The sequence below is a fragment of the Coffea eugenioides genome, chromosome 9 (assembly GCF_003713205.1).
Source record: "Coffea eugenioides isolate CCC68of chromosome 9, Ceug_1.0, whole genome shotgun sequence".
In the NCBI taxonomy this organism is placed as follows: domain Eukaryota; kingdom Viridiplantae; phylum Streptophyta; class Magnoliopsida; order Gentianales; family Rubiaceae; genus Coffea; species Coffea eugenioides.
The window spans coordinates 13897546-13969634 of record NC_040043.1 but is presented as its reverse complement, the minus strand read 5'-3'; the positions used below and the strand labels follow the sequence as shown (position 1 = coordinate 13969634).

At 36.0% G+C, this 72089-nt stretch overlaps 4 protein-coding genes across 5 annotated transcripts; 1 reads left to right on the top strand and 3 right to left on the bottom strand.

The window, feature by feature from the left end:
• Positions 1 to 1610: 1610 nt before the first annotated feature.
• On the bottom strand, positions 1611 to 2144 carry LOC113782259. Its single transcript, XM_027328157.1, has one exon. The coding sequence runs from the start codon at positions 2142 to 2144 to the stop codon at positions 1611 to 1613; it is 534 nt and encodes a 177-aa protein (XP_027183958.1).
• A 44857-nt stretch (positions 2145 to 47001) lies between these two features.
• LOC113782973 lies at positions 47002 to 53375 on the top strand. 2 transcript variants are annotated; one of them, XM_027328963.1, is made up of 3 exons: positions 47002 to 47343; positions 47645 to 47750; positions 52102 to 53375. In XM_027328963.1, the coding sequence occupies exon 3, from the start codon at positions 52219 to 52221 to the stop codon at positions 53134 to 53136; it is 918 nt and encodes a 305-aa protein (XP_027184764.1). In that variant the 5' UTR covers positions 47002 to 47343; positions 47645 to 47750; positions 52102 to 52218; the 3' UTR covers positions 53137 to 53375. The 2 variants fall into 2 exon arrangements, with proteins under 2 accessions (XP_027184764.1, XP_027184765.1); XM_027328964.1 differs by having other exon boundaries at positions 52093 to 53375.
• A 7336-nt stretch (positions 53376 to 60711) lies between these two features.
• Positions 60712 to 62827, bottom strand: LOC113781905 (dihydroceramide fatty acyl 2-hydroxylase FAH1-like). The gene is made up of 6 exons (XM_027327767.1): positions 62777 to 62827; positions 62526 to 62618; positions 61978 to 62174; positions 61590 to 61695; positions 60948 to 61094; positions 60712 to 60828 (listed from the first exon to the last, which is right to left on the bottom strand). The coding sequence occupies exons 1-6, from the start codon at positions 62825 to 62827 to the stop codon at positions 60712 to 60714; spliced, it is 711 nt and encodes a 236-aa protein (XP_027183568.1).
• Positions 62828 to 67516: 4689 nt separating this feature from the next.
• LOC113782707 lies at positions 67517 to 69432 on the bottom strand. The gene has a single exon (XM_027328611.1). It carries the CDS (start codon positions 69094 to 69096, stop codon positions 67741 to 67743), a length of 1356 nt encoding a protein of 451 aa, XP_027184412.1. The 5' UTR covers positions 69097 to 69432; the 3' UTR covers positions 67517 to 67740.
• Positions 69433 to 72089: the final 2657 nt, after the last annotated feature.

Genomic DNA, 72089 nt, shown 5'->3' with positions numbered 1-72089 from the left:
TATACAAGATTATAGACATCATATACTCTCTAAACAACAAGGAATACAACTGAACCATCCAAACCCTAACTCAAAATCCACCAAAAATCATCAAAATTACTTAGATAACTCGCACAAGCCAAGAATTTAAGTTGTTATACAAACTTGAACAAGTTTAAGGGATAGAAATAGGATGGATAGCCATAATACCTCACTAAGATGCTTGCAAGAGATATCCACCACCTCTCCTTGTAAACTTTTAGCACACCAAACTTTCCAAGTGCTCAAAGAAAGGATTAATCGGTTTAGATTCTCAATTTTTCACTCAACTAAGCTAGGAATCAAGATTGAAATGAAGTGGTCTTCACTCTTTTCTTTTTCCTCTCACAAGTCACGACCAAGATGAAGGAAAATGAAGAAAAATGAGCCAACAAGAAAGATAAAAAGAAAGGAAAATGTCTTGGTCAAGACCTTGGTTAGATTTTTGACAAATGGTTTAATCACAAATATCTCTCTTTTCCTTAGTCAATAATGGTGGCTAACTTAAGGGTTAATTAAGAGCTAATTAGCTCAACTAAAACAAGGAGATTAGGGTAATAAAGTGGTGGTCAAGTGGTGTGTTCAATCGGTAGTGAACGGTACATGTCGGTTCAAACCGATTTTCCTTAAATCGCGTGTACTAGGGTTTTATCTTATGATTAACTAACTTATTATTCTCACTTCTAATCACACACTTAATATTATCTAAAACTCACTCTTAATTATCAAATTTAATACACATTTTGTACCGAGTAATCACACTTCCAAAAGACGTAAAAATCCTCGTTTACCTTAACGATGGAAGTAAAGGAAAAACCCTTGGTTCTGTGATTAATTGTAACTATTGAGAAAGTGAATAAGTAGTAAAGTTATTGTAAGGTAATAAATTCCAAATAAAAGGAAATTTTAAGAAAATATAAGGGATTTTACGAGTCCTCACACTCTCTCCCCCTTAAAAGAATTTCGTCCTCGAAATTCATGCATATATCCGTAAATAACTCATGGTATTTTTCTTACATGTCATTCTTTAGCTCCCAAATCTCACCATTAGCCAAACATGTAGCCAAACAAGGGAAAACATGAATTGTACCTTGGTGGTCTAAAGCATATACTCTAGCTGGCACTCTGGATTTATCCCCTCCTCTATTCGGTTGTTTAGGGTTTGATGTATTGGCTGGTTGGGTATCGCTAATCAGTGGACAATTGGCGATCTGGTGCTCAGTACTTCCACACCGTAAACACTTTCGAACCTTTCGCCAGCAATTAGCTTCTGTGTGGTTGGATTTTCTATAGTATCCACAAGATACTCGAGAGGCTGGGGTCTGACCTCCTTGCAAGGCACCTCTTGCTTGCCCCCTTCCACCTGAGGCCCCTCTTGAAGTAATTTTCTTAGGTGTCCCCAAAATTTCCTCACCACCATCTCCTCGACCCATCTTAGAGGGTGGCCTATCTAGATCACCTTAGTCTTGTCCTTGACTTCCACCAGGTGCACCTCTCCTTTTTGCATGAAAAATTCTTACTTGTGCCCTAGCAATTTCTATTCTCTGGATTTTCTCCAGAACCTCCATAAAAGTATTAATTTGGGCCGCCGCCTAAGCCTCCTGTATTTCTACATTGAGTCCCTGTACAAACCTTCTAACCCTCCTTTGCTCCGTAGTTATCAATTCGAGAGCAAATTTCGATAGTTTAGTGAACTGAGTCTCGTACTCAGATATACTTAGGGTTCCCTGACGGAGTTTAATAAACTCATCCTCCCTCTTTTCCTGAACTATCGGTGGAAGATATTTCTCATTAAACTCCCGCACAAAATTCACTAAAGTCCATGCAGTCCCCTCTCTTTTCCATTTAGCCCTAATTACATTCCACCAGGTCCTAGCTGGTCCCTCAAATTGAAATATAGCGAAATGCACCTGCTTATCCTCCGTATAGTTTAAGGTAACGAAAATATTGATCATAGCCTCCAACCACCTCTTAGCTGCCTCAGGGTCCGGTCCTCCAAGAAACTTAGAAGGAGAAAACTTTTGAAATCTCTCCAGGGCCCTATCTTGTCCCATTTCAGGGTCTCTAGGCTGATTAACAGGGGCTTGACCTTGCTGCTCTACTAGTCGAGCAAGAATATTAGTCATCTGTTGAATCGCCGTTGCTACCTGATCCCCCCTACGGCCTGGGGTCCAGGTTGTGATTCAACTGTTTCACCTCTTTCCTCTCTCAGTTCCCGTACTGGTTCTTGTGCCTGTCTAATCTCACTGCCACGGCTAGAATCGCGTCCTCGAGTAGTTCCACATCCTTGATTCCGCCTACCCTCCATACCTCTTTTGAACAATAGCCGATATAAGTATAAGAAAAATAAAGTAGCTATAAAGTTCGATAAAAGCATTTTCAAATCATAAAGTGGAAAATAATAGAACACATTAAAAATAACATACGTTCTTTCTATACATGTCATAGCAATTCACATTTCCTTATGGAACATTAACTCCAGGTATTGCTCAAGCACAACACTTAAGCAAAACTCGAAAAAGTATAACCAGATATGTACACTTGCGTACTAAGAGTCCCAATTCTCCCTAATATATTCAATCTATCCCCAAGTTCAGACTATTCGCATTCCCTGTGACTTGGCCTTCTCCATCCATACTCATTCTAATATTACTCAAAATATCGACTTATCATAACGGTATCATTCTTTGGTACTCAGGTACAAGAATTCAAAATAAGATAATTCACAACTCGAGTTGGCCAGTCCCCAAGAGTAAATCATCTACTTTTGAGATTCCTACCCAACATGCATATCTAATATCTCAAACAATGGACATTCGTTCCACACTTAACAAGCCAATCCCCACAGTCCGAGAACCCTCTCCCGGCACGAGCTCGATAAGAACTCTGATACCATCTGTGACGACCCCACCTCCCCCTAGGGCGTACCCCAGGGTTTAGCGGACCGCCTGCCAGCTCTTGCCAGGACTTACCCACGCATAACTCGAGAAAGATACCACGCCATAGAGAAGAAATGAAACAACAATCTCAAACTTAACATATACATTGATGTTCAAATCCAGCTACAAGGTTTATACACGCCCAAAATGTTAAAGTATTTACAACCCAAGTAAAATCAACCCTAGTCGGGTGTTAGCGCGAGTACAATTGCAAAATCCAAAAACTAGACTACGCTAGTCTATACAAGTCTCATGCCTCGCTTATACCCCCTGTAAGAAAAATAAATGGCGTGGAATGAGCTAAAAGCCCAGTGAGGTTCCAAATATCAAGTTGACCATTATTTAAAAGTACAAGTAACAACGTAGAAAAATAGCGAGTATAACAAGTTCATAAAAGTGAACAATAACACTTCAAGTAGCAAATCTCCAAATGAACGAGTGTAAAGTGTTTTGTTTTTCAAAAGAAACAATAATCCAATAAGCAATAATCATTTCAAAGTATAAGGATACGGATGGCTCCCAAGTGCCAAGTTCCCATTGCTTCACCAGAGCTTGTTCAAGTATTAGTTGACACTCTGTCAACTTTCAAGTAAAGTAACCAATCCAGTAGTACTTCGCTTAACTCCAATCCGTCCACCATTCAACCCCCTTACCGAGCCCGAACACCAACTAAACACTAATGGTAATGCTCGAGTATGCCGATTAGTGGAGGAGATAACACTCCACTCGACAATACTAGATACCCATGGTTCGTTATCTAATCAACCAAGCCCTTGCCGGCTCGACTCGATTAACTAGCCAGTGGGGTTTGGGTCCCCAAGAAGTCTATGAGATAACATTTCCAATCGATTGAATCAAAATAAAAGTACGGAGACAAGAATGAGAGGCATCTCCCACTCACATTGAGTGTGGTACATGCTGCCGTTCAGTACTTACAAGTTAAGTACAAGTATATCAAGTCAATTGCAACAATAAACAAGTATATATCATATTAGGGCAAGTGCGATAAAGTACACTCTTGCCCGATCCAACAAATTACATATCATTAAATCACATGGGTCAAGTACTGAAAACAAGTGTCCAGTTCAACCAGGTATTTGGAAGCACTCACCAAAGATGTAGTGCCTTTACGGATCACGTTCAGGTATTACTCGTTTGGAATCCAAGTCTGCGATAAAACATTGTTTAAGAGTCTTGAAATTCAACTAAGGTTCGAAACTTAAACGTTTCATTTAACAAAAATCAAATAATTACAACTCATTTGGAGAATATTCGTAAAACTTATGCTCGCTCTTAAAACTTTGAAATCCCCATTTGAGTCGAAGATATGGAGAAAATGTATTTCTATTAGTCGTAAATTTCATTTTTCCAAGGGTACAAGTTTCGGCCGAATGCTAACTTATAGACCTCTATGAAACAAGACTTGAATACCCTAGACGATTCAAGTTCGATTCGTCCTCAAACCCTTACTCAAGTCATGAGTATATCTATCTAACTTTCGAGTGAAAATTTGGGCAGCACACCCTTTGTTTTTACCTATTTTCCAGCCATTTATGGCTTCATTGTTTTTCATAATTCAGCCCCAAAACACATACAAATAATCTCATCACAATAGCCGTTCAATTGGCTCAAAATCATCCAAGTACAACACAAGTATAATAATCCAATCGGAAATCATGTTCTGAAGGCAAATGACTAAATGGCAGATTCGACATCTTATAACATTTTGGTCATAACTAGAGTTACATTTTTAGATTGGTGTGAACGTTATACCGTTTCGAAGCTAAGACAAAGGGTTACAACTTTCATGAAGACAACTCAACCCAGTTCACAATTGATCTAGGTCGAAATTACAGATTACAGAACCAGAATGTCCTTGTCAGTATGGTTATCAGTACTGAATTCAAATGACAATAAATCAGGCTACACAATTCTGTTTGAGGTGTTTTCAGATGCGTTGGAAATTTAAAACATAGGGCTAAAAGTCTCATGTTTTGGCCAAAGGCTGATTTGATACGGATCAAGGTGAAAAACGAATCTAGAATGATGAAATGTCAAAACTGTCCGCAAAACTATACCTATGGCAGTCAAGGGTATTTTTATCATTTCACATACTACAATGCTCGGATTGAGTTGAAATTTTACAGGCAGCTATAAAACATTATTTTATACAACTTTTATGTTTTAACCTAAGCCCAATTCCTCCTCCATCATACACGAATAGAACTGGTTAGAACAGAGCATTTGAAATCCTTAAATCTGGAATTTAATGCATTCAAGGTATAAGCTTCACATTTCTAGCTTGAACCACTACTTCAACTTCTTATACAAGATTATAGACATTATATGCTCTCTAAACAACAAGGAATACAACTGAACCATCCAAACCCTAACTCAAAATCCACCAAAAAATCATCAAAACTACTTAGATAACTAGCATTAGCCAAGAATTTAAGTTGTTATACAAACTTAAACAAGCTTAAGGGATAGAAATAGGATGGACAGCCATAATACCTCACTAAGATGCTTGCAAGAGATATCCACCACCTCTCCTTGTAAACTTTTAGCACACCAAGCTTCCCAAATGCTCAAAGAAAGGATTAATCGGTTTAGATTCTTGATTTTTCACTCAACTAAGCTAGGAATCAAGATTGAAATGAAGTGGTCTTCACTCTTTTCTTTTTACTCTCGTAAGTCACGACCAAGATGAAGGAAAATGAAGAAAAATGAGCCAAGAAGAAAGATAAGAAGAAAGGAAAATGTCTTGGTCAAGACCTTGGTTGGATTTTTGACAAATGGCTTAATCACAAATATTTCCATCATAATATCTCTCTTTTCCTTAGTCAATAATGGTGGCTGACTTAAGGGTTAATTAAGAGCTAATTATCTCAACTAAAACAAGGAGATTAAGGTAATAAAGTGGTGGTCAAGTGGTGTGTGCAATCTGTAGTGAACGGTACACGTCGGTTCAAACCGATTTTTCCTTAAATTGCGTGTACTAGGGTTTTATCTTATGATTCACTAACTTATTATTCTCACTTCTAATCACACACTTAATATCATCTAAAACCCTCTCTTAATTACCAAATTTAGTGCACACTCCGTACCGAGTAATCACACTTCCAAAAGACGTAAAAACCCTAGTTTACCTTAATGATGGAAGTAAAGGGAAAACCCTTGGTTCTGTGATTAATTGTAACTATTGAGGAAGTGAATAAGTAGTAAAGCTATTGTAAGGTAATATATTCCAAATAAAAGGAAATTTTAATAAAATATAAGCGATTTTACGAGTCCTCACAAAAATAGCAAAGAAAAAGAGGGGAAAACGAGGGAAAAGTGCAAAAACTTCTTTTGCAAACCCACCATCAGGCTGACAGATTAGCCCCATTTCCAATCAAATTCCGACCTAATCTCTTGTCCGTGAAGTGAGATTTCTTCTTCCTCGAGCAACTTTTATGAAGAAATAGCTGAGTAAAATCCCTTCCAGGACAGCCAAATCGAAGCTCCAAGTCACGGGTTCATTCTTGCTGCGCCCCACCATGACAAAATTTGCGTGACTTCATCTCACGAACCAGTCAGTATTCTAAGGAGCATTTTGCGTTGTCAAATCTCACAAACGTTTTCAGGTATTCATGGCTCGTATTTGTGCCGGTCTAACATTTCTTTTTGGTAAAAATTAGAGCCTATCTTGTGTGTGAATTGTTGAACCTTTGCTGGGGTTTGACGATTTTGGTTCTATTGCTTTGCCATGTTTGATCCTTTTGATTCTCTTGATTTTACTCTCCTTTGTGTTTGTCAATCTTGGGCATTGAAGTTTTAGAAATAAAAATCATAAGTTGCATAATCTTGTTGGTTTGGAATTTGTTTCGTGTGACAGTCCCACCTCCCCCTAAGACGAAGCAGAGGGTTCGGCAGACCGCCTGCCCAGCTCTCGCCGGGACTCAGTCGTTCACTACATTCCTCAATTAAAATCGGAATAAAACCACAAGAATAAATAGGACAATGATCCAAAACTTAAAGCGGAATTTATATACATTGCTATCCCAAAAGGGAGTATCAACATCGAATATACAAAGGTTCTCAAGCCTTCATACGTCCAGCCCGTGCCAAGCATTAAGGCAAGAACCAAAACAAAAGAAACAAAATAACTATACTGGCAAGTCTATATCGAGCTCACGTCCTTGCTCGCCTTCCCCTGCTAAGGAAAAACAAACTAAAGGGGTGAGCTAAAAGCTCAGTGAGGTTCCGAACACATATTCAACAACAAAGCCAATACATTAACCATCGATAATCAATAATTCAAGAAACATTTACAATGGAAAGCGATAATAACACATACATTAAAAGGATACGGGCTCACAGGGAGCCATTCGTTCGTTCGTTCGTTCTCCTGTCATTCCCCTTATTCCTCCAATCATTTGAAAATGCATTTTTGTAAGTAAAACCCTCGTTCGATCGTTCATTTCATTCACCCCCTCCTGGACGTTGGCCAGGCTCCACCAACCTACAAGGTAATACTCGAGTATACCAACGTTCACACCCATGGTCACCATATCGCCCGACCGAGTCCGCTTCTGGCTCGAGTTGATCGGTAACGAAGGGCAGGGCCCAGTTCAGCCAAAAGGCTTACATTATGCACAACTAATATATCAATTATTAAATCGTTGAAAATTTTACGTTTCATTTAAGTCAAGCACGATAAAGTACACGCTCGCCTAGAAAATTCGTTTTGGAAATCATTGGAAACAATTAACACATTATCAAACAATAACAACAAGTCATGAAATCATGGAGAATATAACAAACAAGGAACACTCACCTATGTACGCAAAACAACGTGCAAAATATTCTTCCGGATATTATCCTTAGTCACCGAGAAAACCTTGAAATGCAAGAAAGGAAGCAACTACACACCTCTTTCTTCCAAACCACTTCACCAACAACCTTACTACTACTAAGAGAAGGATTTTTATGGAGAAATTGCAAGTTTAATCGGTTGGATTGCAAGCTTGAGCAAGATTTGTGATGAAGAAAGTTGAAGATTTTTTTTTCCTTTTCTCCCTAGAGTAGTTCGGCCAAGAGGGAAAGAAATGAAGATGATTTTTTGGCCAATTTTGATTAAATGGTAAAGTTATGAATACTGGTCAAAACTTAAGATTCCATCACAAGGTGACACTTGTCACTCTTATTAATGCATAGTTATCCTTTTGTCTTTCCAACTCTTATCCATTTGGTAGCCTCTAATTATCTCTTTACACCTGATAAATTAAACCCGATATACAAAACTTAATCTAATTGGCCGAATTTTATCGAACTTACCGCACTAGTGGGTCCCACGTCCGGTATATACTCTTAAAACCTCATGAACCAACTTATACTAGAAAAATAAGTTAAAAACCCTATTTACTCATAAAATTAGCTAGAAAATTTTTTGAATAAAGAAAATGCATAAAAGGCATGCAAATAATTAAAATAAAGCCTAGAAATTAAGGAATTTACGGGTTCTCACATTTCGGATGAACCCAGAAATTCATAAAAAGCGTCATGAAAGAATCTGGGGTTGGCAAGTTTTTCCCCCAGCTCAGATTTTACTTTCTGTTGTGTACTTAGTATTGCATCTTGATGATGGATTTAGGGAGTTTAACAAGAATTTGAGGCTGTTTTCTTGTTTAAGATTGCTGCTAACGATTATCGCATGAGGTTTGATAAAATTTCAAAGCATCAGAAAAGTTGCAGAAAGTTTCCAGATTTGCATGCTCTTTTCTTCTGATTTTTTGCGCTAAAATCTAAAAGTTTTATGTTGAAAAGTAAGAAGAATATTTGGTAATCTTGGTGCTTTGGTTCAAATTGGGTTTGGTTGAGATGTTAGCCGTGCATTTGGAAAAGGAGTGACCCTTATATGGTAGTATATTCATACCAAATTTGGTGCCGTTCCGAGTCCGTTTCGATACCTAACTAAAGTCCCAAAGTTTGGAACTTAAATCTGGAAAATTGGCTTAACAGTTTCGGTTTTTCACCAACTTTGAGCTATCGTATCTCGGTGCTCAAAACTCCAATTCTTGATCCGCTTGTTCTGTTATAAACCTTACTTGCAACTCTAATTGAGTTACAAATTTCAGAGGCTGGTTGGCAATGTGTGAATTCTACCGAATTTCCAAATTTAGCGAAAAACTAACAACAATCCTAAGTACCCTGAAACAGTGACTTTGAGCCCATTTTTGAATACTTTCCATTTAGAATCATGAAAAAGTGTCTTCTAAGAACTTTAGTACTTTCAAATAGGATTCCAACGGTACCAAGTTTTCCAATTTTGGACTTGTAAAGAGTGAGATACGATTTTTCAAAAATTCGTATCAAAACTGAAATTTTCAAAACTTAAGGGAAATGGAGTTTTTTGAATTCTCCTTTTTCCCTCGATATCACTTGAACGTTTTATACTTGATTTCAAAGACGGAAACTTGATTGCTCTTGTGTTTTGAAACCCCGTCTTTGAACCTCGATTTACGGGTGACTGGGGTTCGTTTTCACGAGATTTTCTTGGAATGTGCACTAGTGCGATCTTTTCATTTATTAGGGTTTATGAGTGATAGATCCTTATTAATTGCCCAGGCTCGCACGAGGACCTTCAGGAGGATCCCACAGTGAATACCTAAAAGCTCCGAGTGACATTTCTTTCTTGTACTTGTATCGGTGAGTGTCAAGTGCATGTTTACTTGATCTCCTGTGAACTCGTTACATGCTTACCTGTTATCAATACTTTGGGATTTGAAAATGGAGTCGAGTGTGTAATTTATCGCACTCGTTCTCATTCGAAAACAACAACTCATGCTTCGAATCCTTGATTACTTCAAATGCTTGACCATAACAAATGCTAGAATGTATCACATGCTTGAATTACATGAAATACTATGCCATGGCGGCATACGTCGTTGGAGTGAATCTCCTCGACACACACATGTACATGGGGGACGCCCAAACTCATAGGCCGACCTTGGGACTCAAGCCGGCATGGGCTTGGTCGGGAACCTTGGTGAGCCATGAGAATCACATGATAAGCTTGATCTATTTGAGATGTCTTGCTTGGCATACTCGTGGAGTATAGCCTTATAAATGTCGTGCGGGCCCGGAGCGGTGTATGGTGGACAGATGAGAAGTAAGTGGTGATCTACGGATTGGAAATATCAACCCGGTTGACGGAGAGTCATCACAGGGAGATATACGAATGAACTAGCGAAGCTTGTGGAACTTAGCTCCTGAGAGCTATCATATCCTTGAATTGTTTCTGTTTACATTCCGTTGGAATTATCAATTACTTGTATTTTATCAATTGATCTGTTATTTGGGCTTGTTGCTTGGACTATATGCGTGCATGTGTGTTCTTGGCCTCACGAGCATTTTCCTCACCCTGTAGATTTGTTTTCCTTAACAGGATTGGATACGGAGTAAACTTGGAGAAATCCCCTTTTGATGTATCTTGTATTAGGGTTTCAAGTATTTTGGATTGACCTCTTTTGGTTGTACTTTTGGAATTTTAATGTATTATTTGGATATGTGATGTATATTTTGGGATTTAAGATGTACTATGGACACCCGATGTGTGGGTTGGATAATGGATGAATATTGTTAAGGTTGAGCGCTTCCGCACTAATTGCATTTATATTAACTGGTTGTGACGTCTAGTACCGCTATAAGTTTGAATGTAAATTGCTTGAGTCCTGGCGAGAGATGAGCAAACGTCCCGCGAATACCCTTTGGTTCGCCTTGGGGAGAAGTGGGGACGTCACATTCTAGTCTTAGCACGCTCGTATTCCCTCTATCAAAGGGAAAATTAAAGTCACAAATCATAGTTCCCCGCACCCGTTATGATGCATTCCTTTAGGTCATGTATATTATTATTTTCTTTTCTTTTCTTTCTTTCGAGTCTCATATTTTGCATGTTCGTGATCTCTTCGAAAAGTCACTCTTAGGCATTACAATTAATGTGATTTGCACCAATCAAGCTTTGAAGAGATATTCCGACTCCCCGATATCTATTAGGTTTAGGTTTGCATTCATATAGTAACATCCAAATGTGATAAGTTTTTAGGTTAAATTAAGAAAATTTTTTACTAAATCACGCAACTAGATTTGGCTAGATTGAAAGGGTGCCTTGGATTTTATCCTTACCTTCCCTTTTTTCAACCGTGATTCCCGACCCCTTTTCTCTTGATTTTTGTAGACTTGGAGTCGTTTAAAAAGAGTTCTCTACTTTTATTTAAAAAATTCAGTTTAGGTGACTTGGTACACCTTAACTCAATACCAAGTGGCGACTCCTATTTTTCATTAAAAACCCTTTTTAAACTATTATTTTTGGGTGAAAATCATCGTACTTTTTAAGTCCCATTTAGGCCCATTTTCTTTATTTATTTTCTAAAAATTGAAAACTTCTTTTTTAATCAAAATTAATCAAAATTCATTTTTATAAGCTCGTAAATCGTAATTACTTATTTTTTCAGAAAAAGGGGCGCGACATAGAGTCAACCTTACCCGAATAGGAACACTAGGCATGATGGGAGGGATTACACCATTCTTTCTTTAATTGTCTTCTATTTTTCATATTATTTTTGTTTGTTCCAATGTGTATGTGTCATATATCAATTGAACTTACCTTTCTTTGTTCTATTGCATTCATAATCTTCATAATCTTAATAAGAGTTCCGGCATGATACTCTTTTAGAACCTACCCTCTTAGATAGGTTATTGCATGTTTAAATTTCGATGTATTGCATTCGTAGGTTAATAATTGCACATTATTTTAGGCCTACCCTGGCATACAAAGGGTTCCTTTAGGTCATGTTTTCATTTCAAATTGCATATTTAATCGCTTTGATAAATTGGCATCATGCATAAACTTTAAGGGGAATGCCGTTTAGGGAATCCCACGTTAGGAATAAGCCACCTTGTTTCTCGGATATTTAATCCAATGAGACTTGGACGTCTATATTTCTTGTACCGTCCAAAGGGGTAGTGCATGAGATAAGGTAGGATCCGATCTTTTCCATGATAATAGAGCAACTTTTGCACATTAGAATATGAGCATCTAACAATCATTTTTTGGTCATTTTATCAGAATTGGTAAAAATCCCTTGCGTAAAGGACACTAAGTTCAAAAAATTCACAAATAATTCCTCATTGTTGACATGATAAATATATCGATGGCCAAATCTTGATTTTAGAAAACTCATGGACTAATGCATTGTAACGAAATTCGTACAATTTGAAAACCACAAATGGGTTGACAATTTAATCAATTTTCAAATAATCCATTTTACTAGTTTATTCACTTTTAGGGCAATCTAACCAACTTTCAAATAAACCGTCAATTCTATCCAATCTATTTTACCAATTTATTCATTTTTAGAACAATCGAGTCAATTTTTGAATAAATCATTAACTCCATTCGATCTATTTGATCAATTTATTTCATTTGACCAGTTTATTCATTTTTAGGACAATCCAGTAAATTTTGAATAAATCATCAATTTCATTCAATTCATTTGACCAGTTTACCCATTTTTATGGTGATCCAGTCAATTTTGAATAAATCATCAATTTCATTCAATCCATTTGACCAGTTTACCCATTTTTAGGGCAATCCAGTCAATTTTTGAAAAATCATCAATTTCATCTGATTCATTTAATCAATTTATTCTCTTTTAAGGTTTCGATCTATGGTTCACTGAATAACCTAGTCGAGATATTGCAATCCGTTCAAGAGTAGGCTCTTTCACACATCACTTTATGTGTTAATCAAAGTAATCAATCCATTCGGACTTTGTTCTCATTTTGTTAGGGCACATGTCTCTTGCCACTCCAATTGACCAAAATTTTCAAATTGTTTTTCACTCGAATATCAATAAGTTGATCGGATTCAGCAGGTATTGTGTAACAGCCCCACTTTCCCCTAAGGCGAACCAAAGGGGTTAGCGGACTGCCTGCCCAGCTCTCGCCAGGACTACGGATCAGATTAGAGCTATCTATTGCGATCCGGAACTTACAAACGAGCGTAAACAGGTCAAAATGGTAAAATGACCCAAAATAAAAAAAATGAAATCCGGAGTCGGTCATGAATAGTAACCGATCCGTCAAAACCCAACCGAAAGAGCACGCAAACATTCACATCTGAACTTTAGCATTTACAAATCAAAATGACATATAAAAGTTTTCAAAAGTTAATATATACACACGGTTTGCCAAATCAAAAGAGAAAACGCCCCAAAAGTACACTTAGGGTTTTAATACATGAGCTATACAAAAGATATGTTCAACTAGCTCAATTTGGCAGCCATTTGTCAAATCCAGACCAAAAGGGTTTATTTTCCTGTAAGGAAAACAAAAGGAACGGAAAGGGGTGAGCTTGCGCTCAATGAGGTACCAAACAGATAGCATTAAAATCATGGCATTTCACATTTAACAAATCAGATACACATGTCAGATGTAAAGCAAAGGAACCAATGATTCAAATCAGAAGGATACAGGTGGCTCTCAGGAGCCAAATTTCCAGCGCAATACTTGATCCAAACCGGTTGACTCTCCGTCAACGTAGATAGAACCAACGCGTCCGTAGACCCCTCTTATCACCGAATTCCGTCCACCAAACACCCCTTTACCGGGCCCGCTCACCTCAAACGAACAAAATGGTAATACTCGAGTATACCGGAATCAAGGGTCTCAATACCCAAAAATCCCCGAACAGACTACCGTGGTTCGTTATCTAATCGTCCAGGCCCTTGCCGGCCCGACTCGAATAACTTAGCCACAGGATTGAGCTCATAGGTCATAGAAATCCGAACAGATGCAGACACAGATAACAGATTCAGATACAGATACAGAATAGCAGATTCAGATAGCAGATTCAGACGGCAGATTCAGATAGGCACTCAAAATTGGCATATGGACAGACAAGAGAACGAGTGTGATAAAGTACACCCTCGTCTCAAACAAATTAAACAAATTGCAGAGCAGAAATCAAGTTAAACAGCAATGGAGGGGAGTGGTACACTCACCGGCTCAACTTCAAAAGTTTTCACTTCAGATTGGCCTTAATCGCCAAGAAACCCTAAAATAACCAAAATAAACCAATTGAAGGTTTTACTTCCAGAATCGAGTAAACAGAATGCACATGTGAGGCTCGACTACACGTCGTACGCCTTGCCCAAAAATACTAATGCAAGGGTGCAAAAACATGATTTTCTTGGAAACAAAAGATAACATGAAGACCTAGGGTCAACAACCCAAAAGCCTTTCATTTCCACCAAAAGGCAAATCCAACTTAAAAGAACCAAACGGCCTAGAAAATCGGGCAGCACTTCCCCTAAATTTCTTACTTTTCCAGCCCTTAAGGCTTCATTATTTCCTCAAATCAGCCCCAACATTTCACACAAAAGTCATCTCATTTACCAAAAGCCGTTCACTAGGCTCAAAGCAGTACAAGTACAAAAGTTAGCTAGGAAACAACCAAAATGAAAGCAAGCCCTAAGAGAGACTCGACGACGAGTCATAAAACAATGCTGAACACAACCCCAATAGGGTCTCATATGCATAAATAAGCATAATAGCAAACCAGAAAATCAGAAAATATAACTCATTTGATCAATCAACAAAAACAGGTTTGGCCTCCGTATGCGGTAATGGCACAAAATACGTTACGCTTATCGGATGAGGGCGTAAGACCCACCATCTCGAAGCTAAAATACAGGGCTACAACAATGTAGAAGGCCTCTCAGTCCAAATCCTAGCACAACTAGGTCAAATGTGCCAAATACTAAACCAGAATTACCAAAACAGGTTTGCAAAACACACAAAACTGTAATTACTATAACTCAGTCTATACAAGTCCAAATTCCGAAATTCCAAAGGCATATGATAGCTAAGACATCCAGTAACATTTCATCAGAAGACACCAACTTCAAAATCCAAACCAAATCCAGTCAAAATAGGCAATTACTATCGCAGTTCCGCACATTCTGTTCACCAAAAACAGCAACAGTAAAAACGGCATAACTCTCTCTATACTACTCCAAATGCCCTGAAATTTTGTAGGCACTTCATACTCACCAATACCTACAACTTTCATGTTTTGAGTAAAGTCCAATTTGGCCGCTAGCTATGACCTAAAATTTCGGACAGAATAGGGGTTCATGAACCCTAACTTTTCACATTTCATTCCAAATCCAAAATTGATTGCATTTAACATCAATTCACACCTACTAGAGCCAAAGCCCCTTATTACCAACCATCATATTAGTCCACAACATCAAAATCATATGAAACCAGAAAATTCCTCATAAAATGGAAAACTTCACCAAATCAAGCCAAACCAAGAAATAAATCATATAATCCATCACTTTAGCCACTTCTAAGCCAAACATAAGCATCATTAGATGTAGTAGGGTGTTCAAGCATCACTTACCAAGAAATTAAGAGAGATAGAGAGGTTGGCCACCTTAGAGCTTCAAAACAACTTCACCAAGTCACTTACTAGCACCTAATGGAGTGATTTTATGGAGCAAATCTAAGTTTAATTGGTTGGAATGGAAGATTGAGATAGTTTGAAGCTTGTAAATTGAAGAAGTTTTTCTTCCTTGTCCAAGAGAGAGAATCGGCCAACAAGAGGTAAGAAAGAATGAATTTTTAGTCAATTTTTGAGATATTTAATCCATGATAAGAAAAGTAAAAAATGTCCAACAAGTGGACCAATCACATAGTGCCACTTGGCACTTCATTTAATGCCTTCCTATCACTTGGTTCCTCTCACATCAATGCCATGTCACCCTCTACTTATCTCTTAACACCCGATAAATTTCCACCAGTATCCGAAACTTAACCTTATTGGCCGAATTTTTCCGAACTTTTCGCACTAGTGGGTCCCACGTCCACTATTTACTCTTAATTTTCTAAAATTTCTCCAATGCTAGAAAAATCATCTTAAAACTATAATTGCTCATAAAATCCACTAAGAAAATATTTCTAAACCAGAAAATGCAGAAAACATGCAATTAAAGGGAACTAAACCCTAAGAAAATAATTAGGGTTTTACGGGTTCTCACATATTGTATGGTGCCTATGTGTGACGCCCCCATTTCTCCCTAGGGCGAACCCGAGAGTATCAGCGGAACACCTGCCTAATTTTCGCCAACACTCGATACGAATCCAATTCAAATTTAAGGATAAACAATCAATAATAAGAGTAGATACGAAGAAAGGTCACTTCCTTAAATAAATATTCGAATCTTACATCACAAGTTTCCACAGATACATCAAATTTCCCATAATACAACCACCATAAGTCGACTAATCGATTACATCCAAAATTCTACTAAAAGGGTAATCAAGTCGGTTTCTCTAAAAATCTTTCCATTCCGAGCTCCTGTTAAGGAAAACAAACTAATGGGGTGAGCGAATGCTCAGTGAGGCCAAGAAAAGCATGCAAACACATAGTTCAAGTAACGATAACATTTATACAGGAAATAAAGCTATAAAGTTCAAATAATTCACAATTAACAATAAACACACTCAATAAGGATACGGGAGCTCTCAGGAGCTAGATTTCACTTGCTTTGCCGAGACTCGATCCAATACCTCCACGTGATGACACTCCGTTAACCGGGTAAGTATTTAGTCCGTAGAACTTCACTTACTTCACACTCCCATTCACCGTTACATCCCCTGTTCCGGGCCCGCACTTCTTTTATATAAGGTGATACTACTCGAGTATGCCAAACGAGATCTCTCAAATAGATCAAACTTATGATTTTCTTATGGCTCACCAAGCTTCACGACCAAGTCCATGCCGGCTCGAGTCGCAAGGTCGGCCGATGAGTTTGGGCATCCCCCACTATTATAATATAAGTTGATGAGATTAACTCCAATCGACATCGATTCAACACCAATATAATTATAAGTCGATGAGATTCACTCCAATCGACATCGATTCAACACAAATATAATTTTCACTTCACACAATTCAATTATAAATTCACTTAAAAGAGAACGAGTGTGATAAAGTACACGCTCGTCTCGACAATTTCAAAATACTTAATTAATAAGGAACAATTCAAGTATATAGCAACAATTCATGCACTTGACACTCACCAAATCAAAAGTAAGTGAACAAGTAAAGTCTTTAATGGTCCGCTCTGGGATTTCCTTCAAACCCCTCTTGAGCAACTGAAGAAATAGTGATCAACTATCACTCACATATACTTACAATCACTTAATATTCACGGAAGAAAATGTATTTGCTTACACTTAGACCAATCCTCCATGAAATTGAATTTAAAACGAACTATCAATATCGAAAGAAAATGAAAAGTTCTTAAAACTCATTTCCTACAAAATCGGAAATTTTCCGCTTTACGTGACAAAACCTGAAAAAATTAGATTTTGAGTTTGGTATGTCAAAATATGGAAAACTTTATACCGTTGGAAACTAGATCCAAAGTCTTCAAACCCCTCTTGAGCACCTGAAGAAATAGTGATTAACTATCACTCACATATACTTACAATCACTTAATATTCACGGAAGAAAATGTATTTCCTTACACTTAGAACAACGCCTCAAGAGAGCTTTATTCTATTGAAATTCAAGATTCAAAAGTGAGGATTTAGAGTCACAAGGAAAATCTCGTATCCTCCATGAAATCGGGTTTAAAACGAACTATCAATATCGAAAGGAAATGAAAAGTTCTTAAAACTCATTTCCTACAAAATCGGAAATTTTCTGCTTTACGCGACAAAACCTGGAAAATTAGATTTTGAGTTTGGTATGTCCAAAAATGGAAAACTTTATACTGTTGGAAACTAGATCCAAAGTACTAAAAGTTCCCAGAAGAACTTTTCCAAGATTCCAAACAAAAGGCATTCATTTTTCAGCCAAAGTTGCTGATTCATGAAGACAGGACAGAACCAGTCTTGGTTTTCAGTGATGTTTGGAAATTCGGCAAAATTCACAGGAAGTGAATCAGCCTCTGTAATTTATAACACAATAAGAGTCCCAAACAAAGTTTCAAACACAATGGGCAGAACTAAATTCGGAGTTTTGAGCAACAAAATATAACAGTTTGAAGTCGGTGGATTTTCACAACCTGACTAGAGGATTTCCAGATTTCAGGAGCAATGTTTGGGGCATTATTTGGGCCTCGAAATGGTATTGAAATCACATCAAATTTGGTACACTTAAACTTCCATATATGGACTACCTCTCTATAAAAATTTAGGCAAAAAATTGCATGAGAAGGCAGTTAACAAAACGACCAAAGTTTGTGAAATTTTCAAAGCTAATCTGCCACCCTATCTCTCTTTCTCTTTTCAAAAGTTTTGTCCGACGAAATCATCCCCAATTCGCTCCATTTTTGAAACCAAGATTCCAGAAACATTTAATGAGCAATTGATGGTAAATGACACCAAAAGTTTGAAACTATAACATCCCAAAACAGACTTGACCATTCGGTCAGCAGAGAAGGGAAAATCTTCCAGTTTCCAGCTTTGTCGCAGTTTCAAAATCAAACTATATATAACTCTATACAAATCCAAATTGAGAATGATTTATGGCGTTGGAAACTAGGTTCAAAATGCTACAATTTATCAGAAGACATTGTTTCGAAAATCTTTTCACAAGTGGGACAAAATTGAGCCACAAGGTGCAGCTTCCCAGTCTCATTCGGTCAAACAGGCAAAGCAGGACAGTCCACTTTGCCGACTCACCACAGTTTGCTCAAAATGAACTAGCAGGGGATTCTTATACCATTGGAAAGCTCTGAATGTCTAGTTTTGAATGCCGCTAATGGCACTCAATTTTGACTTCCGTACAAAAATTTATATTCAGACAAAGAACCACTGTCCGGTTACCCTGCTAGCAATTTCCAGATTTGAAACTTTTTCCAAAACTCAAGTTTTGTGCAACCATTCGACACGATTTTTGAAAGGCACTTTCTATATACATAATAAAACATATATCCATCAATTTAATAGCCAACCAAGCATCAAAATTTCGAAATGAAAACATAACAACATGAACAGAATTTCGGCCAGCTTGCCTTTCCCAATTTTTCCAACTTTCTCTCCACTTTCTAACCATAATCATCTCATCCATCACATAAACAGCAATAATCAAGTAATATAGCCACAAGTCAGCTAGCTAAAGGCCTCATCAAGACAGCTAACTTAGGATTTAAAGCGAGAAATAAAGTTCCTCAAGCCCGCTAGCCTATAAACGCGATTAGGGTTTCAAACCCATGAAAACCGACCGCTAAACTTTGGAGAAATGGAAAGATTAAAGAGATGAAGTGATTACCCTTTAAACCCTAGTTGTAAGTGAGTGTGTCTTGTGAGGACTCGCAAAATTTACTTATTTAATCTCCTATTTCTAGCTTATTTAATTATTTATTTGGTCTTTTACTCCGAATATTATTTTCTAAGCTCTTGAGACCTAATTACATGAAAATATAGTTTCATTATATTTTTAAAATGACTTGTTTCAAAAATTAATTTTCGGAAGCTCGTTTAGTGAAAATAGTGAACACGTCTTTGGAAATCTTGATCGATTGAGAGTACAATAGGTTTGAAATATTGGAGACATGTACAATGGACCTAAATTAGGCATTTTAATGTTTAAATACTCAAGTGATAGTTATTAGTACTATCGTTATAAGAATTTCTCGGAAGTTTCGCGTTATCGCGCTTAAATTGGAGATACGCGTTTTCACACGCGCGATTTAAATTCAGGAACTTTAGACCCTTGTTTCGAGACAATTAAGAGTGAATAATGTTTATATTAACATGAGTGCATTAGAGGTTTAGTGCACTAGTGAACCAAACGCGCGAGAAAATCGAGCCTAAAAACGTGCCAAACGAGCCTTACAAGAGTTGACTTTGGAACAATTTTTCACCACACATTTAATCTTCTTTGAGAAGCCAACTTAGATCAAAATCACACTCTCTCTTCTCTCTCCTCACAGCCGGCCAAGCTCCTCTCTCTCTCTAACTCATTTGCAACAAAAATTCTGCACACTAATCTCAACCAAAACTACCCCAAATCACCTCCAAATCACACCAAACTTGGAGACCACTTAGCAAACCTCTTGGAGGTTGGATTTAGCTAACAAAAGGCTGCATCTTCACGGGTTCTTGGAGCTTCAAGAGGGCCGAAATTTCTGATCTTGCACACCCAAGGAATAGGTAATGATCAACCCTTGGATTCTTGTCTTTTGGAATTTATATAGCAAGATTAAGCTCATGCATGCACTTAGTTAGCTTGTTTATGGTGAAAATGAAATGAGTGGGCTCTTGGTATTCCCACACTTGGGTTGTTGTTGCTGATTTAAGGATTAATGTTGGATTTAATGGTAGTTTAGTGGTTATAATGATGAGTTTATGGAGTGTTATTGTTGGAAACTCAAAGTAGAGGTCTTGGCAAGAATTTCCGAAAATGCCCCTGTTTTGTTCGGCCATAAGAAGGCCCATTTTTGGTGATCTATTGGCATGAACCTGATGTATATATGTTATATTATGTGTGTAAAAATTTTCGTTGGAAAACATTAACGTTTGGTGGGTCAAATGAATTTTTCTCCTAGAAGTGGCAATCTGGAAATCTGTTCCGTATTGCACTGTCCAGCGTTGGCATTTTGGCTATAACTCTGTCCTCGGATGTCGAAATCATGTGCCGTCGGTGGCGTTTGAAACTAGACATTCCTAGCTTTAATTTGGTATAAAATGCACGTTCTGATTCCTTGTGAGCAAGCCGAACCAAATGTTTTAAGTTCGCTGTCCTGTTGCTCTGTTCGTCTGGAATGAAGTGTTCAGGCAGCAACTTGATGCCCGAATTTGAACCAGATGGGTGCCGAATTTGGGAATGACTTCTTCTGTGATGTTTTAGTACTATGAATTTATTTTCCAACGGCGTAAGCCATGCTCAATTTCGAGCTATATTGACTGAGTTGTGACTGAAACAAGTGGACTGCTCTGTTTTGGAAAACCCTAATGTTGGGACTGGTTTGGAACCAAATCTTGGAATGAACTTGTTAGTTGATGTTTTTGATATTAAACACTTACCAAAGATATTATGGGTGTATCTTAGACCCTTATTTCACAAATGAACCATGGTTGGATAACTTTCTTGGTTAGACGATTGGAAATTGGGAAATGCAAGTCAAAGGCAGTTTGCCTTAGGATTTTTCTTGAACCTTGGTTGGCTAATTAACTACCTTACCGAAAGTATTTTTCCCTGAAATTTGATAGAGTGGTACCTTTCATATGGGAGTAAAATACTGCCAATTTTGGTACCAATCCAAGTTCGTTTCGATACCGAATTAAATTTCTAGTGTTGGAGGTTCAAAACTGGAAATTCTTCTTCAGTCTTGAATCTTCCTCAACTTGGGGCTACTATATCTTGGTGCTCGAAACTCCATTTCTCAATCCGCTTGTATTGTTATACTCTTGGATTGTAACACTATTTGATTTCCAAATTTCAAAGGTTAGTTCAAAACAAGTGAATTTTACTGAATTTCCAAAATTGGCCAAAAACCAACCTTGAAACTGTCTTAGTATTCTACAGCTGTAACTTTGATCCAACTTTTGAATACCTTCCATTTGGAATCATGGGAAAGTGTCTTCTAGAAACTTGTAGTACTCGGAATGTAGTTTCCAATGGTATCAAGCTTTCCAATTTTGGACCTACGTAGTGCAAGATACGATTTTTCTAGAATTGACACCCAAAGCTAAAATTTGACAATTTCTTAGAAATGAGATTTTGGAAACTTGCCTTCTTTTCTCGATACCGATTGAACATTTTTAACTCGATTTCATGAAAAATGTTAGTCTCTTTCTTTAGACTTTAAAACTTTACTCTTGAGCCTCGATTATTAATAATTAAGGCCCAATTCATGAATTCCCTTTAGATTGTACAACCTTCTTTGATAAGTAGGAGTTCTAAGTGATAGTGTATAATAGTTAATGGTTGTTTACTCAGGCACTCGAGGGAATCTCCAAGGGGAACTCGGAGCGGACACCTAAAACGCTTGTTTGAAAACTACTCGCTTGTTTTGACTAGGTGAGTGTTCCATATAGGAATACGTAATTGAATAAGTCTAGGACACGCTTATTTCATGATTATTAAGTGCTATGTGTTAAGTATTTACCATACTCATGCCTATTTAAGGAATGTATACTTGCATTGTATATCTACATGAATTGGTTAAATCATTAACCATATCAAATGACCATATGAACTCGATACATGCTTAACTTGCTAGATTGTTTACTTAGTCTACTTGGTTTTGAAAAATGGAGTCGAGTGTGTACTTTATCGCACTCGTTCTCTTTTGAGATGAATAATTCATGCTTGAAAATACTCGAATAACATGACTTGGTATGCTAAGGTTGCATACGTCGTTGGAGTGAATCTCCTCGACTCTCACGTGGTAAAAATGGGATAACGGCCAATGATGGCCTATGCATATGACCAATGCTTGTCAATTAACCGTCAACCGTGAACAGTTAACCGTTAACCGTGAACCGTTTACCAACCCACATGACTACCTGATTACCTGACTATTTGCTCATATGATTTCTAATCTATATGATTATTCGATATCCGTGAATTATATGCTCCCATGAAATCAACTTGTATTGCTTACGTGCTTACGTGCTAAGTATCCACTTGATCACTTGATTATCATGAATCACATGTTATATGAAGTTGTCCATCATTGTTAGGCGAGTGTGTACTTTATCTCACTCGACCTACTCAAATGATGAATTTTACCTTTTGTCGAATTACTTGATTACTTGTGCATGTTGTAAGCTCTAAGCTGAACTTGGGCCCTGCCTCGGTTACTGACCTACTCGAGCCAGGACTGGGCTCGGTCGGGTAGGTTGGAACCCTGGACAACCGTTTCGGTATACTCGAGTATTACCACTGGAGGGATAAGGTGATGGCCAGTCAAACCGAGGGGATCCGGAAGTCATAAGGTGCAGATGACCGACAGAGTTCCACTGGAACACCGTATCCTACAGTATATGTTTACCTTGTATCATAATAATTGTTTCGTGCTAAAATGCCAACATGAAATCCTGAGCTATGCCTGTAATAAGCTCCAATCACTCGTGAACTATACATGCCAATGTCTCATACCATGATAAATGTCTCAAATTACCGTACAAAGATTATCACCTCATGATAACATGCCATTGTGTAACCTTGAACCATGCATATGATATGCCCAACTTACTTGATTTATTTGAACCGTTAGAGTGTCTTGGAACCTCACTGGGCTGTGTAGCTCATTCCACGTTGTGGTTTTCTTTTACAGGGTTCGAGACCAAGGGTACTCGTGAGTAGTACTAGAATGTTTTCTTTTGAAGACTTTAAGTTATATTATAACGGATGGCTATTGTACCATTTTCCGTTGGGTTGTATTTAAGCTTGAAAGCTACTTAGTTGTAAGTGTGAGATATTTGAAGTACCTTAATTGTGTATTGAAGTTAATTAAAGTATTTCGAGCTCTTGAATGATGGATTGTAGTGAGTCCTGGCGAGAGCTGGGCAGGCGTCCCGCGGATACCCTTTGGTTCGCCTTTGGGAGAAGTGGGGGCGTCACAGTTGGTATCAGAGCTTAGGCTTCAGATCTTTGTAGTGTATCCTAGGCTTAAATGTTTAGGATGCCGGACTGTGGGACTGGTTTGAAAGTTAAAAGATTGCTTGTAGCAATGAAATTTAGAGCCACTTCACGTGGTCTCTACAGAGGAGTAAGATAGGGCCAAGTGGTGTTATGGTCCTTACCATGTGATTGAGTAAAGACTTAAGTGCCCTTCTAGAAATGTAAGCTGTGAATCATGAATATTGTAGGTTGTAAAACCTTTATCTTGATAATTGGAGGGAATTTGATATGTATGTTGGGTAGGAATCTCGAATGTGGTGATTTACTCTTGGGACCGGCCAGCTCGAGTTGTGAATTATCCTATTTTGGATTCTTGTACCCGAGTATTTGAGAGTTGATGGCAACCATAGGGACTTTATATCTCCATTTGTGGGGAATAAGAATGAATCGATATTTCATGTGAATGGTTACAGGAAACCAATAATTGTTTGGTTAAGATGGTACAATAATTAAGAGTGGAAGATGGAAGAGATCGCAACCCAAAAGATCCCTGTGTTTGGATTGAAATCGAGCATGTTAGGGAACGAGAATCGTCTAGTTCCAATTAATCTAGTGGATCTCTACTTGTGATCTTTCATAGTGAGACGATGGGAGCAGAACTTAAGAGTTTGCGCCTTGGAAATGAATGTACTTGTGATAATCACTTGTTTATTTTTGTTATTGACTTTGACTTAGTATGAACTTTACTTGGCCATAACTTGTTTTATAATTTAATGAACTCTAGTTTGTGTTTACTTGCATGGTGATAATGTTATTTGTGTAAGTGACTTCATCCTTTTTAAATCTTGCTACTGGTATATGAGTATAGTTCAATTTTAACTAAGTGTGAGGGTTATGCATGTGCGTATAGATTAGTTGTGAACATGGAAACTAGAGGACAACGAAAGGGACGTCAACCTAGACAACCCCGAAATGAAAGAGTAGCTAATGGGTCCGATATTGATCAAAACGTTGAGCTAAGTGCTGGGAGAGGAAATGACCAAATGGGACAAGTTTTAACTCGCATGACGGATATCCTGGAGCTCTTGGTAGCTCAACAAGGTCAAGGTGTTGGACAAGGAAACCAACGTGGAAATCAAGAGATAGGGGAGGATCGAGCTTTAGAGCGGTTTCAAAAATTTTCCCCGCCCAAGTTTGCTGGAGGACCTGATCCAGAGGTGGCTGAGAATTGGTTAGAGAATATAAGAAATATATTCGATGCCTTGGATTACACAGAGGAGAGACAAGTCACCTTTGCTGTATTTCAACTTGAAGGAGCAGCCCGAGCCTGGTGGAATGTTATAAGAAACAAGTGGGAAAGAGATCAAACCCTAAGGACTTGGATAAACTTTGTACGTGAATTTAATGAGAAATTTCTTCCTCCACTTGTCCAAGAAAAGAGAGAAGATGATTTTATAAAACTTCGTCAAGGAACTTTGAGCGTAGCTGAGTATGAAACACGCTTTACAAAGTTATCTACATATGCCCCAGAATTGGTGGCTACTGAACGGAAGAGAATAAGAAGGTTTATCCAAGGATTAGATTTGGAAATCCAAGATGCCCTTGCTGCAGCACAGGTTGAAACATTTAGTGACGCTCTCGAAAAAGCGCAAAGGGTAGAAAGCACAAAATCTCAACTGAGAGCTCTTCAAGCAAGGAAAAGAGATGCATCTGATAGTACACTAGGAGGAAATGGACCACCACCCAAAGTTAGAAAAGAAGTGGATGGAGTAGGACTGTTATTTCCTGCACCACTCATGATAAAGGAACCAAAAGGAACTATGTCGCGAGGGACTTCAGTAGAACAGACACGATCAAAGAAAACCTCGCAAGCCAGTCAGGTCACAACACCTCGTCCGACTTGTGGATATTGTGGAAGGACGAATCACATTGAAGAAAACTGTTGGCTAAAGGGACGAAAGTGTATGGGGTGTGGGAGTACCAACCATAAAGTTCATGACTGTCCAAGGAGGTATCCACGAGAAACTACTGCTCCACAAGGAAATGGAACTGTCCCTCGACAAGTCAATGGAAGGAGAAACCGACCAATGGCATCAGAAAGAAAGCATAACATGAACACACCACATGGTTCAGAGTTGTCTGAGATTACAGAAGGTATGAATTTCGAGGACGAAATTCTTTTAAGGAGGGGAGGTTGTGAGGACTCGTAAAAACTATTATTTTTTTAGCCTAATTTGTGGCTTAATAAATTATTTAATTGGATATTTGCCTCGAGGAATATTTTCTAGTCTTATTAGACCTAAATACATGGTAATATAACTTCGTTATATTTTTAAAGTAACTCATTTCACGAATTAATTTCCTGGAGCGCGTTTAGTAAAAACAGTGAATAGTGCTTGAAGATTTTATCCGCTTGAGAGTACAATAAGTTTGGAATATTGGAGACATGTACAATGGACCTAAATTCGGTATTTTAATGTTTAAATACTCAAGTGATAGTTATTAGTACTATCGTTATAAGAATTTCCCGGAAGTTTCGCGTTATAGCGGTAAAATTGGCGGTACGCGTTTTCACACGCGCGACTTTATTTGAGGAACTTTAGACCCTTGTTTCGAGACAATTAAGAGTGAATAATGTTTATATTAACATGAGTGCATTAGAGGTTTAGTGCACTAGTGAACCAAACGCGCGAGAAAATCGAGCCTAAAAACGTGCCAAACGAGCCTTACAAGAGTTGACTTTGGAGCAATTTTTCACCACACATTTAATCTTCTTTGAGAAGCCAACTTAGATCAAAATCACACTCTCTCTTCCCTCTCCTCATGGCCGGCCAAAACACTCCCTCTCTCTAACTCATTTGCAACAAAAATTCTGCACACTAATCTCAACCAAAACTACCCCAAATCACCTCCAAATCACACCAAACTTGGAGACCACTTAGCAAACCTCTTGGAGGTTGGATTTAGCTAACAAAAGGCTGCATCTTCACGGGTTCTTGGAGCTTCAAGAGGGCCAAAATTTCTGATCTTGCACACCCAAGGAATAGGTAATGATCAACCCTTGGATTCTTGTCTTTTGGAATTTATATAGCAAGATTAAGCTCATGCATGCACTTAGTTAGCTTGTTTATGGTGAAAATGAAATGAGTGGGCTCTTGGTATTCCCACACTTGGGTTGTTGTTGCTGATTTAAGGATTAATGTTGGATTTAATGGTAGTTTAGTGGTTATAATGATGAGTTTATGGAGTGTTATTGTTGGAAACTCAAAGTAGAGGTCTTGGCAAGAATTTCCGAAAATGCCCCTGTTTTGTTCGGCCATAAGAAGGCCCATTTTTGGTGATCTATTGGCATGAACCTGATGTATATATGTTATATTATGTGTGTAAAAATTTTCGTTGGAAAACATTAACGTTTGGTGGGTCAAATGAATTTTTCTCCTAGAAGTGGCAATCTGGAAATCTGTTCCGTATTGCACTGTCCAGCGTTGGCATTTTGGCTATAACTCTGTCCTCGGATGTCGAAATCATGTACCGTCGGTGGCGTTTGAAACTAGACATTCCTAGCTTTAATTTGGTATAAAATACACGTTCTGATTCCTTGTGATCAAGCCGAACCAAATGTTTTAAGTTCGCTGTCCTGTTGCTCTGTTCGTCTGGAATGAAGTGTTCAGGCAGCAACTTGATGCCCGAATTTGAACCAGATGGGTGCCGAATTTGGGAATGACTTCTTCTGTGATGTTTTAGTACTATGAATGTATTTTCCAACGGCATAAGCCATGCTCAATTTCGAGCTATATTGACTGAGTTGTGACTGAAACAAGTGGACTGCTCTGTTTTGGAAAACCCTAATGTTGGGACTGGTTTGGAACCAAATCTTGGAATGAACTTGTTAGTTGATGTTTTTGATATTAAACACTTACCAAAGATATTATGGGTGTATCTTAGACCCTTATTTCACAAATGAACCATGGTTGGATAACTTTCTTGGTTAGACGATTGGAAATTGGGAAATGCAAGTCAAAGGCAGTTTGCCTTAGGATTTTTCTTGAACCTTGGTTGGCTAATTAACTACCTTGCCGAAGGTATTTTTCCCCGAAATTCGATAGAGAGATACTTTCCATATAGTATTGAAATACTGCCAATTTTGGTGCCAATTCAAGTTCGTTTCGATACCTAATTAAATTTCTAGTGTTGGAGGTTCAAAACTGGAAATTCTTCTTCAGTCTTGAATCTTCCTCAACTTGGGGCTACTATATCTTGGTGCTCGAAACTCCATTTCTCAATCCGCTTGTATTGTTATACTCTTGGATTGTAACACTATTTGATTTCCAAATTTCAAAGGTTAGTTCAAAACAAGTGAATTTTACTGAATTTCCAAAATTGGCCAAAAAACCAACCTTGAAACTGTCTTAGTATTCTACAGCTGTAACTTTGATCCAACTTTTGAATACCTTCCATTTGGAATCATGGGAAAGTGTCTTCTAGAAACTTGTAGTACTCGGAATGTAGTTTCCAATGGTATCAAGCTTTCCAATTTTGGACCTACGTAGTGCAAGATACGATTTTTCTAGAATTGACACCCAAAGCTAAAATTTGACAATTTCTTAGAAATGAGATTTTGGAAACTTGCCTTCTTTTCTCGATACCGATTGAACATTTTTAACTCGATTTCATGAAAAATGTTAGTCTCTTTCTTTAGACTTTAAAACTTTACTCTTGAGCCTCGATTATTAATAATTAAGGCCCAATTCATGAATTCCCTTTAGATTGTACAACCTTCTTTGATAAGTAGGAGTTCTAAGTGATAGTGTATAATAGTTAATGGTTGTTTACTCAGGCACTCGAGGGAATCTCCAAGGGGAACTCGGAGCGGACACCTAAAACGCTTGTTTGAAAACTACTCGCTTGTTTTGACTAGGTGAGTGTTCCATATAGGAATACGTAATTGAATAAGTCTAGGACACGCTTATTTCATGATTATTAAGTGCTATGTGTTAAGTATTTACCATACTCATGCCTATTTAAGGAATGTATACTTGCATTGTATATCTACATGAATTGGTTAAATCATTAACCATATCAAATGACCATATGAACTCGATACATGCTTAACTTGCTAGATTGTTTACTTAGTCTACTTGGTTTTGAAAAATGGAGTCGAGTGTGTACTTTATCGCACTCGTTCTCTTTTGAGATGAATAATTCATGCTTGAAAATACTCGAATAACATGACTTGGTATGCTAAGGTTGCATACGTCGTTGGAGTGAATCTCCTCGACTCTCACGTGGTAAAAATGGGATAACGGCCAATGATGGCCTATGCATATGACCAATGCTTGTCAATTAACCGTCAACCGTGAACAGTTAACCGTTAACCGTGAACCGTTTACCAACCCACATGACTACCTGATTACCTGACTATTTGCTCATATGATTTCTAATCTATATGATTATTCGATATCCGTGAATTATATGCTCCCATGAAATCAACTTGTATTGCTTACGTGCTTACGTGCTAAGTATCCACTTGATCACTTGATTATCATGAATCACATGTTATATGAAGTTGTCCATCATTGTTAGGCGAGTGTGTACTTTATCTCACTCGACCTACTCAAATGATGAATTTTACCTTTTGTCGAATTACTTGATTACTTGTGCATGTTGTAAGCTCTAAGCTGAACTTGGGCCCTGCCTCGGTTACTGACCTACTCGAGCCAGGACTGGGCTCGGTCGGGTAGGTTGGAACCCTGGACAACCGTTTCGGTATACTCGAGTATTACCACTGGAGGGATAAGGTGATGGCCAGTCAAACCGAGGGGATCCGGAAGTCATAAGGTGCAGATGACCGACAGAGTTCCACTGGAACACCGTATCCTACAGTATATGTTTACCTTGTATCATAATAATTGTTTCGTGCTAAAATGCCAACATGAAATCCTGAGCTATGCCTGTAATAAGCTCCAATCACTCGTGAACTATACATGCCAATGTCTCATACCATGATAAATGTCTCAAATTACCGTACAAAGATTATCACCTCATGATAACATGCCATTGTGTAACCTTGAACCATGCATATGATATGCCCAACTTACTTGATTTATTTGAACCGTTAGAGTGTCTTGGAACCTCACTGGGCTGTGTAGCTCATTCCACGTTGTGGTTTTCTTTTACAGGGTTCGAGACCAAGGGTACTCGTGAGTAGTACTAGAATGTTTTCTTTTGAAGACTTTAAGTTATATTATAACGGATGGCTATTGTACCATTTTCCGTTGGGTTGTATTTAAGCTTGAAAGCTACTTAGTTGTAAGTGTGAGATATTTGAAGTACCTTAATTGTGTATTGAAGTTAATTAAAGTATTTCGAGCTCTTGAATGATGGATTGTAGTGAGTCCTGGCGAGAGCTGGGCAGGCGTCCCGCGGATACCCTTTGGTTCGCCTTTGGGAGAAGTGGGGGCGTCACACCTTCTACGTCCTCAGACGAGTCAGGCTTAACAACACCGTTTATATCTTAATCAAGAGTGATCAGGCTTAACAATACCCGAATAGACCACGCGAAGTTCCATGGAATCACATTTCTAGTTCGCCCAAGTCCTTTTTAACCTAGGCTCTCATCTCTTCCGTATCCGGGCACAAGAATCCCATCTAAGATAATTCACAACTCGAGCCGGCCGGTCCCAAGAGTAAACCATCCTTATTAAAGATTCCTACCCGACATACACACCTAGCTTCCTCGAGTCCCATGATAATGATTCGTACACTTATCACATGCCCGGTTCATACCTTATGCTCAAACGAGCACTTAACCATATTCATGAAATTAGGACCACAACACCACTTGGCCCAGTCTCACTCCGCGCAGAGACCACGCGAAGTGGCTCTGATACCAACTGTGACGACCCCACTTCTCCCAAGGGCGAACCCCAGGGTATCGGCGGGCCGCCCGCCCAGCTCTCGCCGGGACTCAGTCGTTCACTACAATCCTCAAATAAATTACAAGAATAAACCTCAAATATTACAATATAAATCTCCAATATTTACATGTCATAAGCGAAGCGGAAACAATTCTCAACTATACATAAAATGATTCCAAATCCAAATTGTACAAAATATAACAATTCCAACTAAGCCATCCAGTCACGTGAACAAGTATTACAAGTCCTTCCTTCCCCTTGAGCCCTGTGGGGGGGGAAAAATAAAACATTTTTGGGGTGAGCTAGAAGCTCAGCGAGTAACCAGTAAAATCAAAACTCAAATATATTTCACAATAATGCATTTCAATGATGTCATGATTCCAAGATCAAATGTACGTTTATTGCTCTCGTGAGCCAGTGAAATCATTGCACTTGAACACCCAACGCTCAAATATATCATTTAACATTAACTCACGAACTCACGAAAGTGGGAGCAACATTGGTGCTCCAGATAACCATGAACATGAACCATAAACAAGGTGGAGACGTTGGTGTCCAGCACAAGACTTTCCCAGAACTCATTGAAGCCAAATCATGTCATGAATTCACATGCAAGCACGCATGATATCCAATCGAATAATTAATGCAAGAAACATTTCACAAGTACTTTGGAAATAGTTTAGGGTCACTCACCTCCACGGCTCAGAACCCATCCGTCATATACCATTATCTTGTCCGAATCCAAGCCCTAAAACCCAAAACAGATTTGATGTCCTTTTGCGGTAATGGTACCAAAAGCAGTACGATGGTCGGATGAAGGTGCAAGACCCACCGTTTCGAAGCTAAGAGACAGGGCTACAACAATGTAGAAGGTCACTCAATCCAGTTCCTGACCCAACTAGGTCAAAAATGCCAAACACTAAACCAGAATCACCAAAACAGGTTTGCAAAACACAGAAAACTGTAATCGGTATATCTCAGTCCATACAAGTCCAAATGCCGAAATTCCAAAGGCATAAGTTATTTAAGACATCCAGCTACATTTCATCAGAAGACACCAACTTCAAAATCCAAACCAATACCAGTCCAAACAGGCAATTACTATCGCAGTTCGGACATTCTGTGCACCAAAAACAGCAACAGTAAAAACGGCATAACTCACTCTACACTAGTCCAATTGCCCTGACATTTTGCAGGCACACTAAACTCATCAATACCTACAACTTTCATGTTTTGAGCAAAGTCCAATTCGGCCTCTAGCTATGACCTAAAATTTCGGACAGAATAGGGGTTCAAGAACCCTAACTTTTCACATTTCATTCCAAATCCAAAATTGATTGCATTTAACAACAATTCACACCTACTAGAGCCAAAGCCCCTTATTACCAACCATCATACTAGTCCAAAACATCAAAATCATATGAAACCAGAAAATTCATCAATAAAATGAAAAACTTCACCAAATCACTTCAAACCAAGATAAAACCAGAAATTCCAGCACTTCAAGCACTACTAAGCATAATTTAAGCTTCATAGGGTGTAAGAGGGTGTTCAAGCTTCACTTACCAAGAAACAAGAGAGATGAGGTTGTTGAACACCTTAAACCTTCAACCAAGCTTCAATAAACAACTTACTAGCACTAGAAGGTAAGATTGTATGGAATGGAATTGGATGTAACCAATGTTTTTGGTTGATTTGCAACAAGTAGAAGCTTGAATGGTGAAGAAAGTTTCTTCCTTCCTTGCTCAAGGTGGCCGGCCAAAAAGAGAAGAAAAATGGTGATTTTTTGTGCATTTTTTTGATATATAATCCTTTGGTCAAAAAAGTCAAAATTGGGAATAGTAATTCTTAAAAAAACTTCCAATGAGGAGGTGACACTTGTCACCTCCATAAATGCATTCTTATCTTTCTTTCCTCTCTCACATCAATCACTTCACACATTCTACTTATCTATTAACACCCGATAAATTTTAAACAGTATCCGAAACTTAACCTTATTGGCCGAATTTTTCTGAACTTTTCGCACTAGTGGGTCCCACGTCCACTATTTACTCTTAATTTTCTAAAATTTCTCCAATGCTAGAAAAATCATCTTAAAACTATATTTACTCGTAAAAATAATCTAGAAAATTTTCCGGATACAGAAAGTGTAGAAACAAGCCATTGACTATAAGAAAGCCTAGAAAAATTATAAAACCTAATAAATGGAAAAGTTATGGGTTCTCACAGAATGAGTACAAGAGATTAATGGATATTTCATTTGGATAATAGGTGATGTGAGAGACCGGACGGGGTTATTTTAGAGGTTTGGGACGATATATCCCTTTTCTTTTGATTCGCTCGTATGTTGTTACCACATGCCGTCGGTTGTATAATTGTGTATATGAATAATTGCCTAATTTGATACGTATTTGTATATTTGATCATTTGTTTCCTTGATATGTGGAATGTTATGTGCATATATGTTTATTTGTGTAATTGGTGGTCTCAATTTTAGATACTTTAGTCAATTTCCTATTGCTATGTTTATTTACTAAAATATCTTTGGGGGGAAAAAAAAAGGAGAGGAAAAAAAAAATATATATATATATATGTAAGAAAGACGGAAACACAGATGTGGTCGTGGCCGTGGAGCTAAGCGAGGCCAAGAATCAAGAGAAGAAAGGGAAACAATAGCTGGACAAGGACCGAGAATGCCACTTGTACTTAGGAATGTATTATGACCCATTGTTTTGCCGACAGGCTAGCCTTCGAGTTCCAGCAACTCCGTAAGATGACACACTGGGTTGATCCGTATCAAGAAATTTCGGTTCTCCGAGACGAAATAGAGGTTCAAAGGAGGCTAATCGAGTACTGGGAAGGGCGATGGAAGCAAGAGTATTCGGAGAAACTTGAGCTTTTACATCAAAACATGGAGCTAAAGAGGAAATACGAAGAGATTTCCAAGGAGACAGTAGAAATGGCACAAAGCAATACTTTTATGGGGATTCCAGAGGAAGTTCAAAAGATAGGAATTGCAAGGCCACAACTGAAGATCTTCCATGCAAAGAAAAAGGGTAAAGCTGGAAGGCCATGTGCTAAGAGGGGCCGTGGATCGGGTGGTGTGACAAATTGTAGTTATTGTAGAAAATCCAATCATATTGAAGTAGATTGTTGGTTAAAGGGGAGGAGATGTCTGTGTTGTGGGAGCGCCGAGCATCTGATTGCTAATTGCCCGGGTTTAGTGCCCGAAAAGAAGGGAACCCAGCAGCCAACCAAGACCGACCCTGGACCGTCAAGTGGAGAAGGGACTGGGATGAAGAACCTCGTTTCTTCTGACTCTGACGACGAAGAAGGTACAGGCCATTGGTTATTTTAAATTTGGAAGGTAAAATTTCGAGGGCGAAATTTCTTTAAGGGGGAGAGAGTGTGAGAACCCGTAATTTTTCCATTTTCTAGGTTTTATTATATTTCTCGGTTTTCTTGTTTTCAATGGCTTGTTTTCTGCACTTTCTGTATCCGGAAAATTTTCTAGATAAATATTATGAGTAAATATAGTTTTTAGATGATTTTCTAGTATCGAATAGATTTTGAGAATCTAAGAGCGTATTTTGGACGTGGGACCCACTAGTGCGAAAAGTTCGAAAAATTTCGGCCGACTAGATTAAGTTTTGAATACTGGAATTATTTTACCGGGTGTTAAGAGATAAGTAGATGTTGCAATTTGGGTTGATATGAGAGAGACAAGTTAGGTAGATATTTTATTAAAGGTGACAAGTGTCACCATGTGATTGGGCTTACCTTAAGACTTTCTTACCATTGACTTAAATAACCAAAAATGACCCAAAAATCTTCCAAAAATCTTCAAGAAGAGCCAGCCCTCTCTTGCTCTCTTTCTCTCTCTCTTACTCCAAGCATAAGGAAGAAAACACTTCACTCTTGTCCCAAATCATCAAAACTAACCATCCAACCTTGAAATTACTCCATAAAACCTCTTCAATAGCTAAGATAAGGTGGATTTGTGGAGTTGTTTGGAAAGATAAGGTGGTCAATAGCTCTCTCTCTCTTGTTTTAAAGGTAAGTTGTGAAGAACCACCCTCCTTCTTTAATTGATGCTTAAATCATGCTTAGTGATTGTATAAGATGCAAATTTGTGGATTAAATCTTGATTTTGGTTGAATTGGTGAAGTTTTATTATTTTTGAGGAATTTTCTGTTTTAATATGAGCATGATTGTGTGGTCATGTATGATGATTGGAAATGATGTTTAATGACTCTAGGAGGTGGGAAAAGTGATTAATTGCAACCAATTACTGTTTTGGACCAAAAATTGAAAAGTGAGGGTTTTGTGATGAACATTCTGTCCGAATTTTTAGGTCATATATAGAGGCCGAATTGGCCTTTTCTCAAAACATGAAAGTTGTATGGAATGACATTTTAGAGGTGCCTACAACATTTCAGGTCAATCGGAGTAGTGTGGAGTGAGATAAGTCGAAATTACTATTGCTGTTCTGGTTTTACCCGAAATTGGGATTTGCGACTGTAATTGGTTGTTTTGGCTGGAATTGCTTCCGAATTGGTTGTTGAGGCCTTCTGATTAAATTTATCCCTGTTTCTTAGATTTCAACCGGTTTTGGAATTTCTGGATTTGGACTTGTAGAGCCTGAGTTATGATGTTTCCGCTTGAATGCGTTTTGGTGAATCTGTTTTACGTTGTTGATGAAGTATCTTGTATTTTTGACCTGTTTGCACTCAAAACTGGGCTGAGTGACCTTCTGTGATGTTGTAGCCCTGTCTTTTAGCTTCGAAATGGTGGGTCTTTCACCCTCATCCGACAATCGTAGTGTCTTTGGTGCCAAAACCGCAAAATGACGTCAAAAACTGTTTTCTTGGGTTAAAGCTTATTTCCATTTCCGGATTTTCTGGTTTCCTTTAATGCTTATATATTCTTATGGAACCTTATTTTGGTAATACTTGGCCTTGGTTTATGACTTGTAAACGAATCTTATTGTGTTTATTTGAATAGTTTTAAGGCTTGTTTTCATTCCGATCATTTCCTAGCTAACTTTTGTACTTGTACTACTTTGAGCCTAGTGAACGGCTTTTGGGAAATGAGATGACTTTTGTGTGAGATGTTGGGACTGATTTGAGGTAATAGTGAAGCCTTAAGGGCTGGAAAAGTATGAAATTTAGGGGAAGTGCTGCCCGATTTTCTAGGCCGTTTGGTTCCTCTAAGTTGGATTTGCCTTTTGGTAGAAATGAAAGGCTTTTGGGTTGTTTGCGCCTAAGTCTTCATGTTACCTTTTTGTTTCCAAGAAAATCATGTTTTTGCACCCTTGCATTAGTATTTATTTGGCAAGGCATACGACGTGTAGTCGAACCTCACTTGTGCATTCCGTTTGCTCGATTTGGATATGAAACCTTCAATTGGTTGATTTTGATTATTTTAGGGTTTCTTGGCGATTAAGGCCAATCTGAAGTGAAAACTTTTGAAGTTGAGCCGGTGAGTGTACCACTCCCCTCCATTTCTATTTAACTTGATTTCTGCTCTGCAATCTGTTTAATTTGTTTGAGACGAGGGTGTACTTTATCACACTCGTTCTCTTGTCTGTTCATATGCCAATTTACCATGCAAAAATTTGAATCTGTTATCTGTGTCTGCATCTGTTCGGATTTCTATGACCTATGAGCTCAATCCTGTGGCTAAGTTATTCGAGTCGGGCCGGCAAGGGCCTGGACGATTAGATAACGAACCACGGTAGTCTGTTCGGGGATTTTGGGTATTGAGACCCTTGATTCCGGGTATACTCGAGTATTACCATTTCTGTTCGTTTGCGGTGAGCGGGCCCGGTAAAGGGGTGTTTGGTGAACGGGATTCGGTGTAAAGAGAGGTCTACGGACGTTGGTTCTATATACGTTGGCGGAGTGTCAACCTCGATCAAGCTTCGGTGACGCAAATGGGAATTTGGCTCCTGAGAGCCACCTGTATCCTTCCTATGTGAATCATTAGTTACTTTACTTTACATCTAGCATGTGTATCTGATTTGTTAAATGTGAAATGCCATGATTTTTCTGCTATATGTCTGGTACCTCATTGAGCGCAAGCTCACCCCTTTCTGTTCCTTTTATTTTCCTTACAGGAACCTCTTTTGGAAATCATGATTTTGAAAAGCGAGTTGAGCTAGTTAGATAATCTTTTGTTCTTTTGTATAGCTCCTCGAGGGGAAGCAAACTCTAAATGTACTTCGTTTCACTGGTTCCATCTGAATTGTAAACCTAGCGACATGTATATATGAAAATGTTTTTTTTTCCATGTGATTTTGGTAAGTTACTGTTAAGCTTGGCGGTTTTCAATCATTCAATTCTTTTGGGTCCTATCTCGTGTAATATCGGATTTGTGTGATTCGACTCCGTAGTCCTGGCGAGAGCTGGCAGGCTGTCCGCCGAACCCTTTGGTTCGCCTTAGGGTAAGGTGGGGCTGTTACAATTTTAGTGAGAAAATACTCTTGAAGGAAGATTTGTAGTCTTAGTGGTGTGAGATTCATTGTAAGCTTTTCATTTGTGAGTGAATACTTCATGAGTGTAGCTCTGTGAGGGTTGTCTTGAGGGTTAGTAAAACCTCCTAGCTTGACCGAGTGGAGTTCGGGGCAAGGAGGAGGTGAACCTTCCTTTGTACACAAGAGTCATTGTAATTCATCAACTTGAAGAAGCTTGTTTGAATTAATCTACAAGCTCAAGAGGAGTTGGGTAATTAATTGGTTTGCAATTCTTTTCTTTTTATTTACTTATTGTTACGTTTGTGATCTTTACATTGTTTATCTCTTCTACTTGGTTGTCTTAGATCCTTTCAATTGGTATCAGAGCTTGGTCTCCTTGAGATTAAGCTCAATCGGCTTAAGAGTAAATATGACAACCAATAATGCCATGTTTTTGAAGGACATTCTGTCATTAGACCACCTATGTTTAATGGGTCAAATTATGCGAGTTGGAAAGAAAAAATGATTATTTTTTTGCAATCTATTGATATTGAATTGTGGTTTATTATTAGTGAAGGTCCATATGATGCCTCTCTTATAGACGAAAATACTCATAGATCTAGACCAAAAATAAGAAGTTAACTGACTGCTATAGATAAAGCTCATCTCACCTTAAATGCAAAACCATGAATGTGTCATATTGTGCTTTAGACTCAAATGAATCTATTAGAGTCAATGGTTGTAAGTCCGCTAAAGAAATTTGGGACAAACTTAGAGAAATCCATGAAGGAAGTGAGATTGTGAGAGAACAAAATAAGTCTATTCTGGTTACCAAGTATGAATCGTTCAAGATGGAACCTCATGAAAATATTGATAAGATATATTGTAGATTCAATGACCTTATTAAGGATTTAGAAGTACTGGAAAAGGAATACTCTCCAGGCGAGAAAAACAGAAAATTTTTGAATGCTTTATCAAAGGATTGGGAGAGTAAAGTGACTGCCACCGAAGAAGTTAGAGATCTAAATTCCTTACCTATTGAATCTCTTATTAATTCTCTAACCACTTATGAGCTGAAACTTAAGTCCAAAATGCAAGAGGAAGAGGATGCGAAAGTAAGAAGGAGCATTGCTCTAAAAGCATCTCAAGACGAAGATGATTCTGCCTCCCTAGATGAAGAAGATGCGGAAGCTGATGATAGTGATTTAGCTCTAATCACAAATAGTTTCAAGAGAATTCTCAACAAACGAAGGTTCAGAAAAGGAGGAAACAGTAACTCATTCCCAAATCAGTTCGGTAATACAAGAAACAAAGGGAAGCAAGAGTTCAATAAAAAGCAAACTGATAAATGCTTCGAGTGCGGCCAACCTGGACACTACATGTGTGAGTGTCCAATGAAGAAGAGAAAAGGTGCAAGAAAACCAAGATTCAACAACTTCCAGTTCACATGGAATGAATGCAATTCCGAAGGTGAAATTGAAGAGGAAGAAGAATCTGCTCAATTGGCTTTCATGGCCATTGGAGAAGATGAGGTAACATCTTCTAACTCTCAATTTGATAGTGATGATGAAACTGATGATGATCTTGAATCTTTCATTATAAAATTACATGATAGTTTGAAAGAATCTTATGCTAGAAACAAGGAATTAAAATATAAAGTTGGCTTTCTTCTTCAGGACAATGCACGTCTTTTTCAACAAAACAAAAAACTGAAAACTGAAAGTGATTTCTTAAAAAAGAGTGAGACTGCTTTACACTTTGAGCTTGATAGAAAAACAAAGCTTTGTGAATTGTTCAAAAAAGAACAAGGTAATTTGAAAAGAAGAATGGATGGTTTAAATGAGTTGTTTAAACACAAGAAACAAGTCTGTTTTCAAAAGAATATGTTGAATTCTAACTCCAACGAATTTGCTATTTATAAAAGAAGACAAGTAAGATTCATTAAACTTGTTCATGTAAATAACTCTTTGGTTATGTGTAATTTTTGCTGTCAAAAAGGTCAAATGAAAAGTGATTGTTATGTGAGAAAAAACATGAGTAGATGCATGAAATGCATGTGGATAGTTAGACATGATAACTCTAACAGGTAGGAGATATTGATAAGATTGATGAGATTCTTGTTCATAATGTTTTTTTTGTAATTCTCTTTTGGTATTTCTGATGGTTTGAACTGAGTTTTTCTCGATATTTTTTACTGAATTTGTATGATGTCAAAAAGGGAGAGAAAAGAACTATTCTGATCTAATGATGATTTATTTTGTTAAACTCTCTGTGATATGTTGGTATGTTGGTGATTGCTGAATTCTGGTATCATTTCTCTGTTTTTGTTTTGAATATTGGATTCCCTGTTATGGTTGCTGGATTACGGTATGTGATTTTTTACTCTCATCTTATGATGACAAAAATGGGGAGAAATGGATGCTATATGTGAGGGGGAGTTATTCTGAGATTATGAATTTGGCTTTTAATAGTTTTGGATGCGATGTTTGAGGGGGCGCTTATACTTATTTTTGTTTCTTTCCATCCACTGTTTTGTCATCATCAAAAAGGGGGAGAATGTTGATATTGATCCCTATCTTTTGATGTTTACAAAACAAATGGATGATACTAATATCTCTTCAAGATATACATTCAGTTATGAAGTTATTTGATTCCATGAACAAGTGCAATTGAAAGAAGACAATGGTTGCTTAATTTACTAGTATTAGTATGAGTAATAGAGTGATTTTTGTGAATATTTGGAGAAATTTTTGGGGAAAGGATGGATCTTGACCTTAGATTTTGATATCGGCATCGGGGATGGTACCATCAGCCAGCGGATTTGCACGTTAGAATCTTGAGATTGACAGCCTGGCAAGGTGATGGAGATACAACTCATAATTATCTCTGTCCATGTCTTGTTTGTTCGTTGTTGAGAGTCCTGGTCCAACCGGTTTTCTTTTTGAATTTCAAGTTTTTTTTGGTACATTAAATTCTAGGGATAATATAAGAAACCTCTCCCTGAGGCTTTTGACAATTGCACTAGCATCCACTGAATTTTGCAAAATTACACAAACCTTGTTGAGGTTAAGGTTTTGATAACAAAATTAGTCCAATTAAAAAAATAACATTAAAAAATAATTTAAGGAAAGAGATGAAACTTTTATTCCATAAATACTCCTTATGCATATATAAGTTGTATTAGTAAAAGAACAAAAATAATTAATAATTAGAAATAATTAGGAAAAATGATTAGTTTCATCCCTCACATTTTATAAAAATATTCTTTTCGTCCCTCGCTTTTAAAATGAAGTGAATTCGTTATTGACATTTAAAAACTAAACTATTACATCCCTATACTCAACTTTCAATCTAAATCCAATCACCCAACAACCCGATTACAAATTTCAAGGTTATAATTGGTAAATCATTTGGTTAACTCAACTTAATATTCATATGAAAATTAATGAACTCAAAAAAGGAAAATAAATAATTATAACATAAAAAAGAAGGATTATTCCTATATTGTCATTGTATATATTGATAGGTCTAAATACCTACCACATCATTTCAATTTAAATTTAAATAACAAACTTGTATGTATGGTATATATCTAGATTCACAAGTATATACACTAACGGTACATGAAAAAATTTACCTAAAAAACAAACTCTACTATTCCAAGACAAAAGAGCGGCCTTTTCTATTATAATTTTTTATTTTTTTCATTTTTTGGTTCAATAAATGTCATGTAAATGTAATGGAGTTGACCAAGTGATCCATCAATACTATCCATGAAATTCGTTACTGGGTTATTAAATGGCTTGATTCATATTAGAAAGTTGGGTTCATGAATGCAATAGATTCAATTTTTAAATGTTAGGGATGAATTTGCTTTGTTTTAAAAGTAATGGATAAAACAATATTTTCCAAAATGTGAGGGACGAAACCAGTTATTTTTTCAAATAATTAATACACACATTTCACCATTCAAAAAGATCATATTCAATAAATTAGATAACACAAATAAACAAAGAAAACTACACTAATGATCACAAGATTTAGCAAAACAAATTAGTCATCTCTTTTAACGTGATGTTTGCTATAATTCTTGTGTTTTTTAATAGAAAAAATTTTCTAATTTTGCCTTTCTTTTCCTTTCTTTCTCCTTTACTTCCACAAAATTACTTTCCAACTATCACAACTTTAAGAGTTTCAAAGAAAATATTCTCATGAACAACCTTTTTTTGTCCTATATTTTTTTCTTCTGTCAAAGTCCTTCTTCTCACATTATGTACAGCTGATTTTTGGTCATTGTCAAATTCTATCAATCACAAAATAGGGTCATTAGGTATATCAATTGGTGTTATTTTGTAATTACAAGTCATCGTTCATTATTAAATAATTTCAACCGTTATTTTCATTAATTAGTTACTAATAGTTAATTAGTGTTCTAATTACTTAATTGTTAGATACTAGTTTCTAATAAGACATTATGTCTTAAGGTAAATGAATAATTTCTCCCCATGTGAGGTAAGTAACTAGGCCCACAATTCTAACCAAGAGAGACGAGTGTAATTTTAAAAACCTCAGAGGACACCAATGAAATTGTCAGAAACCTCGATGGAGGTTTCTGAAGTATCCCAAAAAGAAAAGGAAAGAGAAAGAAAAGAAAAATGTCCTTGGAACAACTTGAGGAAATGATCATTTTAGTCTTTCAAATTTTTTTATTAGTGTTTTTTTTTGTTTTGGAAAGATTTCAAATGGCAATAGAGTCGTAAAAGAATCAAGTAGGACACAAAATTAAAGTTTAAGGATTAAATTGACAAAATAAAAATCGAGAAACTAAATTGGCTTTAGTAAAACAGGTGAAAGACTAAGGAGCCGTTTGGATTGCTATTTTTTAGAGTTTTGTAAAAAAATGTACTGTATCGATTTGATATATGAGGTAAAATGGTGATTTTTGGTATTGGAAGTTATTTGAAACAAGTTTTTTTGTATTATTTGCCGTAACATTTTTTGTCTTATTATGTATGAGATGTAAACGTGATTTTGAAGATAACAAGTGGTTTGAAAATGTGTTTAAGGAATAATACAAAAAATGATAAATAATGAGTAATCCAATCATAATTTTCTTTTTCATCCTACTAAGAGTTTAGCACTCAATCTCCACTTAGCTCAGATTACATTCCTTCTCTAAAAAAATGTGCTTTATGATATGATATATATAAGACAAAAAAAATTCTGGAGAAATAGAGATATGAATGGTGCCTTGTTAGTGAACAGTCCAAAATATGTAACAAAAATTTGACTATTCAAATGTCATTGGATTATTATGCTTGTGTATTGTGAAAATTTTGTGTATATCAGAAAATAACAGCTATGTTTGGATAGCAAATTTTTTCAAAAAAATTTTCGTTTGCATCATAAGCACACGCAATCCACCTTTTTATATTCTCAACCATCTTTTTATCTCACATACATCACATCACAAAAAATGCTACAGTAATTATTCCAAATAATTATTTGAAATAATACTCTATCCAACAACCTTTTAATTAACCTTTCTCGTTAAAAAGAAAAATAAAAAGTGTGTTTGGATAGGAGATTATTTGGGATAATTATTGAAAAAAAATGCTGTAATACTTTTTGATGTGATGTATATGAGATAAAAATGTGATTGAAAAATGTGTTTATGATGTAAGTAAATAAATTTGTACAAATAATAAACTATCCATGAAAGATTGGCTCTACTTTTTTCTTCATGTTGATGAGAAAAAAAGAAGAAGAAGAAGAAGAAAAAGTTCATTACAATTGATAATTCTTTGTAAAAAAATTTGTTTAGAAAATATAAGAATAATTTGTATGATATAATGCATGTGAGACAAAAAAAATTTCTGGAAAAATAGAGATATGACTGGTACCTTCTTAGTGAATAGTCCAAAAAAATGTGACAAAAATTTGACTATTCAAATGTCATTGAACTACTATGCTTGTCTATTATGAAATATTTAATTGCATCAAAAAGTTATCTTTCTCACTAAAAAGAAAAATAAAGATTGGCTTTATGATGAGACAAAAAGGAAGGAGAAAAAACCGTTTGTTAGAATTGGTAATTCTTTGTAAAAGATTTTGTGATTTCATTATAAACATGTTTTTCAATCATTTTTTTCTACCATAACATTACAAAAAGTTATAGTGTTATTTTAATTTTTCTAGAATAATCTTCTATCCAAAGAATCGACGAGAAGAGGAAAAAAAATTATGTTATTAGGAGTTTTAGAGACTAAAGAATGGTTAATCTTATATATGTATATATATATGTGTGTGTGTGTGTCTATATATATATAATATTAGTCTATTAAAGATTAATTCATTAAAGTCTATACAATTTCTCTACAATATATAGTGTGAAAACTATTGTGTGCCACTTTTTGAACTACATTTATGCCTTTACCACTGACAAGTGTTTGATAAACCGATTGAGTACTTAAACTTAATGAATTAATTGTTTTTTCTATTAGTTTTGTTTAATAACAAAATTTCCTTGCATTTGAATTTATTAACCCCTCGTTTGGTGCGTAGAAATTGCCTAGAATAGAAAGGTCTTTTTGACTTGTCTATTTTACTTTCGTGTTTAGTATGGGTATTTTAAGTTGAGAGGACCTTTTAAGTTGAAAAGGCATTTCCCCCTTAGAAAACTCATTCAAAATATTTTTTTAAGAACCCCATTCCTTATAAAAATTTTAAAGCTCTTTCTAGCTTTATGTTAGAATATCCAAAATTATTGGGGTTAGGTTTATGCTCATACATCTTTTAACTACATTATCAAATTAGGCTTTTATTAATTTATTTGATAATTTATCATAATTTTATTTTTAAAAAATATTCTAGTAATTTAAAATTGATCATAATTTTTTTTACTTTTTTCATGATATCGTTTCTTAAACATTTGTGCAAATGTATAAGAATTTTTTTACACTTGACATAGATAGTGAAAACAAAATAAAGAGAGAATATGAATGTTCGACTTTATGTGATTTAATTTTTATACGCTTGCAATTATACTATATTACTATTAATACAAAAAAAATTTTAAATAATAGTCATATTTTAGAATTAATAGACTATTATAATTGAATTATTTTAATAAGTACATTAGTCATTCCTAATATACTAAAAAAGGTCAAAGTTCCTTGTATGAGGTAAACAAGTATCATAGCAAGAATAAGCAAAAAAAAAAAGAGTAAAATTATTTAATATTCTATAATAGATTTCAAGGTAATTAAGCCAAATTCGTGCATAATTTAATCCTATTTTGGCATCTAAAAATTGATGATATCAAATATTGAAAATGGAATGAGCATTCCATTCTAACTTGCATATCAAACATTGTAATGAAAATGTTTCTTTCGTTTTATTCTTGCTACAAAGGCATTTTGGTTGAAAAAACTTTTCATTGTGGGCATTCCGACATAAAGAGCCATTTAATTTCTACGCAAAATTTGAGTGAATGTTTGATCACTTAAATTGCTGAATATTTGAACTAGTGTAACATATTGTTCTTTCAAAAATTATTGGTTCACATAGCCACACACTTTCATACACACACACAAAGTCTCTTTCTCCCTCTCTCACATACACATACACATTTTTCACAGTTCAATTTGTTTACCAAATGGGATGATATAGTTTCATCAGGTCTCTGATTTTCATAGTACACACATACATATAAATATATAAATAAATAAATACACACACACACACTTGAATACATAAATAAATAAATAAATACATATGAATATTTTTTTTTTGGTTTTTGGTTCCTTCAAAGTATTTGGAGGAATATTCTGAAATGTGGCGCCAAAAGTTTATAAATTTCCTGACTCCAAAATATGGTTCATCACTTGTTACTTTCTTTTTGGTATCTTTAAATTTTTTTTCAGTTGGGGAAGGATGAGACATAGGGAGTAGGGAAGGAACAGAGATATTTGAATCTAAAATCTCTAATTCTTGAAATCTCAACTTTAGCTACTAGACCAAAGTCTCGTCGAATTATATTCTTGTCAGCAAAAATCAAAATTAGTGCACTTCCTTAGCCTGAAGAGAATAATGCATGAGGTGCATGTTTCATTTAACTAGTTAAAAAAATATATATCTACAGCTAAATGCAATTCATAATCGTCAAAGCCCCTGAACAATAAAACACATTGAAATTAATAGAACAAAGCTCTAAAAATATTTAAGGATACGCAAAAATATATCAAGTACTTTGTCATTACAAACAGAAAATGATAACCATTAAAAACCAATTACATAAGGGATTGGGGCAAGTTTTATCTAGTTATTGTACTTTTACATAATTTGGTATACAACAACAAAATATTGCCGTATTAGAGAAAAGAATTAGTGCAAACAAATAAAAAAAAATGTTCAAGTACAACAACATATTTTGATTGTACACTAGATACTTAAACAATAACATTAGCTAGATGTAACCATGCAAAGCACAATTATATTGGTCCAAGACCACAAGGTCCATTACATATGATAGGAGTAATAAATGACTTCTTGTACAGTTAGCTAAGAGGAAAGTACAAACCTAAAAAAAATAAAAACATCAATTAGTGATAGTCTTTTTTTTTTTTTTTTTCCAACGATAGATGTCCTATAACCTATTCTAACCTAATCTAAAGGAAGGGGTAAGGGGAATGGTCAACTAAGACCAGCCACATATTGTGGCAAATTTTTGTGGGAGGCGGGGGTTGAACCCCTGACCTCCAACATCACCGTTAAGGTGATGACCACTGGACCAAATGGCCAGTGGCATCAATTAGTGATAGTCACTAGCGCAATTAATGACCATTTATAAACAGCAGTAGATAGGAAGACAATTTTAAGCATGTTTTATCGACTCATTCTTTTATTTTTTATTTTTTGTCAAAGTTACCGGCTAATATAGGCATGTTAACGGTTCGGGTCTGGATCTGGTTCCAGATCCGTATCGGACCGTTAAATTTTTTCGGGTACGAGATCATATAATTCCGTTATTCAGATTCGGATCCGAACTCATTTAATCTAACAAAAAAATGGGTTGAATATGGAATATAATATTTCGATCTGTGTCCAACCCGAACCTGTTTAAATAAATAAATATATATACATATATATATATGAAAGTAGTTATTTTAATCAGAATTATTTCTCACTCCTATGTGACATGCCTAATTAAAGAGAATTAACGGGTTATGGATCACTTGCGTTTTACCTATATTAAATCTTATTTGGATTATATTATATGTTTAAAAATTATCTCTTATTTTAAAATAACTTTAAAAAATAACTATTCTTATCTTAATGATATTGCTTTAAAAAACATCTAATCTTTTGTTAATGATTTTGTTTTCTATCAAATTATTACATATAGAACTATAGTAAAACCTTTTTCAAATCATAATTATTAAAAATCTTACATATCCCAAATTACTTCATTTCACTACCGTACCGTTGATTAGTATTCAAATTGTTCATATTTCTTCCCTGAATTTGAATTAATTTAGAATAAAAAAGAGAATTAACTGTTACACTGACAGATTTACCAATATTGTTGGAAACTGAATATTTATCAATGAAGAAAAATGAATTGCTGGATTTTTTTTCTACTTAATTAAATATGAATATATAGTTCTAAATTTATGATTATTATAAAAATTTAAATTATCTAAAAGAGTATTTGTAAAAAATGAATATCTACCAAGTTTTTGATATGAGACACATGATTTGATATATACTATCATATCATAGTGAAAAGGATGTAAATAAATTTTTAAAAATTAGGAAATCATTGTACGTTTAAAATATATTAATTTTTTAAATTTAAAATAGATGAATATATAGGATTGTTGTTAATTTTTGTATTTAAATTATTTATATTTGTATAATTCAGAATAAATAAAAAAAAATCATGCTAAGACACCAACAAAATTCTAGTTAATAATTAAAAAAATATATACTAGCAAAACAATAATACTATTCCCAAATTTTCCGATCCCCAATAGTCTAATCCCCCAATTTAGCTACACCCCCGCACATCCCTCGTTCCCTCTCACTATCTCCTCTTTCACGCCGCCTCCGCCAGTCCGGCGTGAGATGAAATCCCTCACTCCAGTCCGCCGTGAAACGGGCAAGCTTCCAAGACGAAACCCCTCACTCTATCTCTTTCTCGTGCAAGTAAGCCATTTCTGAGCTTCCGCCAGATTGTCCGCTATTTCCGTTGATTGTCGAAGCCACAGCAGCGATTAGCGAGGCCGCCGGCGACACTATTTCTGTCTCTCACGGTTGCAGCTACAAAGAAGCACATTTTCCAGCTCTTCCAGCGGCCCAGCTCTCTCTCTCTCACGGGTAATTTTTTTTTTTTTTTATTTGTCAATACCCTAAAAGTTTCTGAAAATCCATTCTAGTAGATGGGGAATGCGTGTGTGGTATTTTTTGTGTTTTCATGGTGTTATTGTGTCTTTAAAATTCATGTTTTGGGGAAAAAAAAACTTTACTTATTTGTACTGCCTACTAATCCCACCGCTTAAATCTTGACTTGTCCGAAGAAAGCGAAAACTCGATTCCCAGTTCCACTTTCTCCTGCAAATAACGAACAGATCCATTCAATTAAAGAAAATTACAGTAGTATATTCTTTTTCTTGAACAGCAATCACTATACAGTAGGACAGTAATAAGGAAGACTCTTCTTCTCGTCCTAACTCCTAAAGGGCTTTGTGGATTCTCTGTCTTTCTCTGTCTCTATGGCTTTTTTGGTGAGTCTATCACACTGCTTCTTTGATCTTCTTCTTGTCTGTTTACTGGCTTGCTTGTTTCTGTGATTTCTTAGTTCTTTTTTTTGTTGTTGCAAAGTTAAAAGGTCCTTAATTAAAGTAAACGTTGATAATGGGGATGTGGCGTCGAAGAAGTTCTACGGAGGATAAGGATGTCAGGGATTAGAGGTAGGAAGACGGGGATTAGAGGATAAAGGATTTTTGTTTCAACTTCACTTGTATTGTATTGGTGTTCTTTTCTTTCGCTATTGGTAGATTGTAGTAATAATAAAATACAAACTGCAAGATTAAAAGCTCTTCTTGTTTTGCTCAAGCAGCGAAGTAGTTTTGCTTTTTTTGTTTGGATTTTGGTAGTATTTGAAAGGGTTGGGGTTGTGGAGGAGGAAATATTTCAGGACGCAGGTTAATAAGTGAAAGATAATAAATTAATAATATATATATGTATGTATGTGGATAATAGTCTATAATGGGGATGGGGGTGGTGGGATTATTATTATTATGGGAATATAAGAAGCAGTTTATTGGAGCAGTTTGTAAGGAGCGTGGTAGCAGTAGCAGTAGGATTATTTGCAGCATTTTATAAAGATTTGTTGGTGTTGGGGTGGGGATTGTGCTCTTATTAGTAGCTTGTAAAAAAAAAAATTGTCACAAATTTATGTAGTAGTAGTAGTAGTAGTGTTTTGATTGGGGGAGTGGAGTGGACGGCGAGCAGCATAGCCACGTAGAGAAAGAGGGAATTGGAGTCGGAGTACATAGTAGTGCTTGTTGCAAAGTTAGGTGTCCTTTGATCCTTTTCGGTCTGATGAGTCACTCATTTGAGTAATCGTGAGTCAGTGAAATGTTTTGCATTGAAGTCTAGGAAATTGGACCCCTTGTAGAGCTGGATGATGGCTCAATCTAATTAAAGGACCTCTAGAAGGAAGCTTTAATGGTTTTTTTTTTTTCGGTTTTCCTTTTTTTTTTTTTTTGTTGGGGGGGGGGGGGGTGGGGGGCTGGGTGGACAAGGATTTGCACAACATTGATAAAAGATTCAAATGCAAGAATGACTTCTAAATTTTGAAGTGTTATGCAGAATGAATGAATTCAAATGCAAGAATGGATAGGTCAAACCCATGCCATCTTAAAGTGTTCATTTTTTCCCCTACCATCTTGAAGTGTTCCCATCCCCTGAAATATTTTTATAGAAAAGAAAAAAAATGAGTGGCTGTTTGTCATATTATCTTCGCATGCTAGATTGATCTCGGTTTCATAAAAATATTTTCCTATGCATATGGCTAGACTAGAATTACACATTGCAACTGTATTATTATTTCATTTTAAGAATCCACAACTTAACCATAAATAAAGCTGAGATAAAATATATTAGACCTAGGCCTTATCCTATCAATCTTACAACAAAGCACAAAATATTTACGAGTAAATTTTGTTGCTAGACATGAGCCATTTAGTGAAGTTTTGTAGGGTTGCTCCATCTGCTCTGTAGTGCTTTTGAGTAAAATCAAGCAAATCTAACCATCTGAAATTTGGGTACTTCCTTGATGCCTGTCTCTCTACAAGATCTTCTGGAGGTTATATTAGTTTGTCTTCTCTAGGACACACAAAATATGCTAGTGATATCCTCTCTTTGTACCTGTTGACGATGGCTCAATGTAAGTAACTCTTGAATTCTCCATTTGATATTGCCTGCATGAGCCAAATTAGACCAATAATTGATGTACAATTGGCTGCTTAGGAATTGGTTAATTTCACTGCTGGAAGAGTGATGTTAGTGCATGCAAAAACTATAGACAGTTGTTCTTTTGACAATAACTTTTATTGGTCCAAAAATAACCTTCTTATTGGCCTTTAATTTAAGAATAATGTGTTGGTTCAAAACAAGTTGAGGTCTGATTTGGGGACAGTTTCAAGACCCATTACGGCCCTTCAAAAAACTTTATAGGAGAGGAGTTAGTTTTATTCTCTCCAAAACTTTAGATACAACAGTTTCTCTCCCTACATTTTATCTCTTCACAAATTACATTATTGGCCTTTTTTTACAAGTCATTCCTAGAATATTATTGGTTACCACCTACTTTAAATAGTTGCCATTTTTTTTACTATCAACAACTTTTGTACAAATCTTTGTACACTTGAAATTTCTCAATTCCAGTAAAGGACACATGATCAGTTTTGATTGCAATGATATACGTGTTTTTGTGGGTTCTTGGACAAATTTCATAGTTTTAGTTTCTATGCTATGACAATACAAGGTATTACGTGAGGGTATCTACTATTAATTATAGCTACTATTTTATCACCAAGATTGGGCACCCTACCTGTGACTCACTAACTCAACTTTGCACCCTTAACCATACTTAAGCTTTGTACCGACTCTTATATTAGCCTTCTGAGTTTCAAATAAGAGTCTTTGCCCTCTGAAGTCTTTCACCTGTAATGGTTAACAATATTTAGAAAACATGTTGAGGAAACGCACTTTTTTTTTGGTAGAACAACTGTCATCTTTTTAATCAAATTTTGTGTATTATTATGTACGTATCAAAATCCTATGAAGTCTGATTTGAAAGTGTTAAAACATACAAAACGCATATTGATTAACAAATCCTCTAAATTGGGCTTCTCATCATCATTCTAATGATTAAATTCTTCTTTTATCTGCTAATAAATAGCAATAACTGAGCTTCTGACTAGAGACAATTAGGATCAAAGCATGAATTCCTCCAGGGATTTTGTCAACTTATTTCTTGTTCTACCACATAGGCTTCCCTTGACAGACAGGAAGATTACCCCAACTTATTCTATAATCTATCAGAAACGAGAATTCTAGTTCAGGTTTTAGAACGAGAATTCTAGTTCCAGTTTTAGAACAAGGATTCTTGACTTTGGTTCTACTATAAACCAATGTTTAAGCTATTAATGCCAACCTCTCGATAGACACAACAATCATCCTTGTCGTCCATATATGCATACTAATTTAATTCCCTTTTCTTGATGATGCTGAGTGTGATGTACCTGAAACATCTTCTTAAACTCAGATTAGTTCTCCAATTATTGTAGCCTCAATTTTGCTATCTTTGACCTTCTTCATAAAAATGGAATCACTAGATCAAAAGTTGCTTGACCAAGAAACAGAGAGACAAGTAGCAGACCATCAGATGTACCAAAGATCTCACTTCTACAGACACGTGTCCACAGGTCCATCCCCTAAAAGAACCTGTAATATAAATTTCCTGTAATATAAATTTTATTTTCTTTGATTGATGAGGCTTTGTTTCTACTTAAACCTAGCATAAGAGTGCTCTCTAACTTGGTGAAGGTTTTTGAATTCCATACCCATCTATTCTGTTCAGTAATAGGGCATTTTCTGTTTCTTTTGCAAGAACCTATTGAGGTAAGTAACAAGGGTCGTGTGATCTTCATCATCAGATTCTGAAATAGGTTATTCTTGTAGATGGCAGTAGTAGATGCAGAAGCCTTAAGCTTTCCACTTATTTCTACAAACTTGTTTGTTTATCTCATTTTCCATCTTTTTCCAATGCTTCTATACTTCTATATTGGAAATTAGAATCCATTAAAAACAGAGGGGGAGGAACGAACACTAAACAGGCAACACACTTTGTGTGAGAGTCAAGTTTCCTTCAATTAATTCCACTTTTATTGCACCTGTAGTTAAATCACACCTGTAGTTAAACTTGTAGTTGATTCCTTCATAGCACCTCAAATTTCAAATTTGACACTTTAATTGCACCTAAAGTGTTTAGTTGTTCAATTAAATGCAATCATTGTTAAACTTGTAGTTGATTCCTGCATAGCACCTCAAATTTCAAATTGACACTTTAATTGCACCCTAAAGTGTTTTAGTTGTTCCAATTAAATGCAATTGTTGATACTATTAAAGAACTTATTGAATCATATTTTATATTTTTTAATTGCACCCTAAAGTGTTTTTGTTGTTCCAACTAAATACAATTGTTGATACTATTAAAGAACTTATAGAATCATATTTTATATTTCTTGTTAAAGGATATTTCCCCCCTTTTCTTGACAAATCTAGCTTAATTTCATTTCTTTTCTTCTAACCAATCCTAATTTCATTTCTTTTCTTCTCACCAATAATTTTGACAAATGATTTATTATTTTTGAATAATTAGTTCATACATTTGCATTTGGGGAGCACCCTTGCACGGCATGCACCCGATTAGTTTTTCTAGTTGGGTAGTATTAGCTTCCATTATGCCTATGATTACTTCAGCTAGTTGAGAGAAACTAGAAATCAGTTTCATTATTTTCTCACCACTGCACTGGTCTAATACACTAATAAATTAAGTCTAAACAGTAGCAGCAGTCTCCGCCTCCTCCTCCACCAGTTGAGGGCTAAGGCTTTTATCTCTCCATCATCTGTGGGGGAGAGGATCCGAAGAAGAAGGGGCAGGCACAAATCACATCATCGACAATGGCAGGTCTACTCTACCACGTGTTCTCATCCTCGGCTCTGCTCTCCTTGGGACTCTACCATCTCATCTGCACCACCAAGAACCACCTCAAGTCTCCCCGAGATTACACCGCCAGACCCTACCACCCTCTCCCCAACGGCGCCCACCGCCTCCTCCGCCATCTCCAGCTCTACCTCCTCATCCTTTGCCTTCTCGTCGCCTTCACCCACCAAACCCTCGTTTCCTCCGATTCCGACCCCCTCCTCAAGGGCCGCACCCCCGTCCACCGCTTCACCTCCCTCCAGTCCGCAGCCGTCCTCTTCCTCTTCCTCCTCCTCGCCCTCACCCTCCTCCTGTCTGAGTCCACCCCTCTCCTCCCATCCTTACCTCCAGATCTGTTCTTCGGCCTCGCCTCTGCCATCTTCTTCCTCCACTACTCCATCTCCTCAGCCTCCGCCTCTGTCCAGACCTCCGATCTCCAGGCTGAGTGCGACCGTGTCTCCGCCCGGGTCTCTGCCCTCTCCTCCCTCCTCTGCCTCATCCTCGCCTGCCAGCCGAGGCTCTTTTTCGCCGATGCCGGCCTTGCCGCCTCCCTCTGCCTCCAGGGCCTCTGGGTCCTGCAGACGGGCCTCTCCCTCCATGTTGACGCCTTCATCCCGGAGGGCTGCCACAAGCTCCTCGACGTGGTCAGTGGCGTCGAGGGCTCTACCAAGTGTGATCTCGAGGACTCCAAGCTGAGGGCCGTGGCCATCCTAGATCTCGTGTTCGTGGTCCACGTATTCTTTGTGCTTCTCATCCTCACGGTCACCTACGCCGTAGTCGCCAAGACACTAGGCTTAGGGGGAATTAGGGGATTCGGCTCTTACGAGGTCTTGCCTACCGTGGACTTGAATCACGATCACATTCAGATGAAGGCTATGTCAGGAACGCAGGCCTGACCGGCGTTGGAAGAATGTATACATAGCACCATTGGATATACTAGTACCAATTCCCACCCAAAAAAAAAAAAAAAGAAGAAAAGGGCAGGGTTAGTGTTCCAGCAACCTCCACCTCCTTTTCCTTTGTCTTTCTTCTCCTGTCATGACAAACACCTTTGTAATTCTTGGAACTTCTCTTTGTTGGTTCGTAGTAAATTTTTGCTTGCCTTAAGCTTGAAAAAAAAAGTTTCATTATTTTCCTTCAAAAGTTTCAGTAGTTTCATTATTTTCTTTTAAAAGTTTCAAATTTTTCGGCTTCAGTTTCTAATATCTCAAATATGTATTACCATCAAAAGAGCCATCTATTAAAAAAAAATAAAAAATCAAAGGAGCAATCTAATGAAAATCTAAAACTAGTGCCATTGTTGTGGGACTAATGAATTTCTAGTAGCATATGTTGTCGTACTTGTGATTCAATCAATTTTTTTTACCACATTGATGATTGGAATAAGGTAATATGGATAAAACACTTAAGGTACAAAGTGTCACGAAATTGAAGTTTGGGGGATGCAATATGGTATCAATATAGTTTAAGGTAGGAAAGTGATGTTAAGGTTATATTTTCTATCATCTTTTCTGAACATGATGTTAGGATTATATTTTGTTTGTGTAGTTTAAAAGCGCAGGACTAACTATTAGCTGCGGTGTAACTAACTATTTTGTCTGGGTTGGCGGTGGTTTAGTCCCCTCTGGATTCTTTTTGGGCCTCTTCGGATCCCCCTTCCTCTAATATAGAGTAAGTGTAGGTCTATCGTGTCTGAAAAAAACAAAAACAATTAGTCGCGGTCTAACTAATAAGACAGTTTAGATACAATGAGTCCATATCTTAAGTTTAAATGAACTAGTCTTGTTCTCAGTCTATGATTGACCTTATGTTCAAAATGGTCTTAAAAATGTCTACTGAATGATTCTACGAGCAGAAGATATCCTGTTAACAGAAAGAGTAAAAGTTGAATTGATACCTACATCTAGAAGGTACAAAAAAAAATTAGTTGAGACCAAATCTGCGTTGCTAATCGAATTTCTAAATTGGACAAAGGTTATTAGAAGATTGACACAAGTCAAAAATTGACTTGAACAAAGAGAACTTGATTCTTTAATACTACCATGATTCTCTTAAAATTTCAAAAGATGGAGCCATCCACATGAATAGAATAATGTACAGGATAAGTTAAGCAACCTTCCTTCAACTGTCAGGGCTTTCTTCAGTTCTTTTTCAGTTTTGCTATATCTTATTTTGTAATATGTTGGTTTATCATGACATGTTAGATGCATCAAAATTTCAATAATAGCCTCAAATTCCGATTTTTCATTCTTACCATATTTCATTGGTCTTATGTGCTGAACTTCTATTAGCTACGATACATATCATTGATGATATTCAGAGCAGATTTGAAATGAAATTTGATGAACATAAAGAATCAAATGTCAAGGTTAAAACTATGGACTCCACGTTGATATATTTTTTTCACATAAGGAGTTGCAAATGAAACATTTAAGATACTATAATTTGAGGTAGCGAGGGAGCTAAAACCCCAAGGTTTGGGGCGGAAAACTGCTTCAGTATACAATACTATATCACGGAAGTCATATTTTATTTACATAATAGATTAGAATTTAATTTTACATACACTGACAATATATACATTATCATGGTTGGATGCATGACACATATTCAAAATTTGAATTTCAAATTTAAATTTATTTTAGTTGTCATGTATCTAACGGTGATAGTGTATATACTATCAGTATATATAAGATTAATCCAATAGATAAAAGTTAGTATAGGTTAGCATAAATAACCAGCACAAGAGAGATGTTTTGATAATTTTAAAATTATAAAATTTTTTTTTACAGACAATAGTAATATTGAAGCAATGATTTGATTAACATTTCTATACACTAGACAATTATAGTTCTTGAAAAATGAATTCAAACAAAGATAATTCATTTATTTTTAAGTACCCATAATTTTAGGATTCTTCTTTTTTTTTGGACTAATTATTGATTTACATTTTGAATGTGTTCATCCTTAAAGTGGGGAGAAAATTTAATTACTTTACAAATTTATGAGGGCAATGCAAAGGAAAAAAGAACATTTTAAAATTTTAGAGGCGGAAAATGTAAGACAAAATTAGAAATTTTAAAGCTTTGCAAGCCAACTTTAAAAACTTTTCAAAGTTGAAAAGAAGCCCACCCTCAACTGAACATGGTTATGCATAGAAACTTTAACGACTTAAGGAACTATTTTGGTAACCAACAAAAAATAAAAAATAAAAATAGTTTTAAGGAACTATCCAACAAATTGATAGTTTTTTTTTTCTGACAACGATAACATTCATATAACTTAATCTATCCCATTGGGGCTAACAGGTATACAGACCTGACTAGATCAAAGAGGTATTTTGACACCTCTTTTGAACTTTTTCCACCGCAGGTGGGGTTCAAATCCCTGATCTACAGTCCAAAGAGGGACTTAAGCCTTGTTTGATAACTCAGTTTAGTACTTAAATTTAATAGATTCAAATATTAACATATTCAGACTGTTTGATAAGTAAAAATTAAACATCTGAATTAATTAAGTGGCATTGAATTTTCTAGGCAAAACTTGCTTCCAAGATAAAGTGATAAACTATTCACTTATCACTGAATGTGATATGTACTCAAATGTATTCAATTTAATATTTAACAATTTAATAATTTAATGGATTCAAATTTCAAATTTTAATTTTATTAAACGCATCATTAGTCCCTTTTTGGTAGCCAAGCCAAAACTCAGTGGTTCCAACAAATTGATAGTGCATTAGTGAAATTGTAATGCAATTCAAGTAAATAGTACCAACGCAGTGTAGTGCATACCACGTGTGTTTTCCTAGCAGCCATGTGAGTGAAGTTGGTACTTGAGATCAAATATCAATGCCACAAAAAAAAAGGATTGGGTTGGTAGAAATAATAGTGTGCTATCTTCAATGATCACAAGGGGTGCTAAGAAAACACACATGCCGCGAATCATAAAACCTCCTATAATTATAATAAGCTCCGTTTGAATTAACTGTTTCTGAAGGTATTTTTGAAATATTTTACTGTAATAATATATATGAAAAACTTTTTACTATAAGTGTTTTTCGTGATATTTTTAGAGGTGTTTTTGGAATACATTTTGGAGTATTTTTAAAATTTAAAAATTTTTGTAGTATTTTTTAACCCACCATCCCCTCCTTTCTCCTCCCTCTTTCTAAAATTTTTTTAAAAAGAGGGGATGGTGGCGGTGGTGGATAAGGGTGATAATGATGGATGATGGTGATAGATGAAAGAAGAAAATGATGTAAATTTTATTTCAATTTATTTTTTTATATATATTTGGAGTTGTTTTTGATATATTATAAGGATGTGGTATTTTTAGAGTTATTTTTGTTTGTATGTTACTATAATATTGTATATGAAAATTTTGTTTTTTAAAAAATGAGAAATCCAAACGGAGCTATAGTTTTTCATCATTCACCTTACATGTTTGGTTTGGAACTAAAACATGTTTCATTCTATTAAGAAGTTAATAGATTTAAAAACAAGTCTTAAATAAGTAACATTGTAACAATAACGAGCAAACTTTTACACTTTGATTCCTATTGAATAATTCTCATAGGGACTCAAAAGTTAACATTTGGAGGGCAAAACTAGTGAATAAGTATACTTAAGGAGGCATTCTTATATTTTTCCTAAAAAGCTCCATTGGCAAAGTTTAACATTTTCAAGGATACAAGTGAATTCGTACGTTACAAGTTAGATCTCTCCTATCGCAGTAGATTCTATTTCGAGGCCATTTCCAGGGTGAAATGAGTATTAATAGTTTGTTCGAATTTAGGATTTAGGATAGCTGATTGTAGAGATGTAATATTACATTACATCTACGAAAGTTTTCAATTGTGTGAAGTGAAGTATACCCATCCTAAGAGCCAATAAGAATTTTTAAGGTCTCCAAATTTGAACCATAGGTTAGTTTGGCCATATAAAAATAAAAAACAAAAGAGAGCAGCATAAAATAAAATAAAATAAAAGACTTTCGGTTATTTTTTGGGCCAGATGGCCAAGCTCAGGTATTTATAGATATTTATAAATCAAGATCTACATGGCTGACTTTCTTCATGAAGCAAATAGAACTAAATATTTCTAATTATTGATCCACATGCTTGATACAGAAGATGGTTCATGATTATATTGGAGTGGCTGCGGTCGACATGAAATTACGTACAATTTTGAAGGCACTCCCTACCTGTCTTCACCAAGATACACTCTGATGCGCGGGGTCGTGGCGCACTCCTCCGACTTGGTTTGCCGGCTCGGATCCTAAGTATTCGAGCCGGAATACATTCCGGATTACAAAAAAAAATACACTCTAATGGAATCCAAGGCAAGAGTTCCAGCTTGTGAACATCTTGCCATGCACTTGATTGAATTGGGTACATCAACTAATATTATTAATTGGTCCGACCAAGGAGAGTGGCAACATCTTGGTATGGATTCACTTTTATTTATTTATTTATAGTGTAGGTTCACTTTGCATTCTTGTTTATTTGTTTACTGCTTTTCATTAGGGAAAATAATTGATGCACAAAACCCTTTGGATTTATTCTAGCTTATCCCTTTTTATATGGTTTTCGATCTAATTCTAGCTAGGATTTATTTTTAGAGATGGAGTAGTGGATAATTGCTCATAAGCTATCTTGAAACTAGATGCATTCCCTAGATACCAAACTAAATAAATAAATAAATAAAAAGCAAAAGCACATTCCAAGTGGAATGCATTGTAACTAGAGGTATTCTCACACAACGCACAAAAAAGCACATTCCAACTAGCAGGGAAAGAGATTCTCCTAAACGCAATCACTATGGCGAGCAATACCTACATATGCAATGTCATGTTTCAAACTTCCCGTGAAACTTTGCAAAGAGATAAATGTAATGATGGCAAAATTCTGGTGGGGAGAAGAAAATCGAATTGGAAAATTCATTGGTGCTTGGGAAAAAAATTAACAACTGTGAAGGATGATGGTGGGATAGGATTTAGGGATCTCAAAAGATTTAATAAAGCATTGCTAGGAAAACAAGTATGGAGACTCCTAACTTGTCCAAATCTTCTAGTCAGTAAAGTTTTGAAAGCAGAGTACTATCCAAAAGAATCACCTCTGAGGTGTAAAGTAAAGAGGAATTCATCTTGGATATGGGAAAACTTAATGGGAGCTAGAGAAGAGGTAAACATGGGAGCTAGAAAGAAAATTGGAAATGGAAGAAGTACAAGAATCTGGAAAGATACATGGATATAGGATTGCAAGAAGGGAAGTTAAGTTCTCCTAAGTCTCAAGGATGCAAGCTTAACATGAATTGATCTCATATTTCAGATGGAGCAGAACAGCTAACTTTCAGGACGTTTAGCCCAAATAAGTCTAGAAAAATCCTTAAAATCCCCATCAGTCTAGCAAGAAGACCAGACAGCTACTTTTGGAGCCACAGTATCACAGGGTATACTGTTAGATTAGCATATGAAACAATGACCAAAGATGAGAGATAGGAGGAAAAAAAAGCCAACAGTGAGGGTGAGACAAGTTTTGCAAGAGAGAAAAAAAGAGCTCGGAAACAGCTATGGAAAATGAAAATCAAGCAGAAACAGAAATTGTTCATCTGGAAATGTCTAAATCATGTCTTATCAGTTAGAGAAACTGTATTCAAAATGACTAGAAAAGGTGAACTGATTTGCCAAAACTGTGGGAAGGATGCTGAGACATTGGAACATCTCTTCTTTCAATGTAGAAAGGTAGGAAATATTTGGAAGATGGCCCCCCTTCAATGGGGTGGTCTATCTGAGCACACAGGAAATTTCAGGATTTGGTGGAACAAGCTGATGGGAGCTAGGAACAGAAAAGATGGCATGGAACATATAGCTCTGACAGTTGACATACTGTGGCAGATTTGGAAGGTTAGAAATGACAGGGAGTTTAAAGACAAAGAGAGGCACCCAATGGAAGTAATCCGAAAAGCAGTAAATGATTGGGAGGAATACTACCAAACTCAACATAAACTGGCACAGGTAAGCATTTCAGAAACAGAGGCAGCTGTAGAACAAGATCAAAGGTTTGTACAAGAAGAAAATATGCTGAAAATAGGTGTGGAAGTAGGACAACACAAGAAAGGGCAAAACATGGGGATATGGATATCTGCTGCAAACAACCTGAACCAGTTGCAAGCAGCATGGAAATTGAGGGAAAGAAGTACTGGCTTGAAGGTCCTAGACCACCTGTAGGCCATTAATTAAACTGGCCTTAAGTAAGGCGAAGGAACAAGGGTTGGAGTTTATCAAAGTTCATACATCATGCACCCAAGTCCTAAGCTTAATCAAAAAGGCATCCTCAAGTGACATTAGAATTTCTGCACACATGGAAGACATCAAAGCCTTTAGCCCATTGTTTAGGAAATGCTCATTTGACCGTCCAGGCTTTGAATAGAATAGGCTAAGTAATATGTTGAGGAAACAAGCTCAAAACATAGTTCTTGATGAGGAATTCTTAGGTCCTCAATATTTTAGTGCACTTTTGTATAGCTCAATATGAGCCCTTGCTCAAAAAGTGTATCCTTCTTTAGTCATAAATAAAATCTTATGTCATTTCACGAAAAAAAAAAACTAGGAGTTATTTAAAAAAAAATAAAAAGAAAAAGAACAAGATAGGAGACGACGAAGATAAATGACCTGAATTTTTGTTCTCTCAACTATTTTGGTGTCATTTTCCTTACTTTCTCTTGTTTTTTTTATTTTCCAAATGGACCTGACGACATTTTCATTGCAAAATTGCCCCTCAACAAACAACATTTGATATATTGCACCAGCCAAAAAGCTTGGAACCAAATTGGCGCTAGCAAAAAGTTTTAGGGATTAATGGTGTATTTAACAATGTAGCACTGTTTGATCTCAATTCAATGTCAATAGACCCTAGAACTATCTCCAAATTGTCTATGAAAGAAGAGAAAAATACAAATAGACAAAAAAAAAAAAAAGGTTTTAACAGCTGCAATGGTTCGAAAAAATTATGCTTCCCAAATTGGTGAAAAATGGATAAATTTATATGCAAAACAGTACATCGTCCAAGATGTTTTGCTGGTTGTTGATGGAGCAGATTCCTGTGGTCACATTGCAAGACATGTAATTTGATGGTTCTACAGTTAGAGGATTTTATAAAGTACCCCTAGACAACCTTAAACTATTTCTAGAAGTAAAATTGGGATGAACAAACTTTCTTGAGATTTGTTGTACACTCTAAATTCTCTCTTTAATACTATAGTTCTACTATTATTTACGCAAAGGTTAAAATCAGACAAAATAAGTAGAATATACCACTACAAGAAGCCTAGTATTTGCTCCAACATAATAGCCTAGGCATGCATTCCATGTCAAAGCTAGGTCTAGGATCCATTCAAGAAACTCCAGCACCTGAGAATACATACATGCATGTATATATCAACTATTTCCTCCAGAATTATTACATCATTTCACCTAAGCTTTTTGCCTGATTTGGGTGGAAGTGTTCCAAAAACCCTATCCCAAAAGGTTGAAGTGATTCCAAATCCCTTGTCCTGAATTCTGAAATGATGGTTCATGTGGTATCTCTGTGATCACGCAAAAAAAAAAGAAAAACTTAGAAATTTTATGATCTTTAGGCTTGTTTGAGTAATTTACAGTTGAAAAAAAAAAAGAAAAAGAGAATTTTCTCTGAGTAATTATCTACCTTCATTTTACTAGAGACTCCTTGCAATGGCTTTCCATGGTGCAGGTAGTAATGAGTGCAATCATACATAACATATCCCAACAAGCCACCTCCAAGTAGAGCCGGGGCATACAGTGTTGGTGTTAGGAGCTTAATCAGGTTCCAGAACTGAATTTACATAGAACCAAAAGAACGGTAAATGAGTTAGGAAAACCTCAGAAAATTTTCATAGGTACAACAAAATTTTGCTAAAGAAAATAGCCAAATAAAATTTGGCTTTAATTTATTAGTTGTTGAATGTTTGTTTTTAGCATAAAAGTTAACCCCAAAGCAAAGGCGGTTAAAGTATTTCTACCAAAAAAAGACGTTTAAGGTATAGAGATTTTGAATCTAAATCATGGAGGCAGAAGCTAATTTACCAATGATATTAAACTACCAGTGAGACATAAGCCAAATACATTTCCATTACCAGATTATGTTTTGATCTTTTGTCTGATAAATTCAAGGCCGGAATTCAATTTGAAATTTATCTAATTCTAAGGATTGTCATGATCTGCTTAAAACTAAAATGACCATATTGTATTGTTAAATTCTTAATGTTGAAAGCTCAGATGCCACGTTTGAAACCAGTCTTTACAGTCTACAAACGAAAATGGTACTTACTGGCACAAGCAAGATTGCAGTTGCAGCAGGAGGAAAAACAAGTCGATATCCATCCATTGGGTGCTTGTGATGGCATCCATGAAGAAGGTAGTGAATTGTATTTCCCCTGTGTCACAACAATTTTTCATTCCCAGCATCTTTGGATACTTTAACAGCCAAAATAAGACTATTAGTACTTTTGTTACACTTTTGGTGTTATACTTTATAGTACGTCATGGATTTAAGTTATACTTACCGTTAGAGAATATTAAATGAGAGGACACGTATCACTCTACAGCATTATGTAACACTAAAAGTGTAACGGAGGATCCATACTTAAAATGAGTTGAGAAATTCTAACTTAGAGTGTCCCTGCAAGAAACTTTAAGAGGAATCAGTGATAACTTACCAGTATGTTTTGGTTTTAATGTGGAAAAGAAAGCGATGCAGAGTGTACTCCAGCAATGTCCATATAAAGATGCCTGCAGCGATCGTTGCAGCTAACTGATTTGAAGAAATGCCCATATTCACAGATGACTTGACGAACCAGCATACAACAGGAAGCCACACAAGAGGAATCACCCACCAGGTGTTAAGTGTTAAAAACTGTTCCAAATTCAATTCAAGGAGCAGAAGTGATTAGAATTCATTTCCAACTTTCATGTTTAATAAGCCTGTGAAATATTACTTTTCATAAAATCAACCTTGACCTGGTTGATGACTTGAAAATGAATCATTGGAGAGCACAATTTTGAGTTGCATGTTCATGATCTTCATAATTTTGCAAGTAAAAGACTTACAATAGATGAATATTATTGTGTACTCAATATTCAATCAGTGATACTTGAACGTGGAACTTCTGAGTTTAAACACCATAGTATCACACTTCTAATGCTTCAAGAATGCGAAAACGTATTAAAATCCACAAATATTGATAGGCCAGATGATGAGTAATACCTCTAGAAGATCATTTTCGAAAAATCGGGGGCTTTCTTTGCAAACAATAGGCTGGTGTACCCATTCCTCATAATCTTCTCCAAGATGGCCGACCTGTGAATTAGAAACACCTGAAGTTGAGACAACTGAAGCAGGATGATAAACAAATAAACACAGAAGCTGGACTTGGTTATTAAAAAATCAGGTAATATTATATGCATTATCAACTACAAAGCTTAATGGTTAGAAACTGAAGTCGTACGAAATCTAACCTGGAAAACAAGTGGCTTGTTCAAATCCACAGTGAAGCCTTGTGCGACCATCTTGGCACCTTTAAAAACGAAGTTAGTAACAAATAAAACTCTTAGCCAAGAGAAAAATGAAAGAAAATTCCCATATGACGCTTTGCATCATTATGGACCACATTAAGGCAGGGGAAGAAACGAGCATAATACATAATCAAGCACAAAAGAAAAAGGACTCATTAAGCAATACTTTTCTCTGTTATTTATTCATTTATTTTTCTTTTGCTGGTGAGAACATTGAGGTGCAATAAGGCCACTAATTTGACGTAAATATTATCATACAATCTGAAGTTGAATTCATAATTCTTCGTTTGTATAATCTAACAGCAAGTTAAAGGGATTAAAAAGAAAAGAGAGAACAATTCATGGTATGATATCATTTTTTGTCATTGAATCTGTTTCTGTGTACATAAGACGATGCATGAATTTTTCACATCATTCACTGGCTTTTGAATAGGTAAGTTTTGTATTACATAATGCGATAAAAATGTCACCATTTCATGCAGGAAGGGAGACAACTAAAACATCGAAAATCCACACATTTGTTCTTCTTTTTCTCCCCCCAGTTAATGTTGGAAAACTATAAGTTTGATTGGAATTTGCTCCTCGAGGATCGCATAGAATGTCTCATACAATGATAATTAACCAAAAAACAGTTCATGCAAAATCAAATGATTTATAACATGCAAGGAATTTTAGGAAAATAAACTTTATGAATTTGAATCGGATTAATCCTTTCTGGGGCTGATTACTTGAGGAAGAATTTTGAATACATATGAAATTTAGAGTGAAAAGTTTCATATCTTGAAAAATGGAAACAGAAAGAATATTGAACGATCATCTCAAGAACATGAAACATTTTCCTGTAAATAAATGTATACATGAGGATAACTTACCCAGGACAATGCTAGATTCTCTTGAAGCAATTAAGAATTGAAACCCTCTTTCTTTTCGCTCGAGTGAAAATAAACCAAATTGGGGATATGAAGTTCTTGGTATATTTAGCCTCCGAGGTAAGGGGCGGAGTGGAAAAGGGGAAAATTTGAACTAGTGATGCAAAATCCTTTTACTGAGTTAGTATGCCTACAATAAAACTGAGGATGCCATACATAATTTGTGCTAACGGGATATAAGGAGAACCATACATACAAGGGCATATAGAAGGGAGATGTCTATCAGCGAAATTAATTTCCCTTCATGCTAGAGGCTGAAACTCCTTACAACACCTCAAATTGCTCTCAACTCTTGAAGTGTCAAATTACCCTCAACTTTTGAAGAGAATTAGGCTTTACAGAAATTTTAAGATCGTCTAATGCACTTTAAATTCATATTTAGGCAAATGATATTGAAATTTTCTCTGTAGACATGTACAGGCAAGTTTTAATTTGCACCGTGAAACTTTACGCGAGTTTTCATTTCGATCCCCAAACTTCAATCTGGGATGCTTTGCTTCTTGAACTCTTGAGTCTATTGTACTTTGATTTACTTCGTAACTGGTTTTATAACCCGTGCTACACACGAGAATTATAAATTTAAAAAATAATTAAAATTTAAAATAAAGATATAATAGTTAATAAAAAATGATCTAAAATCCTTACAATGAATGCAATTCAAACTAAGAGTGCATGAAAGTTTTGTACAACTATATAAATATTAATTCTTATCTAAATTTGTAATTACGCTTGAAAGATGTAGGCATATTTTTCTTTGACATTTAATTTTCAACATTGTTTTCAACAATTGTAGCTGTGACTCTTTTCAGGACCCTTGCATATATATATATTTGAAAATATTCAGAATTGCTTCATTGCTTCATTCTTGTGTTTTAACATAGGACGCACTTGATTGAATTTCTTGAAATCAAGATACAAAGCAAAATCTATTGTAATTTATTGAAACTTTCTATAAAAACTACCTAATGTATAATTTTTAATTCATTAGAAATTAAGAAGTCAAGAATAACATGAATATTTGAAATATTAAATTAGATTATTTTTTTGAACCCAAGAATTCTAAACCCTAAAGTCTCTACCTTAACAATTGGACCAAGGCCTCTTGGGCATTTATAAACATGCGTATATAAATATTTAACAGTTTCATATAGGAAACGTACTTGTCCACCCCATAATCTAATAGTATCTTTGCAATTCTTGCTTAACTTCAATATCCAATCCATAATTATTCTTCACCTTTTTCGACCAAAGCTAAAACTATCCATCATTATAGCACCAAACGAAACCTTCCAAATTTGCCAAAAGAAAAATAAATACAGGTTTTAAATTTTTAGTAGATGATACTCTGAAGTGATTATGACACAATTAAGTCATGAAATATAATTAACATATCAAAATTCATATTTGAAACACTAATTGTTATACCTTTATCTTACGATGTTATAGTTTCTTTGAAATATGTATAGATTCTGCAAAAAGAAATAAAAAGGATATGAAAGTTTTTCCTAAACATAAAAATAAAAAGAAAGCCATTAATAGCAATGTAGATGGAGGCCTATGTAAATATGATGGTAAAATTACTCTGTCTTGTTTTCAAAAGATATCCAAATCAGCCCATAAGGAAAATGACGGACCATTATTAGCCACACATCAATTTTTAAGGGGATGGGCTACTTTCTCATCCGGTGATACTTATCTCCCTTTTTATCCTCTCTTCCTTTCCCAATTCACACGGTTTCCTACTTTTCGTCTCTAGACTCTTTCAACTTTTCACTTTTTATTTTTTGTCATCGTCACTGTAGATTCTTTCAGAGAGAAACTTTGGATCTCCTGTTTTTGGAGTGTTTTTCAAAAACTAGTTTTTCAAATACAATAAAAGTTACAACAAAGTACTCTAAAAGATAATCTAAAAATTAGTTTAAAATTTTTTAAAATTTTACCAAATATCTCATAATAAAGTGTCAATAAAAAATATTTCAAAATATTTTCTAAAAATATTTCAAAATATACTCTAAAAACTCTGCTACAGCAAAGTTTTTTAAAAATATCCCCAAAAACAGCTAATCCAAACGGAGCTACATAATGTAGCAATAAGTGGAAAGTAAGGTTTAAACCCTTGACTTCCCATTCCACCAAACCTTAAGAACTTAGTGGTGGCCAATAGCCTAAAAGCCGTTGATTAACTTGGTTAACCTTTTGCTCTTCTTGATACTCTCCAATTATATTTTTCAGTCACTCTTTCTCCCTTTCCTTCCATCCTTGTACTTCCCTCTCCTCCCCTTCTCTCACCGCCACACTATCTTCAAAGTTTTCAATTCTTCTATAACTTCTTCATGCACCTTACTCCAATCACGCAATTCCTACCTTTTTACCTAACAACATTTGCCTCAATTTCCTTCAAACCATAAATTGAGACTTATAATTGTACATCGAACCAATCTTTGTATCTAATTTCAAACTAAGTTATTCTGTTTTGTTTTGTAACCAATGACCAATTAGAAGGAATTCAAAGATTTTCTAGAAAAAGAAGAAGATTCTGCCATGACTAAATTGGGCATCGATAGTTGTGTGAGGCAGAATTGTTTCACCAGTGGTTTGTGACGAAACTTAATTGTAGAACCATATTTAATGGCTTATATTCATTTTTCAAGATTCATTGTAGTCTACGAATTTGTGATTATTTTCAACGAATGGCAGATAACCATAACCAGTCTCAATCTCCAAGCATGGCATTTTTCTTGTTTAAGCCAGGAAAAGCAAAGGAATTTTAGCACCAAAAATGAAAAGGAAAAAAAATGTAAAACTAGGTAACCAGTAGGTACAACATCTGTAAGTTTGTCTGCAACGCTACCATATAAATGTCTGTAACGCTACCATACATTGAGGAATACTTGTAGAATTAAATATTCTTCTCACTCTTGAAATTATTTTTTTATTGTTATTTTTTCTAATTGATTAATTTATTACAAGAAAATTAGTTTCAAAGGCGGTCATTAATATTTTAAAACCTCAAGGGTGAACTTTGAAACTATCAAAAACCTCAAAGGAGGTCTCTAAAATAGTAAAATTATCTTGTCATTTACCGGGCTAGGAAGTCAATAAAGGCCACTACCCTGGAATCAGCCATCTGAAATGTCCTACCAACTACGATAAAGAAACTCCAGAGCCCACTGAATTGCGCACAATCTTCGGAACAAAATTCAACACAAACAAACTATTTCTCTCTTTTTTTTTTTTTTTTCTTTAATCCTAGCTGTAAGTATCAGATACACATATCCTTTAGCGTTCTTGGCAGAACAATGATATAATTGAAACAACACGACATATCAGACAAGGATGGCAACTCAAGGAAGAAAAGAGTAATATTTTTTGACAAAGAAGAGAATCCACCAATGAGTTACGAGTGTAATGGAGAAGCCTTTCAACCTTATAATACACCAATGAACCTTGATCTCGGATAAAAACATATAATAACACTGAGGAAACATCCCTGCAGCATCTCATCTTCAGATGCTTGTAATTCTTTATTCTTTTATGCAGAAACACTAGAATGCAGGTGGAGAGCAGAAAGCCGCCACACTAAATTCTGGACCTACAAAATGCCATCTTACCCAACCCAATTCTGTGCAGGTCATCAAAGATAAGACACAAGATGTAGGGCATTAGCCTGATCAATAAGAACCCTTAAACGTTCGGGCAATTACAAGAAAAATCGACTTTTATAGCATCACTCAAAGCAGACTTGTCATTGTAATTCAAGAAATGAGTATCATATACTATGTTTGATTGTTGCAGATTTACAGTTCAATGTACAACACTTCAGGTTCAGGACCAACCAAAGGTTGAAGATTCTGTCAAACGTAACCTCATAGAACAAAAACAGAGCTTCACAAGAAGACTCCATTAGGAGCAAATGAAAGATGAGCCAAAATTTATGAAAACGCCAACACTAACAGTCAAGAACACCGAATGTTCCAACTAAGCATTTGGGTTAAAAAACCTGATCACAGGCCAAGTTAAGCATCTAACTAACTTTCCACCAGATTTCTTCAGAAAGCACCAGGACAAGATGAACATCAATGCAGATATCTTGCCTCCAAAAAGTCCAATGAGAACAATTAAACAGAGCATCAAATACCCAGAATTCCCCTTGTTCAAGATTTCCTCCCCTTCCCTGCTAACAACTCCATCGACATCCCCCTCCTCCAGCAGTACACCGGAACTGGAGATGATATTCAATGCCTCTTCCCCTTCACAGCTTCCAATTGAAATGGATGATATATCGCTGCTAGATTTTAGCTCTCCTCCATTCCCATATTCGCTGTCTTGTTCTTCAGATGCCATCGCATTTTCCTCTCCAATTGGACTTATTTCACCTTCCAATTTTCCTTCTTCTTTCTTCGCCCTTCTTGATTTTCTTGAAAAGATGTGCTTCATCTTGGTTTTCATCTTGGCTCTGCGTGATTTTCTTTTCTTAACTTCACAGCTGCGCTCCTCTTTATTCTCCAAAACCACCACCTCCGAGTCTGATCCTTGAAGATCCAACTTTCCATCACAACTGAATTCATCAGATTTCTGTTCCTGAGATTGTATATCTTCAAGAAAGGGCTCCAAGAATCTCATCGGCTGAATAATCTCAACTTTGCCAACTGGATCAATCGATCTCTGATCCTGGAAATCAGAACCACCTGACTTATATGTCTCCTGTTGCCCCTCTTGGTCCAGAGACACCTTAAACCCTTTATTCTCTCCCTTTTCCTTCCCAATTCTGAGAAATTTTAAAACCATCAATCTCAGCCTCTTCTTCGCCTCAGAACAGGGAATAAACAATCTATAAACATGAATCCCCACATACTCTACAAAGAACAAGAAGAATGCCGACATAGTTAGCCCCAAAGCGAATTTCTTAGTCCCCAACGCCAAAACCACCACAAAAGACATCCTCAAAACCGCCAGTAAAACCCCTTTGAAATTCTCATCCTCCTTTTTAAGCTCATTGACGGATTCTCCACCAGTGTCCTCCACCGTAGTACTCAAAAGGGTCGAAGGCAAAGGCGAAGATGAAGACGATGACGAAGAAGAAAGCTCCGGAGGTGGAGAAGACAAAGGCGACGGCGGAGGGGATGTCAATATCGAAGAATTTGTTTCGTTCTTTCTCATCTTGGACGACTTCTTAAATCTCTGACGATTCCTGACAACTATATCAACCAGGGAAGTTGGGAAACCGGTTTCCACCACCAGCGGTGGTCCGCCGAGACGCCTCTGCGAGTCAAGATGATCAGTTACCAATTGCGAAATCTTGGTATTCTTCACCTTCTTCCACGGAAAAGGCATGATTGGAATCGGGATTGAGAAGAATTCTCTCAGCCCTTTTCACAAACACCTCAAAAGCATTCAATTTGTGCGCTAATTTTCAGAATTACCAGCCAACGAATTCAACCCAGTTGTATTTCTCGACAAAAACCCGTCAAGATTGACAACAAACGAATCTACAAAGATGGGATTTCAAGGTTGAAATCCCCAAATCTTTCTTGGTTTCTTTGTTTTATTTCGATAACATGCATGTTTTCTACAGAAATTCAAGGAAGGACTCCTGGAAAACAGAGTGATCAAGAACGGCAGAATTTAAAGCGCCTTCCTTTTTGGAAAGGTCACTAAGCAGTCTAATGATTATTTTGCTTTTGGGTTATACAAATGGGAACTGTAGTACAAATCCTAATTGGCGCAGGAATTGGACAAAACGGAGTAAATAAGCGCGTGGGAAACCTGTCCTTGGGAGTTGGACAAAACGGAAGCGCGTGGGAAAGCTGTCCCTGGGAGGTATCAATTGTGATTTGGGTTGTCTGCCGCGTAGTAAATAAACCCGGCCTCAGCGGGATCTCAGTGCAATAAAGGGTACCTATAGACTATAATTCTATACTAATAAACCACTGGGCCAATGGCTCAGTGGCCATCAGGGAGGGGCTTAAGTCCCTCCTTGGACACCTTCATCTGCAGCAAAAAAAATCTAAGGGTTGTGTCATAATACTTTTTTGGTCTAGTTGGATCTGTATACCCACTAGCCCCCTACCACAGCCTCCTTAAGGTTCCCCTCCCCCTAGATTAGAATAGAGTAGGTTATACAAATGTATTTTTGCTGACAAAAAAAAAATAAAATTCTATACTAATAAACAAATACTAATACATTTAGTTATGAAAAATAAAATAATTATTGAATTAGTGGTTGAATGGACCGAGATTTTACTTATTGAACCGACAGATATTTGTCTAGTTTAGAGGTTTGTTTCATATCCAGTCTAATTACCAACTCAGTCCAATTAAGTGGCCGATTCACAAGATTAATTAGAAAAACTATCGAGTTGGACTGGGTTTAATAACTGTTTATATATATATATATATATTTATATATATCTGTGTGTGTTTGGAGGGGAGGGGGAGCTAGGAAAGCTCCGAAGATTCTATGAAAAATAAAAAATGTCGAAGTAAGTTGTGACCTACAAATAGGAAGATGAGGAGAGTTGGGTCAAAGCAAAAGTCCCTTCAACTCAATAAATATCAACGTCGTGATCAGTTAGGCTTGTATTATTTTGTCAGAAAAGAAAGTGTGAAATTGGTTCCAAATTATATACCATTTTCAGTATTTTTACTTCTAATTGAACCCGAGCTAATGTGAAATTTTATATTACTTTTGTTTGTAGCTTAAATCCCACGTAACTTTCTGTATGTTGGCTTATATTATTTCCATATGAAAAGCAGTATTAACACTAGAAAAATAAAAAAAAATAGCAAATTGAATTCCATCTTCATTTTTTGGTTCTTGAACGCGACCAAATATCTATAGAAGGAACCAAAAAATAATGTTGAATGAGTGAATTTTAATATATCCAAATTTAAGTATATAACATAAAACATTCTAAAATGTTTCCATGAGGAAAGGTTCTCGTTTGGATGATCCTTTTTAGGAGTTTCTGTAGAAAAATACATTATAATATTTTTTTTGAAAATATGATATATGTGAAATAAAAAAAAGTGATTAAAAATATGCAAATGAATATTCTCATGAAAACTTTTAAAAAATATCACAAAAACTACAATCCAAACACGGTAATTTCTACGAAAATTTTTTTTGAAAGTTTTTTAATTCTTAGTGGGAACAAAATCAAGTTTTCTAAAACTTGAGGGGGGACGGTGGCTGCTTCCTGCCGCTTCGCCAATCCGTCCCTACAAAAACTGCCTTCGGTCATTGTCTGCTCACGTTTAAAATTTCTTCAAATACTTGCACAACTCGTTTAAGCTAATTCAACGTTTGACCGCTTCCACTTCCACTTCCACCAACAACTGAGGTAAATGCAAATTTAAATTTTTAATCTAAAATCTAAGGTCAAAATATGAATACTTGGAAAGGCAGCCAATAGAATTTGGATATTAATTGCCGGAAACTTTGAATTCAATTTATTAAAGAAGATTTTATGAAATTTAATTAGTGGATGAAAAGAAATTGAATAAAAGGATAAGGAAAAGAGGATACAAATTTCTTCTTTAAGTGTTAATTGAAAATGCCACCCTCTTATGAGTAATGAACGAAAGTAACATCAGGCTAAAAAGAAAAAAAGCAATTGTTAGCTTTTGTAATTGGATGGAGACGTGGCAAGGTATTCCTATATTATGCAATTCTATATTATAAAATACTTGATAAAAATTATAAGCCTTACTATAATAGTTTATTATCAGCTTCTGTTGTATTTTGAACATTAACTCTTTGACTTGTTTATCTGACCAACATCTCTTGAGTGTGCTCAATGTTAAGGTTCTTGTTGAATTTTGTTTATTTGAGAATTGATCATGTATCACCCTCAAGTATTCTTTTTAGAAAAAGTTCATGTAAAAATAATCTATCGCGTCATGTTCCTTGGAGAAAAACATATATATATTCTCCCTTTTTTCCCATAATTTTCTTCTTTGGTTTGTTTAAATTCTCAATGGACACTCCTTAATAATAGAGGTGGCAAATCAACCCACTTAACTAAATTTACCCATACCCGCCCATGAATAGATGGGTATGGGTATCTTAAATTTTTGTATATGGGTATAAATGGGTTACCCAATAATACCCATCCATCAAACCCAATTAACCCATTTAAAATTCTCTTCCCCTAAATCTCTTCTTTTCCCCCATCCATTTTTTTTTCAAAATTTTCATTTTGTCATGATGTTAACTACTTTTGTTTCATTATTATTATTATTTTTTGGTTTTATTTTATTATTTTGTTTTCTCTTAGTTTGTTAACTTGCTCATTTTTCGGCATTACCAATTTATGATAAATTTG

What these genes read in the sequence shown, in the direction of transcription:
- LOC113782259 (XM_027328157.1), bottom strand. Translation starts at nt 2,144, where the DNA reads ATGACTAATATTCTTGCTCGACTAGTAGAGCAGCAAGGTCAAGCCCCT.
- LOC113781905 (XM_027327767.1), bottom strand. Translation starts at nt 62,827, where the DNA reads ATGGTCGCACAAGGCTTCACTGTGGATTTGAACAAGCCACTTGTTTTC. An exon ending in CTGCAATCTTGCTTGTGCCA is followed by an intron (nt 61,095 to 61,589) that starts GTAAGTACCATT and finishes ATGTAAATTCAG; the next exon opens with TTCTGGAACCTGATTAAGCT. An exon ending in GAGTCTCTAGTAAAATGAAG is followed by an intron (nt 60,829 to 60,947) that starts GTAGATAATTAC and finishes GCGTGATCACAG; the next exon opens with AGATACCACATGAACCATCA.
- LOC113782707 (XM_027328611.1), bottom strand. Translation starts at nt 69,096, where the DNA reads ATGCCTTTTCCGTGGAAGAAGGTGAAGAATACCAAGATTTCGCAATTG.
- LOC113782973 (XM_027328963.1), top strand. Translation starts at nt 52,219, where the DNA reads ATGGCAGGTCTACTCTACCACGTGTTCTCATCCTCGGCTCTGCTCTCC.